Consider the following 62,638-nt stretch of genomic DNA (forward strand, 5'->3'; position numbering starts at 1 on the left):
CACGCGCGCGCGCGCTCACCGCACATATATATATATATATATATATATATATATATATATATATATATATATATATATATATATGCATTCAGGACCTTAGAAACATTGGTGCACTCTATCTCTATGCTGGATACGTACGCCTTGGTAGTTCTATTAAGCTTGTATGTGCGCGTGAGTGACTACGTTCGTTCCTCGAATGAAGAACAGGGATCTCGCAGCGTTCGACCTCCTGACCCTGGCACGTATATGCCACTCCCGCATACTGTTGCTTATACTTAAGTCGCGAAGATCTATTTAAGTGGAGCCTTAGAGTATGTGCTCGGTACAAGTTCTTACTCTTTCTTTTCCTCTCTATCCCCACTTTTTCCATCCACCACTTGCTCCTCATCGTCTTCTTTTCGTTTCTTTCCTGCTTCCTCTTCGTCTTTCTCTCACCTGGACCTTATCCTTATATCCATTCTATAACATAGATATGTATATATACGCGGAGCAAAATTAATAGTTGCTTCGTTCTATAGGTATACAGCAAGAAGAAGGAAGGGGAAGAAGAGAAGATAAAATTCAGCGTGCCGGTAATGCGATTATGAGAGATGGGGCGCGCGCGTTTTATTTTCTGAGCCTGGGCTTCCCTTTATAGAAAATCGCCATTGTGGACAAATGGTCAATGATAGTGATTTGGCGATCTTAACTGGGAAGCGAACGTACAAGAGGCGTACAATGCACTTTTGTGTGGCACTAGCTTGCTTCGTTTTCAGCGTGACGGGACGACGAGAGACACGACGTGGACATAAGAGAAAAGGAGCTGGAGGAGATGCGGGTCGAAGGGTCGTCGGATTAATCGAGTAAGGGAAGGAAATAGAATATTATATATTTTTCTTCATATTATTGCTGGCGAAATATTACTTAAAGACTGTGGAGCTGTCTATTTTCTATAACATATCAAGTTATGGATACGCCTATGGGTACACATGTGCAAGGTGACCATAGGCACTTGCTTGTAGTTTGCCGTGTCTGGAGCACCGATGGGATTGTTCATTGCTCCGAGGAGGATGCTGTGATTATATTTTTATTGTTTACATTTATTGAATTCATGACGATTTGCTGATTGCTCCTTGCGATTGTACAAACAGTAAGTTATTCATACAAGCCACGTGTTTGTTTCGTTAAGAATGTCTATTTTTATCAGGATCAGTAATTTCGAACTTCAGTCGTACAATTCTCATGAAATAAGCCTTTAATCGATCGATAATATAATGATAATAATAAAATTTAAAACTTGTACATCAAACGCAAAAAAAATGATTAATTTTGTATCATTATTGATGTTGAAATTTATAAAAACATAAAATAATAAATATTTCATACAAATGCAGTTTTTATAGACCGTAGCTATTAATAATTATTGAAGGATTATAGTTTTTCTTATTAAGGGCAATATTCTATCAGACCAATGCTTTAACCAAATATATTTTCATACAAATTCAAACTCACAAAATATAATTAGTAATGACTTTTCACAATTAATGTGAATTATATTATTCAGATAATCTCATGACATATTTAATCAATTTCATCAAAATGATTATTCAATATATTTTATTAATTAATTAAAATATTATCCAGTATAATTTCAATTAATGATTTCATATTACTTCTAAATGATTTTTAAAAAATTAATATCACTATGTAATGTCAATATTACAATTTTCGATATTGAATAAAACATTAACGACTGGTATATTTGAATTTAAGAGAAATAACATTAAAATTTATTTTATAAATTTTTAAATTACTTTTAAAATGAAAAATAACAAATAAACGTTTAAAAATTGATCTACGGTGAAATAATCTTGTTAATTAGAAGTACGATTAATATTTGATTACGATTAATATTAATATATAGATTTCAATTTATTTCTGTCAAATGAAGAATGCCTTTAATTATTAAAATTTTAGCTACATCATATAAATGCAAAACTACTACCGTTAAACTACTAGTATATTTTACTGCATTGTTTTTAGAGTTTAAAATGTAAATTATTCTTTCATGTAGATACTAACATAGTACTTCAGTAAAAAAAAAAAATTATTATTTTAGGACTATGGACGTGGTTACTTTACTGCTTTTTAACTTACGAATTGCAATTTTCAAATTAAAAATATTGCAGAAACATACAAAACTTCAACTCTTAATTCTACTTTTCATAGTTAATGAAAAATAAAAATATCATAAAATAATGGTATTTACTGATTAGAAAATAAAAAAAACTATAGTTTTTAAATGTAAAACAATTTATTTATTATCATTTTCATTATTCCTCGGTGATTACGTATCACACATGCGTACGTGTATACATAGCCACAGCCATTCAAATTAGCTAGTTATTTACGTATAATATTATTATATATATTTATACAACTTTTGGTAATATTTTACAATTGAAATTTGTTTTAAAGAAAATAGCATTAAACTATATTGTATAGTATATTTATAAGAGAAGCGATAATTTTATTTATAAATTTATTATACATTAATAAAAGCACATAAATACGGATAAGAATTTAATTTTACTATATTAAACAACTAACTATATATTACTATAGTAAACTCATATCAAATTAAGAAAATTAGTTTTATTAATTTTTTTAATAATTACTTTAAATTGATTTTTTCAACAAAAACTTATTTTTAAACTTATACATTCTATATTATTACTAAAAAAAGGTTATATTTCTATTAATATAATCTTATAACAAAAATATATTAGTAATTTTAAAAAATGTAAAAAAATACTTAATAAAACATATTGCAATTATTAATTATTAATATATATATATATATACTTTGATATAATTATTTCTTTAGAATATATACTTCAATTTTTAAGTGACATTTAAAAAAAATCTATATAAATTTAGATAAAAGCAATTAAGTTTATCCAATTAATTGGTATTTAGTATCCGTACAAAATTCTTGCATTTTAGAATTTGCCTTAATGCAAAGTCTTTATTTGCTTTAGGAAAATTCAAAAATCAGTTGATAAGAAATAAATAAAAATAATAATCAAAAATAAATAATTTTGTTTTAATTTAATTAGTACTTGCATTTTTATTTATTCATGTTTTAACTAATAAATAAATAAATAATTATTGCTTTTTCAATCATTTGAGTTTTTCTCTTTGTGGAAAGAATAATTAACAAGCTAATGAGTAGTTGTGAAACAATAATTTCGAAAATTAAAGTTAATTGTTTTTTTTTATATCATCAAGCATCAACAATTATTAAATGCTTTGAAAATGGATACTATTTTTTTATAGTAGATATTTTTTTTCCAGTTCAAAATTAATTTGTTTTATAAATAATAATTGAAGTAGTAAAGAATATACGTATATAACTTATTGTTTAAATTTATTTCAGGTAATAAGAATAATATATAAAATTTATTTTAATTTTAATTTTTCTATGTAGTGCATTGTTTTACTTTGATCATTATTCTCAATATTACACTATATTTAATTTGTAAATACAAATTTATACAGTATTGTTAATTAATATATTAGCGTTACGTGCAATTAATAAATCAGCAAATAAAAATATTTTTTAAATTTTACAACGCCAAATTTTGCGATGTCAATTAGTATTTCCAATAGCATTAACTGAAACAGATAAATCGAAAAAATAATCTTTTATGAAATTATCTTCTACTTGAACTTCTGGAAAAGAATCATTTTTATAAAAACGGCGATTAACAATATTAAAATTCCAATTGAAACCTTGAGGCATTGAATTCAGTATAATAACTTAAGTTTAAAAACAAATTCACAATGTTTTTCTATTTATAATGGGAGCTGTAGTATTTAATGATAATATAAATGTAAAATATATCAATAATAAATTTGAGATGAAGATTTTACCTTAAAGTTAATAGTTTCATTTATAAGATAAAAAACCGACGATTTAAACAAAAATGCAGATTTTATAAAACCAAAATTTTATGTTTCAATAAGATTTCTTTATAAATTATTACAAAAGATGTTATTTAAAATCGACTTTAAAATACTTACTTCTATAATAATCAGTTAATGATTAATGTATTCTATGGTATTCTATTATTTAAAATTTGTAATTGTAGGATAATTAAAAAATATTTATGTTGTAGTGAATTACAGAAGGAAATTATAATTTACAATTTATTTGTAAACAACAAGTATCATTTTTAATAGATAGATATTTTCTTTTTATAAACTATATGTGTAACTAACATACACACGAGCACGGACACACACAAACACGCGCGCGCACACCGAAACACACACACATACACACACACACACACACACACACACACACACACACACACATATGTATACAGCTTGGATTAATTATATTTTACATTATAGAACAAAATTACTGTTTTTAATTATTATCTTATTAATATTGAATAAATGTATCTTGTATAAAATATGTTTTTGTATTATAAAGTATGTGAAACAAATGGAATAAAACTTTCATTAAAAATGTTTGATTTATATTAATATTTTATATAACGTATCTATAATTATTGTATAATACTTGAATAATCAAATTATGTATATTATTTTTACATTATCAAAGCATTTACAGATTATTAAAGTACTTTAAAATATTTTAATAAATAATTGAGTACATTGTAGATCATTTTATGTTATCGAATGTAGCTTCTTTACATTTTCGACTATATCTATAATAAATGATTAATGAATTGGATTGTGAAATTAAAAGAGATATAACACTGTAAATAATATAAAAGTAAACAGTTTATGGCTAAAAATAAATTTATTTCGATAGTTTAAAAAGTAATATAACTATTCAATAGATAGGAAGGGATTATTATTATTTTAAATACCAAGATATATATATATATATATATATATATATATATATATATATATATATGCAGTATTTCTCGTCCTAATTTCAATGTGTTATATCTAAAATCTTTGAATAAAATTTTATTATGAAAAAGTAGGGTATTAAAATGTAATTTTCGCATAATCTATTTAAAAGCATTTAGGTTATTGGAACGTTATTTACTTTTTTATACAAATGATGGCTTAAGCAATAAATATATAATATTACGTAAATGTGTAAAATTTCTAGTAAAAGAAAAAAATTTTCTCTAGTAAATATTCAATTAACAGGGTATTTTAATCCACACATATAATGTTCAAGAATATAAATCAGTAATTTTTGCAGTCTAAGCGGTCTTTGAAGAATAAAATTTTATATATGCTACAACAATACGCGGCTACGTACTTAAGGAAGGAGAATAGTGCATCGCGGAGGTCTGCTTGATGCACTGATTTACAGTTCGTCTAATTTGTAGGCGGTCGCCATTAAGTAATCCATAAACGCACCACGATTTATTCGTATTCATACGTATGCGCATTTACGAGCAAGTCTGGGCACCGGTGTGCGCTTGTCCATTTCGTAGTTATATTGCTCTGGGATAAATATAGTTACACATCTTCTTCGACCCAAGTGCAACGTATTTTCATTTTTTCCTGCTCATACTCCTTTTTCATCTTTCCTCTTCGTCTTTCTTCAGCTAAGCTACGTATAGTTTTGCTCCACCAGAAATTGTTTGCAAGCATCTATAGTAAGCGTTATACAGCTGCCCTTTATGCTTGGGAAAAGGCGAGCGCGAGTTCTTGAACAGTTGTGACACATAACTTTTAATGTGCAAAAGAGTCCATACGGGAGTTCGTTTAAATTCTTACAGTATTTAACTACTGTATTTAACTGTAATGACTGTATATTTGTTAGAAAAGAACTCGTGCAGTTACAAGATGAAAAATCCCTTTTATTTCCTACAAATTGAAAAGCTTGGAGTTACTTTACGAATTTGCATTGCCCTGAAGAATGTAGTTAAATGCAATGATGATCAATAGCTCTATACAAACTAAATTAGTACTATTTCATTATTTATACTCAATATGTGTTCGTTAAACTTCATATACTAGCATCGGTATGTAATTGAGGCACCTATGCCGCAAAACTCATTTATGTAAGAAATCAATTCTTCTAATGAATGTTTTAAAATTTAAACCATTTGTTTTTTTTTTTTTTTATAGATAGTATTATTGTATCTATAAGTTATTATTGTTAAACAAAAATCAGCTAGAAACTTTAGAGAATAGTAGCAATGCGCAAATTATTTATAATTCGAAAAACTTCTACTAATCCTCAAGTATGAAGAAAAAAGTAATAAAAATAAATAAAAATTGAAGCATTAATAAGTGAAATTTATGTATTATAACAAATACTTAATCCCTTTCGTGATAATTATTTTGTAGTAATATAGGTGTAGAAACAAATAACCCTAATGTCAAATTTTTGTACACTTTAATCACATTATAAGGGATACGACAAATAATCATTTGTGAAATTATTATTATTACATGTGTACGATAAATACTTGTTTTTTAAGCAGAAACATATTTTATTATTCGCATCTTTGCTTGTTGATAAAATACAAATTTAATATCTCGATATTAAAGATACGCTTAACAATAAAAGGATTATTGAATTATTTAATACATATAATTGATTTTGCAACAATAAATCAATTCAATATATAGATTGAAATATTTTTGTCGAATAGGCTTATTTATTTATATTATATCTATTGATTTAATTTTTTTTATATAAAATAATGGAATTTGGTTAGAATTTTAGAGTAAATTTCATATATATTTTATTTTTATTCTATTCCTTCTTTATCAAAGGATAAAACATATTGCTATCTTTAAAGGCTTTGATATTATTTAATATTTAATACTTAATGATATTTCTCTTGTTATTATTTTTGTAACAGATTATGCAATTTACTCTATTCATTTCAATTAAATTTGAATACACATTACTTGCAAACTATTTTGATAAGTACATAATTTGTAAATTTGATATAATATTATGTATTATATAATTAATACAGTATATAGTTTGAATGTAGAAAATAATCTTCAAGTGTATAAGGTGTGCGTAATATTATCTATGGTATTTCATTATAAAAATTATTATTGTACAAGCGAATTGGTTTGTTGCATTTACTATATTAGCCTGCATTGTTGTCAATAGAAAAGTATGTATGTATGGACCCATTATAGCTTTTTATAATTCAATCTAATTAAAAATTAGAAGTGTAAGCAAACGGAAATAAGAAACCCATGAATTATAAATATCTTTATATATATATATATATATATATATTTATATACATTATCTGTGGATGTATTTTAATAGCCGAGAAAGCTTATATTCCTTATCTAATTATACTTTTACGTCTGTACAAAATGTAATTTTCACATACATAATAATGTTTAAGAAAGTACCTGAGAGTGTCTTCTCACATAGAACATAGTTGAGTGTTCGATAAAGTAAAGAAAGAAAGAGTAAGGAAATAGAATGCAAAAAAGGAATAGCAGCATTAGGAGAAGAAAATAGAAAAAGTCAATCGACAAACAGTGACGTAGGTTAGGTAGTAACAGTAGCGAGCTCATGACTATGCGAAAAATGTCAGAATAGTATTTTCCTCGTCTTGAGAAGCTGCTAAGCGAATACCTTTTCTCTCTCTTTCTCTCCTTCTCTCTCTCTCTCTCTCTCTCTCTCCCTCTCTCTCCCTCTCTGTACACACGCACGTAGTCGCTCGTGCATACATACGCATATGTATGTATATTCATGTTTAGATATATATATATATATATATATATATTTCTCTTTCTCGAACTAACGTCGCCGACGTGGTCGTTGTCTCGTGAAGCCTTTTAAGATTACTCCTGCACTAAAGGCTAACAAATGTACATTAATTTATTATGCATAGGCATGCATGTGTACTATTATGCTAGTAATGCTGACGTGATCACAGTGCGCAAGCATATTTAGGCCAACGTTGGCCAAACTTATCCACGGTGGACGACGATTGCTTATACGTGTATCACACATACTAATGCAGGTAAGGATCGCCGGCTTGTGTCCACTCCCACTCATCTTCGCGACCATTAAATAACGTGCGAGGGACAGTAGACACGCAGGAATACGAACTGCTGTTGCTTCTGCCGTTGCTGCTGTTTTTGCTGCTGTTGTCTCATGCTGCCTCTACGTTTTTGCTTACACCTTCGACCACATCGCACCGTACACACATTACTACGTGGCCGCTGCTTTTTTTTAATTTTCTCTTTTGCACGCATAAACTCATTTGCACTCTTTTATTCTCTAGTTCAAGCATAATTTATATTTATTTTGAATGTGCAGTGGGAATACGATACCGCCTAATGACCGGTACATTTTTTTAACTGACTTATGATTTACCGGGACGATAAATTATTTCGAGATAATTTCATTTGAACATCATTCTAAGCGAATGGTAGTATTTCTGTTTTTTTTCTTTTTGTTTTTTTTTTGTTTTTTTTTTGTTTTTTTTTTTTTGTTTTTAGTTTTTAAACTGTCATATAACGAATTATCTATAATTTTTTAATACTTTTTGTCAATTCGATTCGATTTGTCCATATACATTTTGTAATATGTTTAAAGAAAATAATATACATTTCGTAATATGCTCGAAGAAAACCATATACACTTTTATATTTGTAATATGTTAAAACTCGTTCGAATAATAAAGTACATTATTTATGTAAAACACTTTGTCATATTACAAAATTATTATTTTTTGTAAAATATTAACTTTTAAGAACATTACTGTATTTATTGAAAAAGTGTAGAAACTAGTCGAAAAATATAACAACCGAGCCTTACACGAAAATTCTTTATCATGCCATTAAAGTTTTCCTACTTCATCTATTTCTATTTTTTCAGATTATATCAGATTTTTTAATTATCCCTTCAAGTTTATAAATAGATATAATCTCTATATTACGACTGTATTTGAATCGATTGGATATGCTGTGATAAAGTGTACATAGAGCAACTACTACCTTAGAAAATGTTGGCAAAATAGTTGTAGGAGAGACGCGACAATGATATTACGTATATTTATCCTGTATATATATATATATATATATGATTAGAAAATACGTATCGATCTTCGCCACTTTGATTTGCCATTAAATCGCACGTGGTCGATAATTGTCGATGAAGACGAATTGCTAGCAATCCCAGTAGCACAAGCGGTTATAGCGAGCCTCTGCGCGAACAAGCCAAAGAGTAAGTTGTTTGTCGACAAGATGGCGTCTGTTCTATATTCAAAACAAGCTACTATTTAGCATATACATATCTTTGCTCGTAGTATCTGCAGCACACTATGACATTCGCAATTCAAATGCTATATTTCTATTACCGTTCTATTCTCAAAGGTAATTGATTGGATGACCTGTGCGACTAGCAAAGACACATTGTTAAATAGATGGAATGAGAGAAAGACAGGAAGAGAGAGAGAGAGAGAGAGAGAGAGAGAGAGAGAGAGAGAGAATAGGAGACGGAGACCAGGAATTAAAAAAGAAAGACCAGCACACGGTCAGCTCAATGTAGCCGCATCTCTTGTAAAAGATCCATAAGTTCTTCCTCGACCTCTATTACTGTTACTTAATGAGCTCTGGGAAATTATTTCTATTGTTCGATATAAGCTTCAACGCGATTTATATTCAGAATTTTTTTCAATATCCTTTTTACTTTTTTCTTAATCAATTCCTTTCTTTTAGAATTACGTGCTGTTATCAAAATTTATACCAGCGCATTGTATAATATAAGAGAATACATAAATGTTTAATAATTATTTTATTTATTATTTTTTTTTTTTTTTTAAACAATTAAGGCAGGATAATTAATCAATAGCTTAATAATTTTAAGATAAATATTTATACTAAAAGATAATTTATATTAAACATTTTCAATTGATAAAACATCTATTAACTACTATTTAAATAGTCTTAAAAGTAGTTATATAATTCTAATTATTACGATCATATACTTATATTCATTGTTCTAATATAGTTTAGATCGTTATATATTTTGATTAAATTGTTACCAATACTTCATACATAATATTCTTAAAATTTTCAATTTCAACTCTTATTCGTATGTTTTTAGTTAAGCGAATGAAATTTGATATAAATAATCTCAATATCGTAAATATAATATATAATTAGTAATCTATTAAATTATTTACTCAAGTGGTCATAAAACTTTTGCATAATTTTTTAATAAATTTTTATACATACCTTTTAAAATTATTTTAATAATTTAATCAATAAAACATACTTCGAAATTAATATTAAATTTAATATTAAATTTAATAATAATACTTGCCAATCTATTTCAATCAGAAAACTGTTAGAATAATGTAAATAATTTGATATATTTTAAGTATTTAAGATATTTTTATTTAATTTGATATATCAATAATTTGATTATTTTAAGTATTTTAGATATTTTAAACAAATTAATAGAATGTACTAAATCATTTTAATTTTTAAAGATTAAAATAGCTATGATGTAGTAACGATTAGCACTATGTTAATATGATTTATATTATTGATTTAATTTTCATCCTAATACTATTCAAATATGTACATTCGCATTCATCATATGAAATTACTAGGATTATTTTTTACAGGTAATGCATCAAAAACATTTTCGATTTGTTATTGTAATATCTTTTATAGAATACTGTAGTATAATATAATGTATGATATAAAGTTCATTCAACTTTTTCCCATATCATGGTACAAAACTAATACTGATTGTAAAGATAAAATAAAATTTGTGATAAATAAGATAGTATCTATGAAGTATTTATAATAGACTAAACATTCTTAAATATGTTATATTTTACTTTTGACTTATGTCTAAGTTAGTGTCTGTAGAGAGACTATTCATAAAAAGAACAACTTATTCTATTGAATACTTTCTGTAGTTACTTGTGTACTTTAAATGATTTATGAATACTTTCTTACAATGTTTATGTTCCCAGGTTAATTTCGTCTTTACTTGATTTTACCAAAAATTTTAAAAAATTATTAAATATTATTGTAAATTGTAATTTTATTAAATGTGAATAAGATTAAAATTATATATAATCTGATATTATAATAACATTTACAACATTCGAGACAATTTTATTTTATGTCAAAGGGTAGATAAGGTTAAATAAAATATATTTTTTTAAATATGGTATATTTAGTTATTGTTGAAGACTATAATATGTCTTTAATATAGTTTTTCTTCATTTAAAAATTTAGTTTAATGTTGATTATTATATATATATATATATAAGATGTTTTAGGATATAGTATTCAATTATTATTTAAGTATGTATTACAAAACAATATTAACAATAAAAATATTAACAAAAAATATTAACAATTATTTAACAGGGGAATAAAGTCTTTTACGTATACAAATTTTTATTATCATAGTTTTTATATTGTAATGTAATCAAATAGAAATTTATAAAATTTTACTCGAAAATAATGTTTGAGAAATATAATTTATATTGAAAGAATATAAACGATTGTTTATATTGTCTTATACTTTATATATTTGAAGTTTAGTAGAATGAATATTAAAATATAATCTTAAATATGATGTTATTATCCAATAGTAATTTTTTAGAATATTAATTTTTAGACTTTATGTTATTTAAATTAATCCATAAAAACAATAATTCACCTTATTAAATAATAGAACGAAGTAGTCAAAAAATCTAAAATGACGAAGTTATCAAAACAACTCGGCATTTGTATTTTAAATAGTTGTTTCTTGTATGAAGTTTATATATTAATTTCCATATTAAATACTATTTTTTTTAATATAATTATAGTACTTCCGATTATTGTGCAATACCATTTTTTTCTTTTTTCTTTTTACTTTTACGGTTTAATATATATATTTTTTTCTTAATTTAAAGAATTGTATACAATTAATATTAATTATAAACAAAGCGTGTTAAATATTATATAATTTTAAAATTATAAATTGAAAATAAAAATTAGTTTTAAAAATAGTATATTTGTAGTTAAACGAAACATTTGATGACTTAAAAAAATGGCAATTTCAAATATATCAATATATCATTGAAAATGGTTATTTTTGTACATTTTCATTATAATATACAGTATAATGATATATTTTCTAAATCGTTATATTATAAAGAATTTATTTGCATTAAAAGAGTATTAATTGACTTTGAGTGTACTAATTGAAAGAGTATTAATTATCAAACAGATGTAATGCACCTATTAGTATTCTATATTATTAATAAAATATATAAGTACAATATGATAATTATCACTTATACTATTCAGATTTACATGGAACATTCTCAGAATGTTAATACTATATATATCACTATAACAATTTGTTTTAAAATTTAATTCAATGAAATTCAGATAATGTTTAACTAGTTTAAGAACTCAAAATAACAATAGTATATACACAAAATAATAATAATTGTTATTAATATTAGGTACCTTATAACTATGAATTTTTTAGTTATTATAATGGAATTACATAAAATGATTTTTTTAATTACTTCTCTTAACTTAATCAAGTAATATATATATATATATATATATATATACATTTATTTTTATCAAACATATAATAGTAATAATTATTACATGTACTCTAACAATGAAAATTTTAAATTTATATAATACATTTTTTATATTCCAAAAGTGTCAAAAACGTAAAGATTTATTAATGTATTTATGACATAATATTAAAAACATTTAATATATAACATACTAAAGTATATATATATATATATATATATATATATATATTATAAACCAAAATTTATATTTATATGAATAAAAATAAGATAATTATTAAAATAATTGAAATATTATGTCTATTTATGCAATTAACAATATCACTTAAATGTATTGTAATTAAATAATATATACGTAAATTATATAAAATGTATTTAACGATATAATTATTAAATACAATGTTAAATAAAAAGTTATTTACAATTATTATTGAAATTCAATATTCCAATGAAATTAAATTTTTATCAATTTTTAAAAAACGATGCATACAACTAATTTCAGAAAATTCTTTTCTAAAAAATATATTGATTATTAGAAAGAAAATGAATATCATTATTAAGTAAATTATATAAATAGTCATTATACAATAATTTTTAAAATACAATCTCAGTATTATACGAATAAGGAATAGTTTTTGGACATCAAGGACACCTATTGAAAAATTCCTTTACTACTACAGTATTAATTATCACATGTAATGTTTATAAAACATATGACGCATATAATAAAAAATTGAAAAAATTAATATATTTTAAAAATATTTTCTATTTATTATATGATTTTATTAAATGAAAAAAAAAATGTTTAAAATATAGATATCTTTATTATCGACTGTAGCTAACATTTACTGAAGATAAATTAGATATTAATTACGGACATACGATAAAACAGTTTTTTTTTAATAATTAAAAAAAATTGAATAAAATTTGCTAAAATTTAAATAAATTAGAATTTGAAAATAATTTTTAAATACATTTATTACGTTGCTTATCAAATATTTTTGGCTGATACGATTATTTTATTATGTTTTATAATGAATGATGCATTTTTTCAAACTCTAATTACTTTTAGTTTATAAATTTTGTAATTTTTTACGATTAATTTTTCATACACTTCGTATACAACTGTATACTTCCAAAATGAACTGTATTGCAACAAAGAATTTGAAATCGATTAAATTTATTATGAAATTAGTAAAAACTACATGCTTAGAATTTTTTTTTACATTTTGTTATATTTATAAAATATTAAAAAAAATATAATTAATAAGATACGATAGATTTTATATCAATATTTATCCTTAATACTCGCTTCTTAAAATCGTAATAAGTAGAAAAATTAAAAATGAAATTATATAACTTTTAATATTGTGATAAATTTTTAATCGATTTTATTAGGAATTAGAATATGAAGATCAGACATTTATTGCATATTATCTTATGATACGCTTGGTTATTTTATTTAATCGCAATGACTGCTTTTTTATTCAATGTAATTTATTTAATCATATAGCATATTCTGATTTAAGAGATTTAAGTATTTAAAAATTATAATGACCGAAATTTCTTCTAAATATATTTTAAATTACTATAAGAACATTAATAAAATAAGTAGGTTAACAAATAAGTAAAACTGTAATTATAAATTAGTTTTGTAGGGGATTAAATATTATCAGATATATGATAGCATTCAAAATGATTATTAAATGAATTTTCTTGAATTTACGTAAGCAATTGACAATACGATATTCTACAATATTATATAAGTTTGGGTTGCATTTACAAGGTAACTTATTCTTGAATTTAATTTTTTTCCATTATTACTTATTTAATATTTTATATTACACTTATATTACATTTAACGCGTATTTTTAAATTGGAATATTTTCATGAAGTAAGTGATATTTTTAAAATCGAAACACATAAAACTAATGATTAATTATTATGTTAGTAATTTAACATATCACTAACATAATGTAATAATTAACATAATATGATAATTTCATTGAAAATATATATAATCTATGAATCTTATATGATTCAAATTAATTATTATATTTTAACAACTTTACTTCATTATATAAAATTTTAGTTTTTTAAATTTTAATATATTTTTTTTTTTTTTTATCACAAAATGTTGATAATTTTTATTATTTAAAGATATATTAATCTCAATATTTGTCTATATAATTTATACAATTTTTTATGAATAGATATAATTGTATTTATTCTTATAAAATACGGTATATTTGCATTTTCTGTAACTTGAAACTTTTTTTCACAATATTTTACGAATGAATTTGATTAAAAATTGAATGTGTATATGTTTCAAGTATTACAAATATAATGTGCTTATTTCATAGTTATCAATCGAGACTAATCGTACATGTCAAATATAAAAAGACACTTTCGCACTGATATTTACAATTCAAATTTATAAAAATGTTATCTTCTGATATTATCGAAAAAAATTTTGTAGCAGATTTTAAAGACTTTTGCAACTTTATAAATAGTAAGTTATACTCTCTATAAATCATAATGAGAAAATATATGTAAATTAGATTAGATTTGCTATGTAAGGTTATTATTATTGCAAATGATGTATAAGGACAATTTTTACAGGTATAAAGATTGATTTAGAGAAAAAAGTTGTATTTGAAGTAAGCAGCGAGTTTTATAATAAATATTTATCAAATACTGAATTAATCCAACAAAATGTTGGGAATTTTAAAGTTCTTATAAAGGTAGAGGATATTATAAAAGATTGGATGAAATTAATAGAAAAAGTAATTATCGTTTTCTACGCATAAATTGGTTATAAAAATAAATATAATTTTGTTATTTGATGTTTGTTTTTTCCAAAGGAATTAGTTGAAAGCCAACAATTACGAAGGGAAACGGAAGTAATAGGACCATCGGCGGAACTCGCATACTGGAGAAAAATTCTTACTCGATTTTCAGCATTGAATGAGCAGATAAAATTGCCAGAAATTCAAGCTCATTTAGAATATTTAAAAATATCTAAATCAAAGATAGTGAAAGTAAGAAATAAAAATTTTTACTTTAAAATATTAAAAATTATAGAAAAATTATATGAAAATTTATTCAATGTCTGCTTGTTTTTAGAAATGGAAGAAATTGGAAGATCACGTGATAGCAGTAGAAATATCAGCACAAGACAATGTAAAGTATTTATATGTTTTAGACAAGTTTACCCACTGTCTTTACAGATTAGATCCGACCAATCTTGGAGAATATTTAGCTTCGTTGATGTACGTGTTACAAATGATTTTCACTACTTCTCGATTTTTCAATACTAAAGGAATGGTAACTGCAGTTTTTGTCAAGGTGATTTGTGTTAAATTTTTACTATTTGAAATAAATCACAATTCACGACATTACAGTTCTGATTTTATTTGTTTATTAAATAGATAACAAATCAAATGATTTTATCTTGTAAATCATACTTGACAAATCATAATCAAGATTCCATATGGGATGTGCCGAATTCTATTATGGTAGCTAAAATGAAGGTAAATTACTTTTATAGAATTAATATAGATTATTATAAAGCTGAAATTGCTCGTTCATAATTTAACATTTGACTTGAAAGATCAACTATAATTGTGTAAACCTTGTAAAACATTAAATTATTTATAATTACTTAGGATTGCATTAAGCTTAATGAATTATATTATGAATATTATAATGAAATGAGGCGAAAAATTAAAGAATCTTTGGATGATAAAATTATTGAAGTCTCAGAAGTACATGTGTTTGGAAAATTTAACACATTTAAAATGAGATTGAAAAAAGTATGATATACCTATTATCAATGACCGTTATCAATCATCGTTTTCTTAAAACTTTGTTTAACTAAAATTTCATTTTATTTATAGCTCATAGATATTTTAGAAATCACATTAACTTATTCAATTTTACATAGTTCAACTATTGAAGGAATTGCTACATTTGCTCAGAAGTTTACCTCGTTTTATGAAAAAATTAGTTCTCAACCTTATGATCCACTAGACTTCAGAAAAGCAGATTTTGATCCTGCTTACAATCAATTTAAAAATAATGTTATTGAAACAGAACTTGAGCTTAGAAAGTTTTTTTATGAATCTATATCTGACTTGCCGAATATACAACTAACTTTAGTCATGTTACAGAGGTATTTAGTCTTAAGCAAATCTTATTTTTACAGCTTAGAGAATTCAAAATAAAATTTTTCATATAAATGCACAGTTATCACATGTTTTCCCTTTAAATTTACTATAAAGTATTATTATTCTATTTGAAAGTAATTAAAATTTATGAAAAGAATTTAATCTATTTCATAATTTTAAGATTTCAGAAGTTAAATTTTAAACATCTTTGGATAGACCGGAAGTATTTAGAATTATCGAAAATGTTTGAGGATGAAATAGCGGAAGTCAGAGATAAATATAATGAAGACAGATCGAATCCTCCTTTACCAAGAAATATTCCACCTATATCCGGCAGAATCTTATGGATACGACAACTCATGAAACGAATAGAAATGCCAATGGATATTTATAAAACGCGTCCCCGAGTTATTGCGCATGAAAGAATGCATAAATGTATTAAGATGTATAATGCTTTAGTTGCTGTATTTATTCATTACGAAATGTTGCATCATAATGCATGGTACAAATCAACTGAAATTGTGAGTAAAATTAAAATGTATAATAAAATGTAAATTCTATGACAAAGTAATATTACGTTAAATAATATTATTCTGAAAGGTGCGACTGGCATTAACAGCTCCGTTACTTGTACGAAATCCACAAACCAATAAGTATGTAATAAATTTTGATCCTTACATAATAGAAGTAATTCGAGAATCAGAATATATGTTAAAATTTGGTTTGGATGTACCTGATTTTATAAAAATTTTATTTGTTAATCAGCAAAAAATATTACATCACGTTGAGACAATAAAAGATTTAGTAGAGGAAAATAACAATTTAAGACGATCGATTCCACCACTATTTTTGAAGTTAATGAAACCTTGTCTTATAGAACTTGAAGCTGCTTTTCAGCCATGTCTATCTATTATAACATGGACTTCGCTAATGTTTGACGATTCGTCTGAAAATATGAGTAACACGATTAAAAATATTCAAATTTTTTTAAAAAAAGTGATAGATATGAAAGAAGCGAGAATTGATGAAATTTTTGAAAGTATAGCTAATACACAATTAATTGAATTTGCAAATTATCCACAATATCCTCCACAATTTTCAAGCGGAATAATTAATTATAGTATAAAAGTTGGATACGAACTTGGAATAAAATCATCGACAGCTGAGGAAGCTGTAAAAGAAATAATTAACTTGTTTGTTGATTTAATAAAAGATCCGAGTATTGAGAAGACAAAGTACGATTGGTTGGACCCAACAAAAGTAAGCAAAGCTGTTACTTCTCAATCAAACTTAATGGAAGGACCTTTTGAACCCGGTAATTTATACTTTCTTTTTTTCTTTTATATATATATATATATATATATATATATATATATATATATATATATATATATATATATACACACAAAAAAACTCTCATTATTATATTTATTTAATAGGTTTCGATATAATAGAGAAATCAATAAAAATTAATATTAAACATTTGCATACCGATTGCATGGAGTTATTTGCTTATTTTAATCAAAAACTAATTGATTCTTTAGTAAAATGTACAAGAAAAACATTGGAATTGATGAAGAAAATGGTTGGTTCATCCAGGTAATAAATCATGATGATTAGTTATTAATTTTTAGCATATTAATTATAGTTTTTTTTTTTCAATTCTTATTAAAATTTTTATTAATATAAGTAGTTTTATAAAAATTATTCAAAAAATGTACTTTGCTATGAAATAATTTTAATTATATATGGCTATAATAATTTAATAATTAATAATAATAATTTAATATACTTTTTGATATTTTACAAAATGTATAACTGATTTTTATCATTGTTTATAATATAATTAAAATATTTTATATTATTAAATAATGAAAGAAGCATATATTGCTTTTTACATTGCAAAATAGAGATTATAAGAATAACATGATAAAGTAATATAATTATGCTTATTAAATGTATTGTGTATTATAAATTGTATTTGTAGTTATTTCTACAAATAGAACGTATTTTTTAATACATTAAAAAAAAAAAAAAATTTCTGTACAATTCAGTTTTTTAATGTAATTTTAATTTTTTATCAGTATACTATTTAAGAAAGTTTCGATGTTAGAAACGGAAAAACCTTTGATGCAAACAGATTTTGTACTTCAAATACCAAATATAATAATTGTTCCATCTCTCGATGAATTGCAAAATGATTTTAATCGAGTTATGAATAGTTTGTTTGAAGTTCATAAATATGTGACTATGTGGGGTCAACAATACGATAAAAAATCTACAGCTGATGGTAATTAAATGACGAGAAATAATTATAATATTAACTAATGTTTAAAAAAAAAGTGATATAATTTTAAATTATCTCAGTTCAACAATTGGCGAATTATTATGAGTATATTTCTGATCATAAAGAAATATTGCGAACTTCAATGAGTTTACGAGGAGCAATGCTCGTTTTGAAAGGTGACATTTCGAAAGTTGGAAACGTAAGAGTATTTTTTTTTTTATAGACTTTAAGGATATAATTATATTTTTAATAAACAAGCGTATCATTATCATATGGTACCACATATGATAAATTATTATATGAAAATATATAAACAAATAAATGTCTATAAATAAATATCTAATAAAATCATAAGAATTTATTTAAGAGACTCTATATGTTATATAGATATATATGCGGTATTCCTATCTATGGGAAAAAAATAAAAACGAATATATCAAAGAGTTTCTACAATCCGATCCATACTTATATGAAATGACAGAAAAATTTAACGAATATGAGGCACTATTTTTGGAAATTCAGAACCTCCCTGAGTATTATATTATTGGATCTCTTCGTATTAATATGGGTAATTATTTATTGCAAGATATTCATGTAGTTTAAACTAATAGGATTGCAATTTCAGACAAGCTAAAATTGGCACTTACAGTTGAAGCAAAATCATGGAAAACAACATTAGGTTTAATTTTATCTAGTATTTATAAAGAGAAATTAAAAAAGATTTCAGAGTATATTGTGAATAAGAATAAGCCATTAATACGAGTTATTAAGGATTTGGAAGATGTACGAGTTGCTATGAAATGTCTGTCGGAACTTCGAGAAGATTTCATATCAATGGATCAAGAGTTAATTCATACCGAAGAAGTTTATACACTTCTGGCGACATTTGAAATTGAAATTTCTAAGGAAGAGCAGGATATCGTTAATAGTTTTCGTTATAATTTTACTAACATGCTTCAAATGGCAAAAGGAGTTCAAGATAAAATCTGTAAAATGCAAGAGCCATTAAAATATGAACTTGTTCATGGAATGGCTATTCTTAAAAATGAAATTCTGGAATTTGACAAAGATTTTGATATAAAAGGACCGTTGATTGTTGGAATCTCGGCGAAAGAAGCCAGTGAAAGGTAAATTTCTTGTTAATACAATAAATAAAAATTATATAAAAAATTAAACATGAAAATACATAAAAATTAAAAAAATTAATAATACTATTTTAATTAGAAAAATGATTAAATTTTTAAAGAAGATTATTGCTTTACTATGATCTCGTATATTTACACATTTATAGATGGAAATTTTTTATAGTTAGTAATTAATGCATGTAACTTCTAGAAATATATGAATGATTTATAGTGATAAATTATTACACATAATAATAATATCACATACTTGATAGAAAAAAAAATTTCTCTAATATAACTAAGAGTTTAAATGATTAAAGACAATACATACAAAAGGCAGCTTTACATATTCTGCAAATAATTTTTTTGTTAGCATGCTAAAACTGAAACTCGACTGTTTTATATATTACAATATACTTTATATTGTCTAAAATTATACACAAATTTAATTGTACTTAGTGACACTATTTTAAGTTATAATTGCTAATAGTATATTTTTACCTGATTCTGCTAATTACAAAATTTATTAATGCAAAATTTCGTTCAACATTTATTTATATAAATAAGCGCATGTAAATATATCTTGTGAACTCTAGTATAGCATTGTATTTATATAAATAGATAATTATTTTATTCTTAAATAAATCCATAAGACATTGTTGTTTTTACATAGGGTTATTTTATAGAAAAAGAAATCTTTCAACTCGTACACAAATAAAAACAATAAAATTAAAAAAATAATTAAAAATATAAGATGCTTAAGATTTCCATTTTATTTAAATTGTAGAACTTTAAAATTATTTATAACTATATTATGAATTTTTGTATTTCATTGTATTATTAAAGAAATTGAAATATTATAATTCTAATAATTTTTTTAAATATAAATATTATTTATTAGTCTAATATCGCATGCTTTTTAAGTTAATTGTTTTAATTAATTAAATTATAAAGTGATTTTCTTTCATGTCATTCATGTATCGCAAAAATTTTACTATATTAATGATAATTTTCATTGCTTAAAATAAAACTATGAAGAAAAATTAATCTACACTACACTAATAATAATATTCTAACATAATTTTAAACTATTCATTTCATTCAGAAACAATATAAATTTTTATCTATTATTTAAATGTTTAAATATATAAGTAATTGAATTATCAATAAAAAGTTGTAAAAATTTGTTTATAATTTTAGAGTACTCTTTTTCCAAGCATGGTTTACTGATTTGGCAGAAAGATTTGAAACTTACAGTAGTGGAGAAAGTTTGTTTGGCCTTGAAAGTACTGACTATCCAATACTAAATAAGCGTAAAAGAGAGCTTAATCTATTACAAAAGTTATATTCATTATATTTACAAGTTACGCGATCTATAGATGGTTATTTTGAAATTCCTTGGTCAGAAATCGATACAGATGTGATTAATACAGAGCTTACTGACTTTCAGAACAGGTTTGCTTTTCAAAATGTTTATATATTTTGAAATTGCTTTATAAATTAATTATGTAAATGAATTTTTAGATGTCGAAGATTACCGAGAGCCTTAAGGGAATGGCCAGCATACATTGAGTTAAAAAAAAAAATAGATGATTTTAATCAAACGTGTCCACTTTTGGAACTGATGGCTAATAAAGCCATGAAAGAACGACATTGGAAGAGAATGTCCGAATTATGCGATTATGTATTTGATATCGAGTCGGAAACTTTTAATTTAGCCATTGTTATGAAAGCTCCTTTATTGGAAAACAAAGACGATGTTGAGGTAGAATTTTACAACTTAAAACTTTATTACTAATAACTAAAAAATTATACAAATAATTTTAGATATTTTATTTACATAGATATGAATATTTTAATACACGTTAACACTAATTATTATAGGATATTTGTATAAGTGCAATTAAAGAGAAGGATATTGAAAGTAAACTTAAGCAAGTAATTGCTGATTGGTCTATAGTAAATTTGGAATTTTCTAATTTTAAACAAAGAGGCGAACTTTTATTGAAAGGTACAGAAACTCAAGAGATAATTTCTCAATTGGAAGATAGCTTAATGGTTATAAGCTCATTATTAGCTAATCGGTAAATAAAAATTCAATTTTCTTTGATTTATATATATATATATATATATATATATATATATATATATACTAAATACTATATTCATACGATTAAATACATAGGAATTTATATTTCGAATTAAATGAAAATTTCTAACAATATAATATTTTTTATTTTTGTTTTGTTTTTTGTTTTAAGATACAATGCACCATTTAAAAATGACATTCAAATTTGGCAGTATAAGCTAAATAATACTTCTGAAATATTAGCCAAATGGTTAATTGTACAAAATCTTTGGGCTTATCTCGAAGCAGTTTTTATTGGTGGCGATATATCTAAACAATTACCTACAGAAGCAAAGCGATTTAATGTATTCTTTTTTTACAAATCCAGTAATATTATCGCAATTTATTTACAATAATAATTAATTTTCTTTAATGTTTATATTTAAAGGGTATTGATAAATCGTGGACAAAATTAATGTATCGTGCTCGTGAGAAAGTTAATGCCGTTGAGACATGTACAAGTGATGAAACTATGGGCCAATTTCTCCCACATTTATTGGAGCAACTTGAATCGTGCCAGAAATCGCTTAGCGGGTACTACTATTTTTTTTTTTTTTTTTTTTTTTTTTTTTTTTTTTTATAACTAATTAAATACATATAAAAATATTAAAATCTTAGTATATTATCGATGAAAATTATTTTTATATACACAGGTATCTTGAAACGAAAAGAGCGATATTTCCAAGATTTTGTTTTATCTCGGATCCAAGCTTATTAGAAATATTAGGCCAAGCTGCAGATTCTCATACAATTATTTCTTATTTAGATGGATTCTTTGATAATATTGATACGGTTCGTATATAATCGTGATTTTTTTTTTTTTTTTTTTTTTTTTTTTTTTTTTTTTGCTGTTAAATTATAATTACAATTGTGTATAAAAATATGAATATGTCAAGTTGTAAATTGCATTTTTTTTAGAGAGTTAAGTTTTCATTTTTAGATGGATTTCTCCGAGAAAGAATATGATAAAATTTTGTCGATATATTCACGTGAAAAAGAAAAGATTGTTCTGGAAGTCCCCGTAGTTTGCACCGGAAGTGTTGAAAATTGGTTGAAATCTCTTTTAAACATGCATTGTCAATCCCTTGGGTCTGTTATTGCTCAAGGCTTACAAATTCTAACACAGCCAGATACAGATTTGTTAACATTAATTGATAATTCCATACTCCAAGTAAATTATCAATAATTAATTAATGACTTTACTTATAAATTGGTAATATTGGTAAAAATGATTAATTTTGTTATATTTTAGGTTGGTTTGTTAGCAATGCAAGTTCTATGGACTACTCAATCAGAGCAAGCAATAAAACTTTCTCTGAAAGATAGAACTATAATGAAAAAGACAAATCAGTGGTTTCTTGATCTGTTGAATAGACTTATCGAAGTTACGATTAAAGATTTAACAAAATACGAAAGACAAAAATATGAAGCTTTAATCACCATTCATGTTCACCAAAAGTATTTTATTGTCATTTATTTATACACTCTCATTTAATATACTGTTATTTTTATTGTTACTGTTATTAATGATTTTATAATCATAACATTTCAAACTTGCTGAATCATTATGAATAATTTTTAGAGATATTTTTGACGATTTATGCCGATTTAGAATAAAAAATTTGCAAGATTTTGAATGGTTAAAACAAGCTCGCTTTTATTATGATGAAGACTTAGAAAATGTACCAATTAAAATTACCGACGTTACGATTCTTTACCAAAATGAATTCTTAGGTTGTACGGATCGTCTCGTCGTTACGCCATTGACTGACAGATGTTACATAACATTAGCACAAGCAGTTGGTAAGCTATTTACATTTATATTTCTTTATTTAAGTGACACATGCGTGAAAATTTTGACGGCATTATAATTAAATATTAATAAAATTATATTGAATAGTGGATATATTAATCCCACCTTAAAAAATGTAAAATAAATGGTAAACATATATGTTAAATTAATTTTCATATAATTATAGTTAAATTTAAATTAATTGTTCTGGTAGTTATTACTTTTGATTGTTTGTTTGTATCATTCACTTTATTGTGTACTATTCCTTTGTAAATATACATTACTGAATATATATATAAATATTTCTATTAATTACTATTATTTAAGGTATGAATTTTGGTGGTGCTCCGGCTGGACCCGCTGGTACAGGAAAAACAGAAACTGTCAAAGATATGGGAAAAGCTTTAGGCAAATATGTCGTTGTATTTAATTGTTCCGATCAAATGGATTTTAGAGGATTAGGAAGAATTTTTAAGGTTGTATATTAAACTGCTGGTAGGCTTATATAGATTACTAATTTGGTATAAAAGATAAAATAATTTTTTACAGGGTTTAGCACAATCTGGAACCTGGGGATGTTTTGATGAATTTAATCGAATTGAATTACCTGTTCTTTCTGTTGCAGCTCAACAGATTGCAATTATTTTAAATGCAAAAAAAGATAAAAAAACTAATTTTTTATTCAGGTATTTTCAAATTTGGTATAATTACTTAAATAATTAATTCAGATTTTTATAATATATTAAAAAATTCAATGCTTATACGTGCACAAATATTTCATCTATTAAAATGATATAAATTAAATATATTATAATTCATACTGGAACAATATAATTGAAATTCATTACATTCTATTTTAGCGATGGTGAAACATATTCTATCGATTATGAATTTGGTCTATTTATTACTATGAATCCTGGATATGCTGGTCGACAAGAATTACCTGAGAATTTAAAAATAATGTTTCGAAGTGTAGCTATGATGGTTCCTGACAGACAAGTAAATATCTGTATATTTGATTATATATCAATATTTTGTTAATTTTTTAAATTATTTTATTATTTTATTATTTACGTATTATTATTTTCTTTATTAGATTATTATGCGTGTGAAGTTAGCAGCTTGTGGTTTTAAAGAGAATATAATATTATCACGAAAATTTTTCACACTCTATAAGCTTTGCGAAGAACAATTGAGTAAACAAGTTCATTATGATTTTGGTTTAAGAAATATATTATCTTGTTTAAGAACTCTCGGTGCTCAAAAAAGGGCTCATCCAGATGATTCTGAAGAAACAAGTTTAATGAGAGTATTAAGGTAAGTTAATGATAAAACTATGGTAGAGTATTAATTACTAAAAGTATTTAATAAATATTAAAAATTTTCAATGAAACAACCGTTTATAATTATCTCTATATTAATAAAGTTTCTTCTTACAAAAAACTATGGTCTAATATTTGTTTTGATTCAAAAGTTATTAATATAAATTCAATCAAAATAATTTATTATACTAGACATAAATTTCATTTTTAATCTGTTAGAGATATGAATTTATCAAAGTTAGTTGACGAAGATGAGCCTTTATTCTTTTCTCTTATTGATGATATGTTTCCCGGGGTTAAATTAACAACTCAGACCTACAAGAACTTGCAAAAAAGTATTTCTCATGCTACCGAGGCTCTTGGCCTTATAAATCATCCTGAATGGAATTTAAAAATAATTCAAGTATGGATATATCTTAAAAATTAATTATTAAATAACTCGAGTGGCTTACTTGATCCACTTTTTAATTTTATTAAATAAAATTCTTAATGATGTAACGTAGTCGAAGTATTTTTTTATTGTTAACTCAACAATATGAAATCAATTGTTTTAAATTATAATATTTGAAATATTTTCGTATATTAATGATAAAAAACAAAAAGTATAAATTTCAAAATAAATGTTTATAAATTTTTGTACTCATTGTATTGTATTGTATTATATATGTATATATTAGTTATATGAAACTTCTCTTGTGCGACATGGTTTAATGGTTATGGGACCCACTGGGTCTGGTAAAACCCGATGCATATGGACTCTTATGAAAGCACTGACTGAATTAGGAAGTCCGCATAAAGAAGTCCGTATGAATCCTAAGGTTTGGTCACATTTATTTATGAATTGAAATCAATATAATACCTTGAATATATAAAATTTTTCAATAATAATTATAATATAGAAATTGAAAATTTAATTTTCAGGCTATAACAGCGCCAGAAATGTTTGGTCGACTTGATGCAACTACAAATGATTGGACAGATGGAATCTTCTCAACTTTGTGGCGGAGATCGGCATTAATAAAAAAAAACGAAAATTTATGGATTGTTTTAGATGGTCCAGTTGATGCTGTATGGATAGAAAATTTGAATTCTGTATTAGATGATAATAAAACGCTTACCTTAGCTAATGGCGATCGAATGGTTATGGCATCAAATTGTAAGCTTGTTTTTGAACCCGATAATATTGATAATGCTTCACCCGCAACAGTCTCACGTATGGGAATGGTATATTTTAGTGCTTCTGTGTTGAAGTGGAAACCTATTCTCGAGGTAAAACCATGTTCTTTCCAATAGCGTAAGAATTATGAAATTATTCGCTTAAAATACTGGAAATAATTAAAATAATTTAAATGTATATTTACATGATGTAACTATAGAAAGAAATTCAAATAATAATAATAATAATAATAATAATAATAATAATAATAATAATAATAATAATAATAATAATAATAATAGCCGTAAATATCATATTTTTTTTTAATAAGCAATTATTTAATTGCAATAAAAATAATTTATTCCTTAATTTTCTACTAAATTTATCATGCTTTAAAGTTTCAAATTTCAATAGTTTGAAAAGTACCATTAATTATCTAACGATTCTATGTATTTTTCTACTATAACTATCGATAGTTGGATAAAAGTATTTTAGTTCGATTAAAAAATTTAATATTATTAGCCTATGTCAATTGAAATTGATTATGTCAATGAGTATTGTAATCGAATAATAAATTAAAAGCATAATTACTTTATCAAATATCCAGTTATATAAAATAAACATAAAGCCTTTTGCATAATGAATAAGAAAAATTATTATTTAAACAATCATAATGTATACTGTACAACTAATAAATACAAATAATTATAAATATTTTTTTTTTACTATAAAAATAAAATATGTATATTATATTAGCAGGGATATTGCTATGCAAATAAAACAATTATGATTGACAAATTGTTTTTATGTATGTTAATGTTAAAATGTAGCATGATTAATTATCATTAGGGAATTTTTTGTTAAATTAAATATAAAGTGTATATATCTTTTATATTTAATTTATTTTCAGGCGTGGTTTTTGGGAAGGCGAAATAATGAAGTATTACTCCTCCGAGAATTATTTAATAAAATTTATGATGATGCGTATCAATTTGTGCAATCTAAACTGGTGACAAAAATGGTGCTTTTAGAGTCAATGTATATAAAACAATGCATTGACATATTACAGGGATTATTTTTAAGCGATGAAGCTAGTGGTAATTATTTCATTTACATAAATGCACATAATATTTAATTTTTTCTATTTCATAATAATGGTTTTTAGCTACACTATCCGACGGACACATAGAAAAATTTTTCTTATTTTCTATGATGTGGAGCCTTGGTGCAGTTCTTGAACAAGATGAGCGTATAGCTTTTCAAGAGTATTTATTACAACATCCTTCGAAACTTAATTGGCCCAAATGCAAAGTTCGTAACAAAATTGATATAAAGTCAATTATAATTATTATTTAATTAACATTATTTTGTATGTTCAATATAAATTGTTGTTCTAGAATGATGAAACAATTTTTGAGTATCTTGTATCAAAGTTTGGAAATTGGATGCATTGGAATGAAAGAGTAGAAGTTTTTAATTATCCTAACGACAAAATTCTAGATTATTATACAATTTTAGTGCCTAATATTGACAATACAAGAATGTTATATCTTATCGAATTAATTGCAAAACAAGATAAAGCTATTTTATTGATCGGTAAATAAATCCCATTTACAAATATATAAAAAATGTGAAGTATTTTTTTCAAAGCATATGCAATATAAACTTATATTGCCTTGATTTCGAGAACCATACTATTACATATATAATATTATTTTATGTTTTAGGTGAACCGGGTACTGCAAAAACAGTTATGATAAAAAGCTTTATGTCTAAATATGATCCTGAGTTACATCTAAATAAATCATTTAATTTTTCTTCTGCCTCCACACCAAACATGGTTCAAGTAATATAGCTAAAGATTAAAACTAAATATTTAATTTTTTTTCATTTTTATTGAAATATCCATATATATATATATATATATATATATATATATATGGAATTATAAACTTCCGAGAAAATGTATCTTATTATGAAATCGAAAATGGTAAATAGATTTTCATTCAATGATTTCTATGATTTCGATCGAGTACTTATTACAGTAAAAGATTTATATTTAAAAAAAAAAATATAATTTTATTAAATAGCTTATTATGTTATATTAAATATTCGAATTTCCGATGTAGTTATCTAAATTCATTATTGCTTATAAATTGTTACAAAGCATATTATAATACCAACAAACCTATTGTATAATAGTCATATCATATAATTATTTTTTATTTATTAAAAGCGAATTTTTGAGAGCTACGTTGAAAAGCGTGTAGGAAACACTTATGGTCCACCAAATGGTAGAAAAATGACTGTTTTTATTGACGATATAAGTATGCCCGTAATAAACGAATGGGGTGATCAAGTTACAAACGAGATAGTGCGACAAATTATGGAATACAAAGGATTTTATTCTTTAGAAAAACCAGGTGATTTTGTATTTCTACAAGACTTACTAATACTCGCTGCAATGATTCATCCTGGTGGTGGAAGAAATGATATTCCTCCGAGATTAAAAAGACAATTTAATATATTTAATTGTACGCTACCTTCTGACAAATCAATGGATACAATTTTCAGTAAGTATATTAATTTTGATGTAAATAAATATATATTTTTTATATCATACAATTGCAATTCTGCTTTCATTTTAATGTAATTAAAATTTTTCGACACTTTACATATACGTATATGGATGGCTGTGCGTACACCCTCATAGACACTATTAATGATCAAATAAATATTTCATTATTATTAAATAAACAAAATTATATATTTTTGTGTAGGAGCGATTGGAGAAGGATACTTTTGTCTGGAAAGATTCCCTCCTTATATTGTAGAATTTCTGCCAAAATTAATTCCTTTGACACGAACTATATGGCAACGCACGAAAATAAAACTTTTACCAACTCCAGCAAAATTCCATTATGTATTTAATTTACGAGACCTGTCACGTATATGGGAAGGAATATTAAATATTAAAAGGGATGAGTGTGATTCTATCAAAATATTATTAAAACTTTGGGAACATGAATGCACTAGAGCAATTTCTGATAGGTCTCTTTTACTTTAATTTTAGTTACATTTTTTAGAAAATTTCATAAATTTACAATTTGCATACATATTTCCATTGAAGATTTATTGAAATTAATGATACTACGTGGTTTAAAAATATGTTGCTTCAAACTGTTCGGGAATTACTTGGTCCAGATTTAAAATACTACGATCCAACGGAAACATATTTTGTGAACTTTCTACGTGAGCCCCCTGAACCTACTGGCGATGAACCAGACGATTTCGTATTTGAAGCACCAAAAATTTATGAAGAAATTCCAAGGTTCTTTTATATATGCATAACAGCTTAAAACGCAAATATTTTAAAAATAATTTTTTACCCATTGATCTTTTGTTTTCTATATAATAATAGTACATAAGAGATATTGGTTTTTTTTTTTTTTTTTTTTTTTTTTTTTTTTTTTTTTTTATATTTTTAATATTTATTTCGTAAATATATATTGTTATTTATAATGGTAATTTTTAATAAATTTTTACCTCGATAGTTATTATTTTACTAGTTATAATTGTAATTATTGAAATATATTTTTGCAGTTATGATATTGTTATTGCAAGAGTGAAGTCATTTATGGAACTGTTTAACGAATGGATTCGTGGAATTACACTTGATTTGGTATTTTTTCACGATGCTTTGGTACATTTAATACGAATATCTAGAATTCTTGGGATACCAAGAGGAAATGCGATGTTGGTCGGTATTGGAGGATCTGGCAAACAATCCTTAACTCGACTTGCTTCTTTTATAGCAGGTTATAGCTTCTTTCAAATAGTTTTAACCAGGTTGGTTTGTCTGGATTTCATCTATTTCATATAAAATTATATTAAATGAATTATTTTTAGTACGAAAGTTCTTAATCTTTTATAATAAGTTTTATACCCATAAGAATAAAAAATCATTCAATTATCGCTATTATTATTGAAATACGTAGTTTATAAATTTTTATATCGTTCTAAAGTTTTAATTAAATTTATTATTATTAATAATAGGAAAGTAGACTAGAATATTACATAAAGCTTTAAAGAAAATTTATAGTACAATTATAGAAAAATAACGTGGGTGTATTACAAATTAATGCTGTAATGAATGATTAATTATCGGTTTTCAAAAATTAATGCTTAAAAATATTGAGGAATTAATTTGATGTTTATATTATTGTCACATTATTTAATTTGTAATTATGAAATAAAGAAATACTAGAGATTGGTAAAAAAACATGAATTATGGAATATCAATTTCTCGAAAAAGTGTAAAAGAAATAGTGATCTTATGTGACTCAAATATTCTATGTATGTAAATCAAATATTCTAAAAATATAAAAATTGTATTCTAAGCAAATTCAATAAATAAGCCGTGATTAATTGAAAATCGGATGTATAAAATGAATAATCAAAATATGAACGGAACTGTAAATCAATATCGTTATATACAAACTATTAATAAATAGTATAATAAATATAGTCATGCTCTTAACTTTAATTTTAATTATATTGTTAATTTAACCTTTAATAATTTAATTATTAGATTCAGTTAATAATTTACCCGAATGTACGGTATTCTTACTATTAAAGAATATTTCTATTTAAAATTTATCTATGTTATCTAGCATTTCTAAATTGAGATTGCTTTTTGATTTATAAAACTTTTCTTTATTAATATAAATTATTATGTTTTATATGATATTTACGTTAATCAGGCTTCACATATTGTGATTCAGATTCAATTTCTAATCTGTTTAAAATTCTGCTATTTTTTCTTATACAAATCATATAATACAATAAGCATAGCAAATATATATAATTATTTTTTGATATAAGGTAACTGATATAAAAGTATACTTTAAAAATAAACAATATAAAGTATAATGAAAGCGTATTTATAAATATATTAGAAAATTTAGAAGTATATTAAAAATATATATTCAACAATATATAAATTATTAGTATTATTATTGATACTTATTTACTATGTGAATAGAATTTACTGTTAAAACAGTAAATTATTTATTAATCAATAGCTACTTATATGTGTAAAATAATAGTTCTATAAATGCATTTAATATAATATAATATAAACAACCGTATGCATATTATAATAGAGCATAACTCGAAGGATAAATTTAATTCGAGACAATTTGTGTTAAATAAAAATTTCATTGACAAACTTCACGGTATATTAACGAAATATCTCATATGGTTTATATATCTAAATATTTAGTCAAATTGAATGTATAATTATCAATATAGTATAATATGATTAAAAATAAATAAATATTATATGTAGAAGAATTATTATATTAGAGACAGATAAAAAAAGTATAAGACATTGAATATATAGTTTATCAAATTATAAACAATTAAATAAAAAAATATATAATTTCTATTCTATTCTAATATATATTTTTAAATCTTCCCACATATTTTATCGAACATAATAAGTTAATAAGTTTTATTAATAAGTTTTATTAATCTAAACTAAAGTTCATGTGATTCTATTTGATTTGAAAATTTATTTTGTTCATATTAAACATTTGAAAAAGTTAAAGTTGAAAACTATCATTTAAAATTTTTTGTAATGTAAAATATAATTGGCATATATAATAGTATATATAATAGCATCTATAATATATTAATATATACATATAGATTAATATAGATAATATGAATTATAGATCTTATAATGTACAAAACCTAACAGAAGATTTACGTAATATTTATCGAATCGCTGGGACAGGATCTAAAGGACTTACTTTTATTTTTACTGACAATGAAATAAAGGAAGAAAGCTTTCTTGAATTTATTAATAATATTTTAAGCGTTGGTGAAGTAGCAAATTTGTTTCCAAAAGATGAACTTGATGAGATTCTTTCTAATATTGTACCTTTGATGAAGAAATTTGATCCAAAAAGAATACCTTCACAAGATAATTTATACGAATTTTTTATATCACGTGCACGAAATAATTTGCACATTGTTCTATGCTTTTCACCGGTTAGTTCATATTGTATACATTTTCAAATTTTTATATACAAATTTATTTTAATTTAAGAAGTTGTAGGGTAAACAAATTTGTAATATTTATCAATAGATACCAATATCAACATATATCAATAGAATATCAATAGATGCTTAAAAGTTTAAAAGTTCTTAAATAAATAAATATAATGTATGTCAAGTGATACTAATATTTATAAGCAATTGGTTTTTTGATTTATCATTCAATAATTCAATAAATCAATCAAGTTATGCTTTATCTAAGGGAATAATATGTTTAGTACCATTTATAGTACACATACCAATTCATATATTTATATTAATTTATTAATTCAAATGTAAATCATTATTTTCGTAATTTGTAACGTAATTTGGTATCAATATACTTATAAAAAAATATTTATTTACCATACATTCTATTCAAATTGAGTAAAATAAATTATATATTTTGTTTTTCTAGATAGGCGAAAAATTCCGATATAGAGCATTAAAATTTCCTGGTTTAATATCTGGTTGCACGGTAAATTGGTTTTTCCGATGGCCTAAAGATGCATTATATGCAGTTAGTGCTTATTTTATGAATTCATATAATTTCGTCTGCACAAATGAGGTTAAAAATAATTTAATACAAATAATGGGTGATGTGCAGGATAATGTGAGTGATGAATGTATTAACTATTATAATAGATTTCGGCGACAGTGTTACGTAACGCCGAAATCTTTTTTGACTTTTATTGAAGCTTATAAATTACTTTACGAGGAAAATTTGAAGAACATTAATGTTTTGGCATACCGCATGAGTAATGGTTTAAATAAGTTAGTAGATGCTGCTGCGCAAGTTGATGATTTACGAAAAGTTTTGGTTAAAAACCAAGAAAATATTGCCATAAAAAACGTACAAATTGAAGCTGTAAGTCTAATTTTTACAAAATTTTCCATAATTTAATTTTACGTATTAAAAATATTATTAATCGTTCTCGATGAAGTTTGTACAATATTTTATTTTTTTGCGATTTATTTGATATTTATATGATAATCATAAATAATAACAATTAAAAAAATATTAATATTATAGCTTTTGTTAAAACAATATTTGTTTATTAAATTTATATTAAATAGTATTAAAGCTTAATTTATTATATAATTTATCTGTATATAAAAATTTTGTATTAATGTTTAAATTAAAAATTATGGTTTTAATTAAATATTTTCGTAATAAGTATACTACTATATTTAAAATCAAATGAATGTTTTTTATTCTAGAAGTATACTTGAAAAAATTTATAAAATTTATTTAAATTATTATTATTATTTCGTAATAATTATATAAATTTAATTTTAAGAAAAATGTAATATGTGTCGTATGATTATATAAATTGAGAGTATATATTAAATTAATATTTATAATATATAGATAATAATCGTTTAGATTTTAGTGACGGTTAATCAGAAAAAAGAAGAAGCGGAAACTGTAAAATCTCAAGTGCAAGTAACAAAAGATGAAGCCGAGAATTTGTTAAAAATAATTTCAAGTGAAAAAGCGGCAGCCGAAAAGAAACTTTTAGCTGCCGAACCAGCCCTTTTAGAGGCCGAAGCTGCCTTGCTAGTAATTATTTATTAAATGACATAAAATTTTAAATATTTAATTATATTATTGTTTAAGTATATTTGATACATATATATATATATATATATATATATATATTTATATATATATATATACATACATACACACACACACACACACACACACACACACACACACACACACACACACATATAATATTAAATTAAATTTGTGTACAGACGATTAAAGCCACTGATATTTCAACGGTACGAAAATTAGCGAAGCCACCGTATTTGATAACCTTAATTATGGATTGTGTTCTTATTTTATTTGGAAAAAAATTAGATCCTGTCGTACCCGATCCTGGAAAACGTTTTCTTGTATCTTCTTGGACTGAAGCTCTAAAAGTACCATATATACATATGATAATAATCCTTTGTTTAGATAATTAAATATTAGTTATTAGGATTATTACTTATGATTCTTAGGTTTTGGCTGATAATAGATTTCTTTTTAATTTACAAAATTTTCCAAAAGACAATATTAATGCAGAAACCGTTGACTTAATGATGCCTTACTTGAATTATCATCTATATAATTATGAAGCTGCAAAATCAGCTTGCGGTAATGTTGCTGGTTTGATACAGTGGACTATATCTATGATTACATTTTATGACATTAATAAGGATGTTCTTCCTTTGAAAGTAAATAATACTAATATATCTAACATTTATTCTTATAAATGAATAATCACTGATTTTGTTGATAGGCAAATTTAGCAGTACAACAAGGAAAGCACGATGCGGCAAATCGAAATTTAGAAGTAGCTGAGATGCTTTTGAAGGCCAAAGACGAAGACTTGAGACAAGTTCAATATGAATTCGATGCAATTATGGATGAACGACAGGTACCAATTTATAATTTTTCGATCTTACAGAATAATTTCAGAATTTTTTAAATGTATAAAAATTATTTTAAAAATTAGAAATAATTTTATTTGTATACTTCGATATTTAATACTTTTTATATATAATTGTATTTCAATTATGAATTGTGTTTAACAAAAATTCTGATAATTAATGGATTTTGTAAAAAAAAAAAAAATAGTAGAAATTAATTTTTTAATTTTTTATTCAAGCCAGAAAAATTAATTTATATTATAATATTGATTTAGTTTTATTTATATTAAATTAAGTATTTAAATATTTATATTATATATGTATAGATAATATTGTAAAAAATGAAATAACATTTACCTTATCAGAAACTTTTATTTAATATTGAACGTTACCTTCTTATCTATCATAATTTCTTTTTATTCTGAGAAATTTCTTTTCATTTTATGTCACTTATTTATTTTTCTCTTTACTTATCGCATTTGAAATAAAAAGAATCCATTAGATATCGGAAATGATACTTCAAGCTCATCGATTTAATAAATAAAAAAAAAACTCATATTTAGCTTTGAATTTGAACGCGTTTTTACTGCCCGCGATATATATATATATATATATATATTGTGTTGGCATCGCAAATAATGCATTACAGTCGAACAAGTTGTAAATATAAAATTTCGAAACGCATCAAACTAATATATCTTTTGTAAATTTAATAATCGTACGACAAATTCTGTTGATATATTTCTCATTTCCAATCAATGCTAGTTAAATTCAACTGAAAATAGCTATTAAATGCGTCCAACTTGGAAAATTCACTACTCTTTTGGCATCATCTTATTCCTACTATTGTCAATTTTCCATTACCTTATTTCTGCCATTTAAATAAATAGTGATATTGGCTAATGTCCTTAATATGATTTGTTGAAATAATAAATGATGCATAAGATCTTCGAATGCAGGGAAGTTGGATTTACCATGATAAAAAATTAAGCTTACCTTTGCCTTGACATCCCGTCTTAAGGATTTTTGTTACTCTACTACTGCCATTGAGTAAATTAAGATTAAGATACCGCATTAGTGCAATTATTATAAATTATTAAGAATCTAAAGATTATGGTTTGATTCATTGATATTTGTTATCAAAGTCAATATTTATCATTTTACGAAGAAAATGAAATTTTCTAAATATTATTTGTATAATTATTAAATACGAATGACTGATTATAATTTAAGAAAGCATTTTAATTTTTTTTTTTTTTTTTTCATTGTGATTTATTTTAGAAAATAATCGATTTAGCTGATTTGTGCCAAAAAAAAATGGATACAGCCAAAGCAATGATCGATGGATTATCAGAGGAACGATCACGTTGGACGGGTCAGCTTGCATTATTCCAATCTGAGATCGAGCGACTAGTTGGCGATGTTCTCATATTAACTGGATTTTTATCATACTGCGGTCCTTTTAATCAACAATTCCGCATACACTTACAGAAAATGTGGGAGGAATTTATTAAAGAACGAAAAATACCTGTGTCGCAAAATATTAACATTATTAATTCCTTATCTGATACAGCAACGGTAAATTACAAGTATTTTCAAATTAAATTTTCAAATTAAAGCTATAGGAAATACATTTTACTCATATTTATTATTTTAGATTGGAGAATGGAGTTTACAAGAATTACCAAATGATGAGCTTTCCATTCAAAATGCAATAATTGTAACAAAAGGTTCGCGATATCCTTTACTCATTGATCCTCAATTACAAGGAAAAACTTGGGTAATTAATAAAGAGAAACAGTTTGATTTGCAGGTAATTTTTAAACAAAAAAATGACCGAAAAAAAGATATTCTTTTTTGTAATATATTAAGAAAATAAAAATTTAATAATAGAAAAGGATTCATTTAGGTAATATATTAATAAAATAAAATCTTAATTACAACAAGATATTTTTTTAGGTAATGCGTTCATAAAATAATTTTTTTTAATCTATAAATTAATAGATGTCGCATATTGAATTTATAGTTATTAGGGAATACTTTTTTAGAAAACATTTTAATTACTCATCTTAATGATACAAAAATACTGTGTTTTAAACGAATAATGAAAACAAAAATTAAATATTAATCTAGATTGTTTATAAATATATAATATATTTTTCATAACATATATTTAATAAATAAGTATAGATGTATATATAAAAATTTATTTATTAATATATTGTATTATTATTTCAGTTGACATTACTCACGCATAAATACTTCCGAAATCACTTAGAAGATAGCGTTTCTATCGGTCGTCCTTTATTAATTCAGGATGTTGGTGAAGAATTAGATCCTGTACTCGATAATTTACTAGAAAAAAATTTTATAAAAATTGGTACATCATTGAAGGTATTTTTATTTATATTTTAAGCTATAAAAAGTATGCGACAGTTGCATTTATTGATATGAAATTAAAAATAAATGTATTGGAATAATTTGAGAATATAATATATATTTATCTTCAGGTTGTACTTGGAGATAAAGAAGTTGATATTCATAAAGACTTTCGAATTTATATAACGTCGAAATTACCAAATCCGTCATACCCACCTGAGGTTTTTGCTCGAACTTCGATTATAGACTTTACAGTAACTGTAAAAGGTTTAGAAGATCAACTTTTAGGAAGAGTAATTTTAAAAGAAAAGAACGAACTTGAGGCTGAAAGGACTCAACTAATTGTAGATGTTACATTAAATAGAAGAAAAATAAAAGATCTAGAAACAAATCTGCTTCACAAATTAACTACAGTTGAAGTAAATAATATTTCATTACAGCATTTTGCATATAAATTTTGAAAATTGATGACGTTGATATAAAAAACTGCTTATATGATTTTTATAACCCAGGGTCCTTTAATCGAAGATATAGAACTGATGTCTGTATTAAATAATACTAAGAAAACAGCCGCTGAAGTAAATGAGAAATTAATTACTGCAAAAGATACAGAAATTAAAATTAATACAACTCGGGAAGAGTTTCGGCCTGTTGCAACGCGTGGCAGTGTCTTATACTTTTTAATTTGTGATATGGCAGCTGTTAATTGCATGTATCAAACTTCTCTTCTTCAATTCCTAGATAGATTTGACATTTCGCTAGAAAAGCAAGTACTTCAATTTCATTGATTTAAATGAACAATTAAAAAAAAATGACATAAGCATTTATTATCAACGTTTTATGTTTGCCTTACACTCGATTGCATTTATTTCGTAATTGTAAATCGATGTTTTTAAAGATTTTGTTACAACTCCAGACAATTGATCTAACTATAATTTACACTGATATAAATAGAATTACAATTAATTATTATTAATTTTATTTATTTAATATATATATATATATATATTTTTTTTTTTTTTAATAGAATACGTATAGATTAACAATATATTTGTAATATAATATTCAATTTTTATATATTTTTTTTTTCATAGATCAGATAAAAGTCCATTAAATCAAAGACGAATTAATAATATTATCGAATACTTAACTTATGAAATATATAGATACAAGGCTCGTGGTCTTTATGAAGTTCATAAATTTATGTTTATTCTTCTTATGACCTTGAAAATTGATTTGCAACGCGGTACTATTTCACACAAAGAATTTCAGTATTTTTTAAAAGGCGGGGCAGCTCTAGATTTAAATGATGTTGAACAAAAACCTCCTCATATCAAATGGATCACTGACATTGTATGGCTAAATCTTGTGGCCTTGTCATCTCATACAAAATTTCAGAACATATTGACTCAAGTTACAAGCTCTGAAAAATTATGGAAAAGTTGGTTTGAAAAGGAGGCACCAGAAGAAGAAATAATTCCAGATGGTTATAATACTTTTGATTCATTTCGTCGTTTATTACTGATAAGGTAATTCTATCATATTCAAAATTAGTAATTGAAGAAATACATTTTAAGCCTAATTGTTTTGCATATTATTGCATTATATTGCATATTATATTATGTATAAATATTTAAATTAGTTTATAGTTACGTAAAATTGTCATTGGAAATTTTTATCAAAATACCATGCATTCGTGCAATAATTACCGCACAATGAATTATTTATGAATTTTTTACAATTTACATTAATTTATATGAGGTATATTCTACATTACTCTTAATCACACATCAAATATAATTTATTTAACGTCATACGATGAGACGCAGGACAATAAATACTATGTTTAGATGAAAAAATGTTAAAATTCAATTGATCTTTATTATATCATTTATCTATTTGTTTATTTATTCATTCATTCTTGATCGTTATCAAACATTATTTATGAACCACAATTATTCCTCAAACATCGAATATTTTGCATTCCAATTAACTCTTACATTAAATAAAATGACATTAAATTATTAAATTAAAGAAATTCTGGTCAATCTCAATATCTGATTAACTTGCTTGCAGTTTACTCGATAATAATGCGACAAATGATTACAATTTGAAAATAGAAATTTATTGACAAACCATTCCTTATTTGATTGAATAACATTAAAATATATATAATACATTAAGCGCTAAATTTCAATATTATACAATACTAAAATTACATTACTTAACAATGTATTTTCATCAAGTTACATAATTTAATAGGGCATGGTGCATGGACAGAGCTCTTTCGCAATCGAAAAAGTATATAGCAAATTCTCTCGGACAAAGGTATGCGGAACCAATAATCGTCCTTTTGGATGTAGTATATACAGAGTCAAAAACAAATACACCAATGATTGGTCTTTTAAGTATGGGCTCTGACCCAACACCAAATATAGAGCAATTAGCTAAAAAAACGGAAATAATATGTAAAACTATCTCTATGGGGCAAGGTCAGGAAGTTCATGCAAGGAAATTAATAAACGACGCTCGAGTCGCTGTATGTTTTTTAAATATAATATTCTAAAATTTGAATAATATCAAATGCGTAATTAAAGTAATTGTATTTAGGGATTTTGGGTACTTTGCCAAAATTGTCATTTAGGCTTGAATTATATGATAGAACTTGTAAATTACTTTTTGGAAATGACCGAAACCCATCCACACTTTCGGGTGTGGATCACAACCGAACCACACAAGGACTTTCCTATATCATTGCTTCAAATGTCTCTAAAGTTCACGTTTGAACCTCCTCAAGGTATTTATTTTATTAACTTAACTTAATATCATAAAAAGAAAAAAGTACTTTAAAACATAAGGTGCTTTTATTGTCAAGTATTTATGAAAATATACGATTAAATTGTAAAATTGTTTTTCCGTTAGAACTGATGAAGTTTTTATCCATTTTTTAAATAATCATCTATATGTGTGTGTGTGTGTGTGTATATATATATATATATATATATATATATATATATATATATATATATATTTATTTATTTATTTATTTATTTATTTATTTATTTATTTATTTAGGTATCAAAGCAGGACTACTTTCTACGTATAGTAACATGAATCAAGAGATGCTCGATCAATGCGATTCCTCGCAATATATTCCATTAATTTATACAATATCATTTATGCACACTGTTGTTCAAGAACGACGAAAATTTGGACCTCTCGGTTGGAATATTCCATACGAATTCAATTCTTCTGATTGGCTCGCTTCCTGCTTATTTATTAATAATCATCTAAATGATTACGATTCAAAGATTGGAATTAGTTGGCAAACCATTCGGTATTTTATTGCATAGCATTATAATTATATTTGTGGCACGATTTAAATAATTTGTATTAAATATGAATACAAGATTTTTAAACAATTTTTTGTTTATAACAAATATAATATATATATATATATATATATATATTTTTTTTTTTTTTTTTTTATAAAAATTATTTCACCATCTTCTATTTATCGCTTTAAATTTATGGAAAGTTTTTCAAATATTATAAATTTTTAGTTATATGATAGGTGAAGTTCAATATGGAGGACGTGTAACTGATGATTACGATAAAAGGCTTTTAAATACATTTGCGAAAGTTTGGTTACAAGAATCAATATTCGACAGTAACTTCATATTCTACAAATCTTATCCAATATTTAATTATAAACAAATTAGCAATTATATATTAAAAATACAAGAGCTGCCACCGACTGATCCTCCTCAAGCTTATGGACTCCATTCCAATGCAGATATTACGTAAGGAAAATAAAGCTATTTAATACAAGAAAATAATATTAATAAAAAGTATTTACATTATTTCAAATGTTTAATCATTTTAAACAATTTTAGATATCAGAGTAATACAACTCAACTTATTCTCGATACAATTATATTTGTTCAGCCGAAAGAATCTGGAAGCGGTGGGGGTGAGTCGAGAGAAATTGTAGTTTCAAAACAGGCAAATGAAATGTTAGAAAAATTGCCACCTTCTTATGATCCATTTGTAGTGAAGGAAAGGTTTGTAAAATAAATTATAGTTATGCTTTTTTTTCTTTTTTTTTGTACGTTTTCAGTCACATTTTATTGTTTCTTATAATTTTATATAATTAATATATTAAAAATGACAAACTTATAATATATTAATATAGATTGCAAATTATGGGTAATACAGCTCCAATGAATATATTTTTGAAACAAGAAATTGATCGAATTCAAATAGTTATTGATATTGTACGATTTACTTTAGAAAATCTACTTCTTGCTATTAAAGGAATTATTATTATGAATGAGGTATTACTCAATTTCTTGTCAAATGTGCATAATTTTCCAGTAGTAAAACTGACATCAACTGAAATGAATTTTTTCTCAATTTTAGCAATTACGAGATGCATTTGATAATTTTTATGATGCACGAATTCCAGAATTGTGGAAAGCTAAGTCATGGCAATCTGCAACACTTGGATTTTGGTTTACAGAATTGATCGAACGGAACCAACAACTTTTTGAATGGTTATTTAATGGAAGACCCCCTAAATTTTGGATGACTGGATTCTTTAATCCACAAGGTATTTAATTGTTATTTTAATTTTTACTTTAATTAATCATTATATATATATATATATATATATATATATATATATATATAATATTGTTATTTTACATTATATAACAAAGAACGTTATTATTTAAGTGTAATTTATAATAATTGTTTTTGTATGATTATTTATTGTATATTTCTGCAGGATTTTTAACTGCAATGCGACAAGAAGTGACTCGTATGCACAAAGGATGGGCGTTAGATAATGTGACACTTCATAATGACGTTTTAAGATTAGTTCATGAGGATATAAAAACTCCTCCCAATGTATGTTATTGCTTTTGCTCATCGCAATTATTGAAAAATCTAGAACGTTTTAATGGAATATATTAATTTAAAATTTTTGTTTAATTCAAAGGAGGGAGTTTATATTTATGGACTTTATTTGGAAGGTGCTGGTTGGAATAGAAAACATAATCGACTTTGCGAATCAACTAATAAAGTACTTTACGTTGTTATGCCAGTGATCCACATTTATGCACTTTATAATATAACTGATAAAAGTTCTAAATTATATAATGTAAGTATAATTTATATTGTAATACACTAAGGTACTTACACTTTATGAATAATTATTTCTTTTTAGTGCCCAGTTTATACGAAACCTGTAAGGACATATAATCACTTGGTAACTCCACTTTGGCTTCAAACTGAAAAACCGCCAGATTTCTGGGTGCTTCGCGGAGTTGCATTACTTTGCGATATTAAATGAGATTATATTCTTGAGATAAAAATTATGTATAATTTTAATTAAAAATATATAACGAATGAATGAATTTAATGATATTAATTATTTCTGTACATTGACGCCAATTTATATTTTTTATAAATGCAGTAAATATCATTATATATTTATGATCTGAATATCAAATTTCTTTCAAAAGCAAATATTAACTAGTTTTGAGTACACTATAAACTGACTACTTAATTTACATAAACTGAAATGATGTAATTTCTTTTAGTATTTTTCAAAATACAATTTTTGTACTATGAGTTTATGTAAAATAAAAAGTATAAATATTTATAAAAGATATATATATATATATATATATATGTAATGTATTGATAAATTCAAAATAGTGAATTCAATTTGAAATATATTAATTTATATTTTTATTACACCGATTGTATTGTTAGTTAAATTTATGATTTTCACTGAAATCAATTATATATTTTTTATTCTACGATAACACATTTATATTTATCAGAATTTTATATTTTGCATATAAAATTATATATAATTTCATATTATATTATATTACGCTTTGATAGTTAACGATTTTTCAATAATTTTGTTGGTAGAATATTGTAAGTAAAGTAAATTAAAACACAAGAGCACAGGAATGAATGTAAATTTGCTTACGATAGAGAAAGAATAGAAGAAGAATGAGCGAGAATGGAAGAAGAAGAGAGATAAAAAAAACACATCAATTTTATACCCTGCAAGCGGATCTTATATAGTAAAATCAATTTATTGCGATACCTCAGCGATGATTTAGTGCATTAGTAAAGAGTACGTTATGTATATCCTTTTTAAAAAATTAAATATATTTTACCGATATTTAATTATTATTAATTAATAGCTCTTCAATTATATTAGCAGCATCGTGGCTTAAATTATCAATGTTATGCGAACATAATGTTAATGGGAGATACCAGATGACGTATATGAATTACTGTGAATTCAATTACAATCAAAATATCTTTTCAATTTAAAAATTTTTTCAATGAAATTTCTAAAATATTCGTACGTCAATCTCGAAATACAAATCCTTCTTATACAAATATATCAACGATTCATTTAATACTTATATCTATGAAAAATTGTATTACTACGCTTAATTAAAATAAAACAAAAATATGTTTCGAAGAATAAGCGATAATGAGTGAATTCGATTCTTATTATAAATTAATAGATGTTATAGCTCGTATCAGGCTTATTTAATTTTCTATATACTTTCGATGCAGTTTATATTCGATCAACTGTAGAATTTTATTTTCATTATTTATTTGATTTTCCTTCTTCGTTATTTTCTTCTTTTGTACTTTGTCTTAATTTACTCTTTACTTGTACGTAGTCTTTCCATAAAAACTATATTTACATGATTAATGATTTGGTTTCGAAGAAATATATTTTAATAGAAATATATCTTTATATAGAAATATATTTTGTAGAGAAAAGATTCTCGCTTATGAGAATAAATCTCGAATCATTTTTTTAAACAGTACACTATTGATTATTTTCAGTGCTAATCTGTAAGTAAAGCAATCCTTACCATTTCTTCTGAAACTAATAAAATTTTATTTAGTCGTGCTATTTATGATTACACTAATAATTCTACTATGTTATACTACTTTATAGTTTTATACATTACGAATGCAGATGTATTATATGACATATTTCGATTACGTTATCGAATCTATTTAATTGAAATTCTTTGAAATTATAGTAATTAGCTCATCGATGTATGTACCACTCATTCGTATTTATGAATAGTATTCTTTATCTTTCGATGAATGTTTTACAATAATAATTTTTTTTTTTTTTAATTAAAATAAAAATAATTATCGTTATATTTTATTCGTTGGAGTCGTGCTGCAATATAATTCAAAGATTCGCAACTATAGGAAATCAACGTAATTAAAGAATTGTAAACCGCATTAAAAATATATATTCAAAAATGCAATATAGCAATATGTACTAATATTTTTAACATTTATTGTGTATATATTATTATATAACATAGTTAACTAATATATTTCAAAGTGGGGTTCAATTATTGTTTATGATAATGTTTTGATTAAATAATTATTCGGAGTGTAAGGTTATAATAAATATTTGCAAAATTAAATTTTTATTGATGCTTAATGCTTTTATACGTAATCGTGCTTTGTTAAAGCATTTTAAATAAAAAATAAAAAATGTAATAACGTATAAATGATTATTGATTAAATGAGGATATCGTATGACTAAACTTAATTAGGATCTAACGTCATGGATAATGTTAGGCATAACAACTGAATATATTATTAGATAATTCAGATTCAATATGGTTCCAACGTGACAACAAAAAATTGAAAGTTCAAATGTTACAGTTTTGAAAGACACATAGGCCAATACAGTGAGCACGATTGACTAATGACTTTTGTGTAGTATAAAACGGATAGAAAGTGAAAGAGAGGAGAGAGAGAGAGAGAGAGAGAGAGAGAGAGAGAGAGAGAGAGAGCGAGAAAGAGTTTTTGCTAATGAAATAAAGAAAAGAGTGAAAAAGAAATGAATGCAAGAATGTCATTTGTTATTTCATGAGAACATAAGTTTGTAACAAACCATTTCAGCTACACGAGCATGAATTTATAAGCGTGCAAGTATCGGTTGTTTTCAGTTTTTTTTTTCGTTTCAATATAGTAGACCATTAATTTTTGTCATGAAATTCTTATAATTTTTCACCATTCTAATGAAACTATCCCGGTCTTTATCAATTTTTGAAGAATGTATTTTACAAAATTGATGTCTAGCATTAAGATATTCCTAGATCGAACACTAAGAGACTTTTGATAAATTATAAGGTGTAATTAATTACATTATAGATTAAACTGAATTGATGAAAATGAAAGATTAAAATTTCAATATTTTATATGCTTGATATGAAAATGATTGTTTTTAAAATAATGTTTTAAATTAAAATGTTTTAAACAAAGAGAATTTATATATTCGCAATACCAAATTTATATATTTACTATTTAATGTTAATTTATATATATATATATATATATATATATAATATACTAAATATAATTTAAAAGTTCATAAATTATTCATTGTTATCATTCATAAATTAAATAAGCATTAAATATTTCTATGGCTTTAATAATTTTATTAATAAATTTATATTTAAAATAAATGTTTCTAAATCAATTTTACTGATGTTCTAATGTAATGGTAATAAGTTATGAATTTTTGTCCATTTTCCTAAACACACGTACACTCATATGATGAAAATTAAATTATCTACTATATATATGTATAAGAAAAAATATATAATTAGTGAAATATATTAATGTTTTAAGTATTAATGTATAAATAAAAGAATTATTTTAACCTTATTCTATGAGTTATCTATTTTTTATTTTAATTATTGTAAACATTTGTGATAAATATAATACATATTTTTAATAATTTACAAAAATGTTGATTTAGCATTTATTTTCAAATATTACTTAACCTAGGTAAATATAGAAGCCTGTGCTTATTAAAAGTTTGGATTTCAATATGAAACAAAGATTTTTCTCTTATCATATATCTTTGGGTTTAAAAGTGAGTAATAAGTTGTATTTTAATGTACTATATTCTATCTACACAAAAGGGATGCATTTTGTTTATAACAGTGTTATGAACATATAAAACTTCTATACTAAGAATAGTCATTTACAAAATATATATAATTTAGTTTTTTTGTAAAATTTGATCTGTTTTTAAAATTGATCATTTATCTAATTTTCTATTGATCTGTTCTTTAAAATTATAGATATAAATATTATAAAGCTCTTTAGAATAGGAAACTATATATATATATATATATATATATATATATTATATAAATAGAATAAACAATTTTCATAAACGATAAACTTATATAAATTATATTTATATATTACTCTGAAACAATTCGTGACAACTTTGTCAAAAAAAATTTGACTTTTATTATTCAAAGTATGAGTAGGTAACAAAATAGCTATGCATATTTCTGGTGCACATTAGAAGTAAAAATAAAACATTGGTTTTAGTAGTGTTATTTTTCAAAAATCATGATTAAAAATATATAATCACAAAATTCATGAATTTTAGGCGTATACATATTATTTTTCAAGTACTATTTGGAATACTTTATTCTAAATAAATTAGTGAATAAGGCGAACTTATGTAATTAATTGTGAAGTTGATCGCATTTTTAATTACTTCTCTCATCACTATTATTACATAACGATTAATTAGTTAAATGATTTATTGATATAATTAAAAAAATATTGAAAAATGAAAATATATTTAAAATATGTGTTTAATTCATATACCTTATATGCATTCTTTGGCTTTCAATTGTTTTCGTAAACATTTTGATCTTTAATGAATATAGCATCTTCTTTTTCTTTTATATAAACTACGAACTATTTTACGTAACCATTTTAACCTTCCTTTGCTTTATTTTCTCTATATTTTTTATTACATGCATCAATCTTATCTTTATGCCGAATTTTACAGCCGCTATAAATTTCAGTGAAGCTACTCGATTCCGAACCTTTACATAGAAGGGTTTTGTCGAGGTATATATAGTAATGTAATAGGTTGTGATTTCATATTTTTTTTTGTTTTTTTTTTTTTGTTTTTTTTTTTGTTTTTGTTCATCTATTATTACCAGTACAATATATAATAAAAAAAAAAAGTGTACACCAGCAGAAATTTTAATTATAGAAACGCTAATCTTTACAAATCAAACTCTTATGATTGTTGAATTGATAATGTTAAATGTTTTAGAAAATATAAGCCTGAATTTTTAAATATGTTTAAAAAAGAGAAAATTTTCTTTATTTTTTATACTAAATAGTATTGCATAATCAATTCAATGATTATGAATAGGCTGACATCAAATTCAAAATTTTCAAAAGCATGGGCTTATAAAGTTTTAAAATGATATCGATATATGTTATAGTATGAAATACAGTGATTATTCTGTATTATGATTATTAAAGTTAGAGTTAAATATTAAAGTTGCAATTAAATTTCAGAATTTGTGCCTTTAAATCTTTTGAAGATTTGTACTGATAAATAATTATAATTTATAAAAAAAATTAATAAAAATACACGTATTAAAGACAACATATTGCTACAAAAACTATAGATTTAAATGGAATTGATACTTGTTTCGTGTTTATTAAACTTACTATTATACATAAGAAAATTAACAATAATATTGTTGATAATATCTAGTGAAATAATAAATATATATTTTAATCAATGTGCATTATAAATTTCACTAGACAATATCGGATAATTTTTTACAAATCTGAATATTTAATAGGTAATGTATTAATAAATATTAACTAATTGAAATAAATATATTCTCTTAATACATAATAGAAATTTTATATATTTATATATAATTGTAAGATTTAAAGAATTAAATTTTATATGCTAGTCTTATTGCTTTTTTATTTTCATTAGTGATTTTATATTGTAATTCGATAACGAACTAACGTAGAGAAAATAACATTACTAAAAATAAGTCAATTGAACTATAATATCATTAAATACAGTTATTGATGAATATATTAACTGGTAATACTAATTTTTCAATTAACAAATTAAATGTCACTTTTAATTACTTGTGAAATTATACAAAAAATTTGTATCGGTTAATTGTTATTTGTATAAATTTTTAACTTCTCAATTCTAAATTTATAAAAATGTTTAATTATAAATTTGCTAAATGAATTATAGACATTTTTAATGAAACAAATAAAAGTGTTATAATATATAAATGTTCTGTTAGCATAGCTTTTCATAAAAGCACAAATTCATTTAATAATTCTGTGAAGCAAGTTTAATATATAATCATATAATAGTAAATTATTTCCTTACTCTAATTGCAAAATTAAAAAATAACTACATACTTTACTATATTATAATAATTATCGAGTTAAGTCAAGCAAGTGTAATAAATTATTGACATTAAAATATATATGTTTAATATTAATTTAAGGTATTCGTTATACAGTAAGTGATAATCTAAAATAAGTGAAAATAAAAATAAATGTAAAATGGCCATAAATTTTTTGTTTTATTGTGAAAAATGAATAGCTTGAACTTAAATTTCATTTTAACAGATGTTAAAAAATAAAAATATATCGATTGCGACTGATAGATAACGCGTTGTAACTGACATCCAAATGAATTGTTATGATTACTAATTGAGATTCATTTCTTAACTTCCGTAACTGCATATCAATAAACTATAAAGTCAAATAAAAAAGCATGTATTTCGTACATGAAACTGTTTGGAATTCCATTCACCACTATGACCACCGGTTTAATGGTATTGGGGGGGGGGGATGAGTGAGAGGTTAATGCATAAATTCAATTAAACATAAATATAATATATCGGAATTATATTACAATAAACAATAAATTTTTTTTGTTTTTTTTTTGTTTTTTGTTAGGTAATTCAATCCTCAACATTCCGCCCGTCATCAGCACTATAATTGATGATTCTCGTTGTTTTATTGAATGGGTAGTACTGCTAACTTATGAATTGCCCTTACCATCGTCGTGGATGAAGTCTTTAGTGTGACTACTCTGGTGAGACCGTCCCCGCCTGGATGAATCTCAATAACTCTGACGAGTGGCCACATGCAAGGGGATAATCATTCGTCTGTTACAAGCACAAGTGAGCTCACGTGGATATCGTTTCGTGGGTGGTGCCATTTTGAGATTGCCAGTTGTTGTTGCAAGTACTGCATCGACCACTGTGACCAAAACCATCACAAGTCTCTTAGTGATGGTTCTGGGATTGTGATAGATGAGTTCCTCATTAGGAAGTGTCCGGGTGTTAAGGCAGAGATATCTTCGGGATCATCGTTTATGGGTTCTAGTGGCCTTGAATTTGGAATGGCTTCGCTTTGGGTGAGCAGTGTTGTGATTTCTTCAAAGGTATCTTTTCTCTGATCATTCGCCTTAAGTGGAATTTGATGGATTTGACCACTGCTTCCCATTTTCCCCCCATGTGAGGCGCAACAGGTGGGTTGAATTCCCATTTAAATGTTGTCATTCGATGGCGAGGGTTCTTGCTTTCGCGATTTCTGCCAGCATCGTGCGCTTTGTTATAATGTTGGAATCTTGGTAAGGAGTCGTTAAGAATGAGAAGGTGTCGGCATGTGGGCTCCAATTGAATCCAAGTATTTTTGTTTTTCCCCTATCTCCTTTATTGCCGTAATGCGGCACCATTACGTCTTAGCTTTCAGTGTGAGCTCGCTGGATAGTAATGCTGGCTTGGCGCTACGAGTCCTGCTAGCATCTGCTTCAGTGGAACTCGTCGACCCTTTCTTCTCTGGATCTAGTATGTTCTTGATGTTGAATCAATATCCTAGGAGAAGAATCAGTTAACTGTTTTGCCAGCGAGATGATTCCTTGTTAAATTACGCTTGGCGTTGTAGCGGAACAAATATCGGTAATGGTGGTTTGAAACAGCAAGATTTTTAATAAATTTAGATAAACTTAATAAACTTAGATAAATGATACGTCCTTTCATGTGTTAACAACGAGGTAATGCATTAGCTCCACTATCCGGCACGAAGGACCAAATGTTTGGAATTCCAGCCACCAGAATGGTCCGAAGACAAAGCTGGTTGCATTAGACCGTACCACCGGTTTAATAGTGGAGAGGGGGGGATGAGTGAGTGGTTACTGCATTAATTCAGTGTAAACACAATTGGTTTTTAGTGACTTTTATTTAAGATTATGTTACATTGGTAGTTGTTTTTACCAGTCGTACTGACAATTGTTGAGTTCGTCGTGATTCCAACAGTTGGCCATAAACTGTAGAACGTCGTCCGGGAGTGCAAGGTAAAAACTGGGCTGGTTATACCGGGCACGCTATATTGTTCTTTATTAGGGAGAAAATCGCAAGAGTCGCGAAACCATAAGCGCGCTCATCGGCGATTATTAGTGGAAAGAGAATCGCGAGAATGAGTTAATGGGGACTATCTAACATTATCGACGCAGGCCCTCTTCTGTATTCTGATAAGAACCAAGTCACAGAGGCGTGACCGATAATATCGACGCTGTGCCGCAGTAATGAGTGTGTGACGTAAGGGGGGAGGGGGAGGCACCAGACAGTACCGGCGCCCTCTTCAGCGGTCTGATAATAATCAAGTTGCAGGGGCTTGACCGATAGTGTCGGCGCTGAGCCGCAAGATATAATGTGTGATATCGATAATTTGCTGGAGATGCCAGTCTATGTCGTCGCCCTCAAAGCGGTCTAACTATAGTCACGTTGCGGAGGACGCAGCGATAACTGGCCAGCAATAGATAATTACTAATATAAATAAATGAGTATATCTTGCACGGATTCCCCTAGACGTGTAAAACTTTTCACTGTTATGACTTGCACTAATTTCACTTGAGTTATTTAACAAGACTAATTTTCTCCTCCATTCGTTGCTCCTCATGTATGATTACGTAAATTTAGCGCTGTAATTCCTGGAAACGCTGAAGACTATCGGAAATTAAGCTTTAGTACGTTCGAGAATCTTCTTTTGTTGCTATGCGGACATAGCACGCGGCTTAAATTTACATCGAGAATTTTCGTAACGAATAATTCAAATATTACGCCTTAATATTGATATAATGTATCGGAATCGTATTATAATAAACAATAAATTTTTTATCGTTGGATAGTTCAATCCTGAACAAATAGCATAGAATAAAGTTTTGAATAAATATTTCAATCCATTTTCAATCTTGAAATTACATTCTCCAAATTAACATATAAATAATAAATAATAATAAAAGGCCTGTTACAAAAATTAACGAAGAACAACTAAACAACTAAATGGATAATTTAAGAGGTACCTTGCAAAATCAACATCAAACCTTGATACACCATCGAACTATTATTAATATCTTTAAGTACAGCAGACCAATAATGAAGATCTTATTATGTAAGGGCTTATTTGAGGCAAAAACCCTTCAGCTTATCAATCAGAGTCATGCTATACTAATCGCGGGATATCCAAATATTGTATAAAATTTCACTCAATTTAATCAATTTTATGATTGACCAGTATATATTAGCATATTTTATAGCATTCATACAAAGAGTAAGTGGAGCTATTTATTCTTCTAATAAATTGATTAAACTACCTTATATTGATATTACTTGATGATATAGAAAACTAATATTAAAAACTGTCGTGTAAATACATTTATACTTTTCATTAAATTATACATAATAAAAAAATCATTTCAATGAATCCTTACAATTTAATTAGGCACAACAATATATCCGTAACTAACAAATTTTCCTCTAATAAATTGTCTTTTCGAATAATCCTAGAATGTCCTAATAAAAATTAATATGCCCGATACAATTCATTTGAAAAAATTACTACATTTTTATGTCACCGTTATAGTTAATAACAGATCAAATGTCTTAGATTCATTTAATTTATCAAATGTAAAATTTGTTGTATAATCACTTTAAATAAATTTTCAAAAAATTAATCAGATGATTAATAATATATTTAATGCAAAAAATATAAATTATTACGTATAAAATGTATGTATAAAATGTAAAATTGACATAACTTGCGTACTGAAGACTTAAGTTTTTATGATGCATATGAGCATTGTAAAAGTAAGATTAAATAAAAATTAAATAAAAAATTAAGAAAAAATAAATACAGAAAAAATAAATAAAAACATAAATACATTAAAAATTGCTCAATGATATCGAATTTATAAATTAAAATAATAAAAAAAAAAAAAAGATATTTGCACCAAACATTACTAATGAAATAACACTTTAATAAATAAATATTATTGTTATTTTACCCATAAAACTGTTAAAATATTTTTACATATAATAACGGCTTAATTAAATAGTTAATATTTACAATAGTATTTTACAACTACATAAATTTCAATTTATAGTTACAAATTAAATGAAATATATGTATTATTTCGTAAATGATTAATTTATTATTATTAAAAAAAAAAAATAATTAAATTTTAGAAACAACTTTCATTATAAAACAATAAAATTCAATTAATTATATGAATTAAATAGAATGATTATAAAACTATAGTATAAAATAGGATGATTATATAATAAATGTTAAAAAAAAAATACAAAGGTAATAATAATGCAGTATAAAATATAATTAAAACTTATTAATTTCGGCATTAAAAATCAAATACTAATATAATTTTATATGAGATCTTCTCACTTTACAATCCAAATATGTTCGTAACATAATGTACGTACAATTTTAGTAGTAATTTGTAGTTTGTCAAAAAACAAAGCTGACATGCGTATCTCAATATAGAGAAGTATCATATAAATAAACAAAATTAACAATGAAGTTAACCATTAGTACTTCTAACAAAAAAATCATCTGACCGCTATAAATCACCAACTTGCTATTATAAGCTATTCTGAAGATTCATTTATATGTGTTAAAGCATACCTCCATTTCCTTCCCTAAACTTTTAATGACTGTAAACTGGCTTCAAAGTTTTAATCTTAGATGTAACTTCAAAAGCTTATTACCACAGTTTATGATGAATGCTCTTGATAATATTATCCTAAAAGTCTTATATTTTTTAATGGTATAATTTTTTAATCTGAAATTTTATAAAAAAAATTTTTTCAACAAAATTTAAACAGCTTGATAGACAATATTTTATACGTATAATTATCAAAGCTTAGTATCAATTATCAACAGTTACAACGTAACATAAAATTCTGTTATGCAAGGATAAATAGAATTGCAGATATAAGAATAACGAGCCCAATGATTCATAATATTATTTTAACATTTGCGTAATTGAATTATTCTCTATTAATTATAATTTTCTCTAATTATTTTATTATTTATTATCAAAATATTGACTACATGACAAATATTTTTATTACAATGAATCATTAATAAAAGTCGCTGATATTATTATTATATTAAACGAATAATTATCTATAATATATATTTTTCTAATGAATGAATTTTTTATACATCAATTTATCTATTCATATATCATGAATTTTTGTATACTAATAAGCATCAGAGATAAAGCGTTTATTTTGTTTTCTTTCCACTTTTCAATCGTGTGAAATTTACTATGAAATTTTATTAATATATTGTATCAACTCAAAATTTATATCTCAGTATATGTCAATCTTATACTAATGACTTGTATTTAATAAAATTATAAAGAGAAGATTTTCCAACTAAACGAAACGGCAGAATTAAAAAAAAAAAAATCAAATAAAAACGAATATAAAGAATACTATTTTTTGTATTAATTAGAATAATTTTAATTCAATTTACACAACACTTGTTCTCAATACTATAATTACATATTTATAAAGATATATTAATTTAAAAATCGTAAATATTATTTGTTTCAAATTTTGTTATAATATTAGTAATGTTATTGTTATATATTTTAATATTATTTGTACAAAATTATATAATCTACTAAGAGATTATTAAAATCATAAATTTTATTTGTCATAAATTTATATAAAGAATAAAGAATAAAAGTAGAATGATATAATGATATAATGTGAAATAGTATATGTAAAATAGAATATATTAATTACGAGAAATTTCATTTCATTTCTTTAATGCTTTGATATAAAATAATAATAGAATAACAATGATATATTCTATTACTTATTTATTATTTATTATCAAATAATCAAATAATGTATAGTTTCTACATGCGCCACTTTCATACATTCAAGATATTCATTGGATATTCAATCATTGTACTCAATTATTAAACAATTAATTAATAATGAATTTAAATTATTCTTAGATTACAATACTAAAGGCAAAATATATTAATACACACCAATGGGAGATTACCGGCGTAAATTGTAGATGAGATTCAAAGCATTGAAAATGATGTAAACACTTAAAAATAGTCTTAGTCAATACTCAGAGGAATAATTACATTTATAAGTATTTGATGTAAATAGATTTTCTATAAAATTATATTTGTACATGTCATACAATTACATTTATATATGAAATATTTAAATAAATAATATAATAATTATACTAATATTATTATATTAGAGTAACATTTAAATAAGTTAGTCGCCATTGAAATAAGTAAAAAAATTATAATACAAAAACGGTATTTTCACTAGAAATAAAATTTTGAGTACCGAGTTAAAAGCTGCTGGCAATATGCCAATTTCTTTCAAGGTAATATTGACAGAGCTATTAAATATTTAACATTATCATTTTGCTATTAAAAATTTTTATAATAAAATTTGCAAAATGAGGCCAAATAAAAATATTGAGGCATATTATTAAATTACTGCTACAAAGTATTTATAATTATTATTTTATAATAGTTTTTTTGGCGTATTTTTATAATTTTTTAACATAATTTTATTATATTTTATTATACATTTACAACTTTTCAAAATGCTATACATTAAGTATTTTTATTTGCGTAATTTTTTTCTATGTTTACAACTTATATAATACATTAAGAAAAATTAGAAAAAATTTAACTAAAACAAACTTACGTCTAACGCGCATACAGTCAAAAAGCCAAGATCTGAAAATATTTCTGTTATAACTGGAAGCATTGCATAAATGTTGAGTGAGATAGAAAGTAGGATTCAATCGAGTAATTTAATACCATTGAAAGTACAAAAATTATAAATTGTGTAGCACATAGTACTTCAGCTTAATCTTTGGCAAAATCAAGAATTTTACGATATTCAGTGTACCGGACCTTTATGCTACTATGTTATTATCCAAGATAATGAAAGTATACTCTTTATTTAAATATATACCTAATAATATTTATGTATATAGTAAATATTATTATTATTTTATTTTTTTTACAACTATTGACCGTTATAATATTATTGTTGTTAAAGGAAAGGTATAAATAAAAAAATTACTAAAACATCCGGACCACATTATATCATTCTCAGTATTCAGTTCCTTAAAGATTCATTTTAAGAATCTCACTTTAAGAATCAATAAGCTAATAAGGGGAAAAAAAGAAAAATAAATTGATTTCTAATCCGTGATAGAACCGCCTAGGTAAGAAAAAATGAAAGAAAGAAAAAAATAATGAAATATAATTGATTTACTTTTTTACGTTAAATTTTTTAAATGTTTTCATGTTAATAAATTGTAGTATTGCTTCTATGACTCTCAAATGTATTTATTTCACTTAATTCCCCATATCCTATTACTTCTACAAGCGCTATATAACATTATGTTTCAACACATTACTGAGCTATTGGAACTGAAGCAGACAAGGAAACAAGTGCAGAGGCTTTTACTAGATAAAACGAATGAGAGACCAGGTGAGTCCGAGTGCACTGCGCTTCATTAGAAGAGGTAAGGAAGCGTATACTCTCATGCAATAATTACTAGAAAATAATTACTAAAATTTTCAATACATAGTTAAAATTTTTTCATTAAAATGATTATTTTTATTCATAAAATTATAATCAATTTATCTAACATAAATTTTCTTAATATTTTATATTATTTTATCATGTCTAGCATAGAAAAGCAATTTTCAGTTATGATCATTTGATTTCGAGGACAGGTTGACGAGATAAATACATTTAGCTTTCAGTAAATTAATTAGACGAATAATTTTCCTAAAATTTCCAAAAACTACAACAAAGTCTTCAATTACACTTCCAATCAAATAAAACCACTTGTTTTTTGTTTTTACTGATAATAATTACTATTTTATCCAACACGATAAAAATGCAAATAATTTGCATCTATTAATATTATTTATACATTTATAATAATTGATAATAAAAAACCAAATAATAAGATTTTACAAACTATTCTTAGTTGTGAAATTTTCATTTAATAATAATTTATGCGAATTAAAATTTTTGTAATAATTTTGACCATTTGTATACTCGAAATATATTGATAATTTTTATTTCCTTAAACAAAACTTATTTATAAAAATTTTTAAATAATTAATTTATTAAAATCTAGTTTTTACCTTTTGCTATGATTATTAATTATTATTAGCTAATAGAGAGAATCAAAGCATAATTATTGGTCTAATGAATTGACAGATATTAGATTTAATGATATATTCATTAACGGAAATTAATTAACCTATCATTTTCAATTGAAAGAAAAAAATCAAGATATAATGATGTTGTATAGGGGCTTGATTGTAGAATTATAATCTGCGAAACTTGTTGAATCTTATTTGTATCAAATTTTATATACCAATTGAAGTTCCAATGCTAGCTAACGAATCAAATTACAATGATCAGAATGATTTAATATAAAAAACAATTTACTTTATGAATTGATTGAATGAAATAATTAATTATAAATTAATAAGTTAGAGTTCATCATTTTTTCAAAAATACCTTATAAAAAATTCTTCTACTCTCTCTCTCTCTCTCCCTTACACTACCTGTCTCTCTATCTCTACTATGGTGATTTAAATTACAGGAAAATAGTTTATCTTATACGAATGACAACAAAATTGCTGGGAATAAAATAATTACAATGTAACTGAAAAAGTAAAATTGATATAATTATAAAGAAAATATAGTTATTTCAAAGTAGCGAGTAACATTAGTCTATCTACAACTTGATTAATAGGAATAATAATAAATTATTTAAAAAATTTTATAAATTGTTTAATAGTTATTTATTATTTGGATAACTAAAATTTCGAATCTGAACTAATATCGAGAATCCCCATATATTAACAAATATAATATAATCCTATTGAATTGAATCCTAACTCTATATTTTCTATTAAAATATGCTTAAAAATATCTAAATTAAAAAAATTTTTAATTTATTTATATGTAAATACATGTAATAATAATATATAGTTATATAAAAGCTCTCTTGTCTGTACTATATATATATATATATATATATATATATATACATATGCTATATCTATCGATATATACATGTGTAAGTGCATGCGTGGATATTATTTCTAGTTTCAAAAGAAGTTATTTTGGTAACTATCGTTCATTGGATAAAGTCAATAAATAGAATTTAAACAAATACATATTAAAATAAAAAAGATTATAAAATAATAAAATTAATATCTAGTGTATACTTATGAAAAGTATAGAAAAATTATATAATAAAATAGACAATTATAACAATTGTATTAAATTTACTTGTACATTTACTAAATACAGTGATTAATGTTCATTGTCCTTATTATTGGTACTAATTACTATTAATAACATTATCCTTGCAAAGATGTTTTCTTATGGTCTGCGTCATTTGATAGTACTCAATACTTAATATCGTAAACATGTATTCTCTCATCCTTTATCGTTTGAATCATGCTCCTTTCTTGCTTAAACTTTGAAATAGCTTTACCGTATCTTGTAGTTGTAGCTACGACCAATAATCTGCTGAAATTATAATAGTATTATAACACTAAATCAAGTCTATACTTATGAATCCGGCTAATGGGACGTATTCTGCGTGTAACCAAAGGTAGTTAACTTATAAGCTAATAACTTAATAATTATATCAATTAAATGGTATTATGTAATTTATTCTAAAAAATACATTAAAATAAATAAATCAATTACACCAAGTATTTATAAATACTTCATAGTTTTATGTTAAACAAGAAATATTGTTGAAAAATGTTGACATTTAATTATACAAAATTAGTGTTATTTATTTTTATATAATAAATGATATAAAATAAATTTCATTCGAATTAATATACTTTTTCATAACTGTATTGAAGCTTAAGCTTAAACTTAACTTTACTCGATTGTAAACATTATTTCATAAACGATCATTTATTATGGCTATATTTACTTGATATTTGATTGCTAACAAAAAATTATAACGAATGCTATTAATGACACAATATTAAAAATTGTATAAAATATTTTAATAAAACAAACGTAGACAAATATTAATATCGAATATACTAGTCCTATAATTTAATATATATATATGCATATGTGTGTGTGTGTATAAATATGTGTATATTAATTACTAAAATATGTTACTAATTATTATCATGTGCGTATTATATATATATATATATATATATATATATATATATAAATATAAATGTAGTTAGCAGATATAGATTTTATAGTTATTAATATTAAATAGTACAATGAAATCATTTGAAAGCATGATAAAACATAAAATTATAATTTACGTGTTTGAGAATAAGAAATGTAAAATAAAAAGTTTAAGTTCTCGGCACGTATTAAGATTCAGTGTGACGAAGAAATAAATAGAACATTAATATTCTGTAATTTTTAATTCAAGACAACAACCTATTAATAATACATAAACATCGAACGAGTTTCTGGTAACAATTTGAAACTGGAAAAGGGTCGATATAGAAAAGGCAAACTTCTTAGTCAATGCAAGTTCGTGACATGAATAATGTTTTATTACTCCCTAAAATTATTCTCAACTGACATACGAAAGAAAAACATTTTTTCTTCATAATTTACATAATTTGTATTTAATTTTATTAACTTATGTTAAAAATAATATGATTAAATATCCAGAGAAAATACATTTACAATACTTTTTTTTTTTCATTTTCTTTTATTTTTATTCGTATTTAGTAATAATAACGACTTCTAAGAAAATAAGTTAACATAAATTTATTTAAATCAAACACACCAGTATTTTACAATATGAATATATACAATATGAAATACCTTTATAGGTTATCAAAATTTTCAATATCCACGTATTTAATATTTGAATAAATGATTAATAATAAGTAATTATGTATTGTGAAATAAGTAATAATGATTTTTCAAAACCAACTTTTGTCTAAGCATTACTATTAAAACATAAATTACTTAATTTCAATTATATTAGATTAAATATAATTTCATAAATATTACACATACATTATAATAATTTTACAATTTTCCAACGTAATTATTTTGATAATGATTGATGATTTGATCTCAAAACATAATTTTACTATATTGCTGTCCAATGAAATAAAAATTTAAATAAATTAAAAATTATAAATTCTTAAAATAGTATCACAAAAATGTTATTAAAATATAATAAAATTATCAAAATACAAAATAAAGGAATATGTTAAATTAAAAACTTAATCATAAGACAGATATAATAGTTTGATAAATTGATTAATTAATTACGAATAATAATGATATTCAATATCATCATTAATAAAAAAAGTCTAGATTTTCAAAAATATAAGACAAAATTTTTAACAATTTTATTTATTAATATGTTTTTGAATTATAAAAATATATTGGTTAGAAGCTATACAATTTTTCATAGAGTCATTTATGAACATTTAGTTTGTTTGAATGTATATTTAGTTGAAATGTAATTATTTTGTATATTTATTTTATAATTTAACTATGATACAAATGATTTGAAATTTCAATAATTAATACGTAAATAACAACTTGTTCGAATAAATCAAATCACTAAAATTGAAGCTAACCGAACTTTGTAACTCTATGAAAATAATAATAATTAATTAAATATTCATTAAAATAATAATTTATTCTCATGTAATTATATATGTTCTATAATGTTTTTAAAATTATTATTAGTTAATAAAATACATTTTTAGATAGATAGAAATATTAAACTCCAATCATTGTGATATTTAAATTTTATATTTATATACAAATTTTATTATTTTATTTTATTAGTAAAATTTATATATATATATATATATATATATATATATATATATATATATATATATATATATATTGAATTATGACATTAAGTGATTTTACTATTTACAATTAAAACTTTTAATTATTTTTTAATGTATTAATTTATTTTTCAAGATAATTAAAAGTTGAAAGAATTTTCTATTATTTACTTAACAATCAGTTCTATAATCATTAAAAATATCTTACTATTTTTGTATGTCATTTAAGATTATTAATTTATTTTTATTGAATCAATTAAGTAGATATAATTTTTTGTTAGGAAACCAATCTAAAATTTATATCCATGCGTTATACTTCTTACTGTTAATTTATTTCGAATTATACATCATTCATAAATCGCTATTATCTACATATGTTTATGTGTGAATTGCAATTTTTCTAATTATTTTAGCAATTTATTCATAAGAAAATTTAGGAAACAATATTTGTTACGACATATCCTATTTTTTTTTTTTCTATCATGTTACCTTTCTAGAATTTAATAAGTTGTAATAACTTTAAAAGTTATTAATTGTAAATAATATCTTCTAAATTGCTATAACCACGAATAAAAACTTTTAGATTCAGTAAGAAATCTTTAAAGGCACTCTCTAAGCTCAATATTATTGTAATTAGCCTTTGCGGTAATCGCTTTCAAGATTAAATATATCCTTTTAATTTGATAATAAAATTCACTTTCGATTTGTACTAGAATTTTACCTTAAATTCATTAGCCTTTTTCTAACGCTTTTTGCATTTACATACGCAAATTGGAAGATATAATTTTGTCTACAAAAGCTGGTAACAAAGTCCTTATATTTGGATAAGTTGCATATTAACTTGTATAACTTCTAACATTTAAAGACCATCTCATCAGAAGACCATCTTTGAAGTTTCATCACTCAATCAACTTTCATTTTTTAAGGCAGCGACAACGATAGATAGTCTTCAATATATTTCCAAAACTACTGGATTAGCATTCTAACTCTCGGGACTGTGCATATTAATTGATTCCCATATCTATTTCCCATGCTCAAACTGCAAGTATTGATTAGACTCGTTTTTATATTCTTTTACTCCGTGCACTACGTCTGCAGCAGCCTTCGCTCCCAAATCTCCCTAAAAGGGCATTCGTTTCCGTATACATTGCGACTTTAAAATAGTTATCAATGGAGCCATACACCTCTTGCAGGTTTACTATATCTCCATATAATTCTTAGTTCGAATTAATGTTAAACTCTAAGTAAGGTAATTTAAATACTATTATAAAGTAATCACAATAAAGTAACTATTACAAAGTAATCATAAGTTCGCCACAAAATATTATTAAATATATTATACTTTGTAATACATCTGATTTATAAGATTCTCTCATTGTACAAAATATCATTAAAATAAATTAATTTCATTTCGCCGTATAAATGCGTAACTCATATATTAACTCTCAACGCATGTGACACAAGAATTATAATCTAACCATTAATATGATTTAGACGATCATAGAAAGATAAACGGACTAAATCTTGATAAATACACGGGTCTATGATTGTTTAAATAATATATATATATATATATATATACTAGGCGCGCAAGCGTATACATACACAAAAAGAGTTTCATAATTTATACAATATAGATAGTTGTTTTATTTCATTTAAGTTCCTACAAACGTTTACTCCAAATAATTATCAAATCGTATTATATAAGTAAAGGAGACACATTCAACAAATATTCATACGTTTATTAATTTATAAATTAATTTATAAATAAATGTTATATTATAAATTAATTTATTATATTGTATATTAATATTAATTACATTATAAATTGATTTAATAATGTTGATATATAAAAAATATTAGAAACACGTATATAATTGATACTAAAACATAATGTACTTACAACAATTAATAAATTTGTAATATTTGCAATATTATATTTTCAAATTTTAAGTGCAGTAAAATTCTAATTGAAATTAAATTTTTTTAGTTACGATTGGTGGAGCTATTTGATTATATTATATTATATACGAAATAGACAAAAACAAAAACAAAAACAAAAACAAAAAAAAACAAAAAAAAAACAAAAAA

The 62,638-nt window shown here is 24.2% G+C and overlaps 1 protein-coding gene across 1 annotated transcript; it reads left to right on the forward strand.

The window, feature by feature from the left end:
• The first annotated feature begins 16,261 nt into the window (after nucleotides 1-16,261).
• kl-3 (dynein heavy chain 8, axonemal kl-3) lies at nucleotides 16,262-42,787 on the forward strand. The gene is made up of 57 exons (XM_011507495.1): nucleotides 16,262-16,363; nucleotides 16,448-16,736; nucleotides 16,853-17,238; nucleotides 17,318-17,473; nucleotides 17,507-17,675; nucleotides 17,880-18,032; nucleotides 18,262-18,316; nucleotides 18,802-19,007; nucleotides 19,085-19,203; nucleotides 19,527-19,572; nucleotides 19,630-20,131; nucleotides 21,329-21,583; nucleotides 21,653-21,893; nucleotides 22,013-22,212; nucleotides 22,390-22,561; nucleotides 22,645-22,790; nucleotides 22,910-23,048; nucleotides 23,197-23,427; nucleotides 23,509-23,714; nucleotides 23,839-24,059; nucleotides 24,376-24,524; nucleotides 24,598-24,734; nucleotides 24,909-25,047; nucleotides 25,145-25,365; nucleotides 25,590-25,773; nucleotides 26,048-26,188; nucleotides 26,292-26,639; nucleotides 27,437-27,623; nucleotides 27,716-27,837; nucleotides 27,924-28,122; nucleotides 28,254-28,372; nucleotides 28,763-29,099; nucleotides 29,307-29,577; nucleotides 29,657-29,857; nucleotides 30,130-30,375; nucleotides 32,265-32,583; nucleotides 33,047-33,496; nucleotides 34,016-34,192; nucleotides 34,393-34,560; nucleotides 34,642-34,857; nucleotides 34,923-35,060; nucleotides 36,334-36,630; nucleotides 36,710-36,865; nucleotides 37,291-37,446; nucleotides 37,563-37,850; nucleotides 37,944-38,197; nucleotides 38,526-38,960; nucleotides 39,694-39,970; nucleotides 40,042-40,228; nucleotides 40,507-40,768; nucleotides 40,995-41,234; nucleotides 41,328-41,495; nucleotides 41,627-41,768; nucleotides 41,854-42,043; nucleotides 42,221-42,342; nucleotides 42,434-42,595; nucleotides 42,662-42,787. Exons 1-57 carry the CDS (start codon nucleotides 16,262-16,264, stop codon nucleotides 42,785-42,787), a joined length of 11,925 nt encoding a protein of 3,974 aa, XP_011505797.1.
• The last annotated feature ends 19,851 nt before the right edge of the window (nucleotides 42,788-62,638 follow it).

This window comes from Ceratosolen solmsi, unplaced genomic scaffold (assembly GCF_000503995.2).
Source record: "Ceratosolen solmsi marchali unplaced genomic scaffold, CerSol_1.0 scaffold6, whole genome shotgun sequence".
Taxonomy (NCBI): domain Eukaryota; kingdom Metazoa; phylum Arthropoda; class Insecta; order Hymenoptera; family Agaonidae; genus Ceratosolen; species Ceratosolen solmsi.

What these genes read in the sequence shown, in the direction of transcription:
- kl-3 (XM_011507495.1), top strand. Translation starts at nt 16,262, where the DNA reads ATGAGGCGAAAAATTAAAGAATCTTTGGATGATAAAATTATTGAAGTC. An exon ending in TAAAAAATCTACAGCTGATG is followed by an intron (nt 19,008 to 19,084) that starts GTAATTAAATGA and finishes AAATTATCTCAG; the next exon opens with TTCAACAATTGGCGAATTAT. An exon ending in CCACACCAAACATGGTTCAA is followed by an intron (nt 28,373 to 28,762) that starts GTAATATAGCTA and finishes ATTTATTAAAAG; the next exon opens with CGAATTTTTGAGAGCTACGT.